The following is a 72,089-nucleotide window of genomic DNA, read 5'->3' as shown; positions in this document are numbered from 1 at the left end:
ACTGACAAATAAATTATATCAAGAGAAAGCAAATAAAATATAGAAATTTATCATTTCCTAATTGTTTTACTGCATGTTAGTGTTATCAACACTCTCGAGATTATTTGCATCTGTTATTTATATATATTGCCTCTTGAGACTATTTACATGTAGAAATGCTATAAACTAGTGAGCTATTTGAGCATCTCTTCCCAACACTGTTCAGTGACTTCATGCTGATAACTTGAAGTCAGCAAATGCTACAAGGCAGGGCTATTTGCAGCCCCCCCCCCCCCCCAAAGTTGATTGTTTATCATCATACCACTGTTTACAAAACTTTAACATAATAATATTTTTTTAAAAACAGAACATATATTTAAGGAAAAGGGAGGACACTGAATATCTATCAGCAATTTTAGCAGTTGTCCATTGTTCTTGTATGTTCATTTTGATGTCACTACACCTTTTAGCTGAATTTTGTTATTGATTTATTTTATTAATATCTTATACTATAATAACTGTGATAGAATAAACAATTAATAAAGATGTAAAATGAAAAAATTAAAAATACAATCAAAATAAGTTTGATTATTAGACGAAGTTGTGAATGTCACTTTGTATCCTGAATAGATTAATTCTTGAAAGCACTAATTTGGTTCCAAATTTTCCACAAGCAAAATATAAATGAAACTCAATTATATTGTGCTTTTTATCTGAAGAGACATTTATTTTCATTGTCATTAAATACAAGCAGTAATGCATTACATGGGTCATTATGAAATGGATATTAAATTATATGTTTTTAATGTTGTAAGTCTCTAGGGGCACTAGATTAAAACCTAGTATATAGGCTCTAAATATATATTTTTTTGAATCAATAAATCCATGAGCAGACTAGAGCTAATTGGATTTCTTTTTCTGATTAACTTCTAGTAATTCCATGGTATAACTTCTTTAGCATATTGAAGAATTTCTCTCATAGGGTTAGGCCTTAGAAAATGGAGAGAAGCATTTATTTTTCAACAAGTGTACTGTCTTCTATGTGTTATAGAGTTAAAGATTTTATGAAATAGATATGTTCCTGGCTTGTGAGATCTAAAACATAAAGTGAGATATTTTTACTATTCTCATTTTTACTATACTCTTAAATAATAAAGTTAAATCCCAGTCTCATTAAGACTTGCTCAAAGACACATGGCAAATAGGTGGTGATTTTTGAATTGTACCCAGCCAGGCATCAGATATCTGTTAGATGTTATCAGGAGCTCAATCTCAATCAAGTAGCCACATTATCTTTGTGAACTGAGAAAAGATCCATGGATTTAATATATCAAGTATATAAGAAGCAAAATTGACATTTTTTGACAGAAAACTTCATGTAGTAACTTATTTTTGCCTAGATGGGTAAGCTAGTTTTCTTATGTAAGGAGGTGGCCTACAGTTGTGTTTTAGAAAAAAAAATAGATATTTTTCTACAAAATGAAGAAAACTGTCCCAGAGACCATGCAACAGAAAGCTCACAGACCTAATTAAGATGCTTAAATCACACATAGAGTCACACACGCATGCAAGGGCACACACAGAGACTGCAAGAGCATAGATAAAACTAAAATGTAGTAAAATTTTGGGTTGATATTTATAGACTTGCAGATTTATTGTTATGACTCACCAAAATGTTCTGTTTGTTTATGCAGAATAAGCTATTCTATACTGACTTATATAATCTCCATTTAATTCATGAAGTCAACATAATTTTTATCACCAAAACTTTATATCTGGCAAATGTACAAAAATAAAGCTACATACCAATCCCATTGTGAAAAAGGGCAATCTTTAAAATAATATACTGCCAAATAGCAATATAGTGAAATAATATTTTAAGTGGTATTCATTCCAATAGTTCAAGGTTAGCTCATTATTAGAAACCTATTAGCATAACCAAAGTCCAAAAAATTAAAGAATAAAGCCCATAAATCACAACACAAGATGCTACAAAGGCATTTAATAAATTCACCTAGAACTGTAACATTCTAGAACATATGTAAAGAATATGTAAGTATGATAAAAATTTAGTGTGACCCAAATCATACATTGTTTAATTTGTTCCCAAAGTTGGTTTCATATTCAGAAAAATATATTAAAAAGTCTGAAATACTTACATTTCAAGTGTCAAGAAAAATATCACAGGAAATTAAGATATAAGTGCTTCACAAGATCCAGATTTGAAAATAAAATGTAAAATTTGGAAATATTACTGTAAATGTCTGTTTGGGGTGTGCATGGAGAAAATATTGTTCTAGGAAACTATGAAAGCCAGCTGACTCATATTACAGAATATTTTATATCAGAAACACTAGTTCTGTGAACTGTTGCTTGAGATTTCAATTTCTGCTCAGGATGAATCTCAGCATAAGAATTCTTTAGATTTAAATCAGGAATTCCAGTAACCCAATAATTCCTGTGCTCATATGTGCTATTTCTGTGTTAATGCTAAAGTCACTTGCAACAGACCTAAGTATCTTTCAAGCTCCTCTAGGAATCTAGTCTCACACTATCAATTTTGAAGTTACTGAAGATTTCATATAGGAGTTAAGGGACAGCCTTAACATTGTATATCCATCAGCAAAGTATGCAGACAACCCCTAAAATCCTCTCAGCGCTCAGAAGGGCTCTCTTGCTGGTGTGGCCACTAGTGGCAGTGAAAGTCCTTTATTTGCTTTAACCAGTTCTCCACACTGGGCTGGCCCACCTGGCTGGGTTTTCTCACTTGCGTGATACAGAGCCTCTGCCCCAAACATGCATCAATGAAGTCAACATAAATAAAACAAAGTGTCCTCCAGTTAAAATGACCTACTTTGCCTATGAGGTAAAGTTTGGCCATCATTTTGATTACTGGAGCCCAGATTGGGTTCTCACCCTCAATTCAAACAGAACTTATTTAAAAAGAAAAAAAAATTTTTTTCAGACACAAATAATACTGTTTATTCTGAAGCATTTAAAAATAAATCACTACACAGACAATAATAACACATTCTAAGAACATCAGCTAATTAAATTTAAGTTCTAGAACAATAGCTATTTGATATTTAAAAATTTAAGTGTCATCATAGGCGTCTTCAGATTATCAGATAATTAACTGAATATTATTACTGTACTTGGATTTTGAATTATGCATGATTGTACTGAAAGATCTCTCAGAAGAAGGTGGGAAGGAGGGTAGGAAAATATTAACCAAGGAACTTATATGCATATATGCATAACCCATGGAAATAGACAATAGTGTGGGGAAGGCCTGGGGAGGGGGTGGGGCTGGGTGAAAGAGAGTAAAGGGGGATGGGAATAGGGGACATCTGTAATATAGCCAACAATAAATGGATTAATAAATAAATAAAATAAAATAAAATAAAATAAACTTACCTATCTGTTTCTATGAAGTCATTGTCTAGTTAATTCCCATAAAGAATCAAGTCCAGATTCAGCATGGAATATAGAACCAACAAGGTATAAAATAACACCATGGTTACTATTCTAACTCCATTTTCTCTTACTTTCTTTGGCATAACGCACCCTCCAGTCATATGAAACTACTTAAAATTTCATATTTCTATGCCTTCATCCATTTGATATTTAAAGAAATTATATTTAGAAGAGTTTTAGATTTATAGAAAAATAGAGTAGTTAGTACAGATAGTCTTCACATACCTCAAACCTGGTTCCCCCTATTATTAAGATCTAACATAAGTATGGTATCTTTGTTACAGTTATTGAGCCACTATAGATATACTAATATTAACTAAAGTTTACCTTTTATTCAGATTTCCTTAGTTTTACTTAATGTCTTTTTTCTAGTCTAGATTCTCATCCAAGATACCATATTACATTTAGTTGTCATTTCTTATGCTTTTTTTGGCTGTTACAGTTTCTCAGATTTTTCTGTTTTTGATGGCTTTGACAATTTTGAGGAGTACTGATGAGGTATTTTGTAAAATGTGCTTCCACTGATCTTTTTCTGATGTTTGCTCATATTTAGACTGGTGTAACGTTGTTTGGGAGGAAGTCTAGAGAGGTGAAGTGCTAGTTTCATCACCTCGAGGTTGGTGATTTTCATCTTATCAAGGGTGCATACTACTAACATCACCTACACTGTGATGTTGACGTTGATCACCTGGCTGAGGTAGTGTTTGTCAGGTTTTTTCACTTGGGAAAATAGTCTTTTTTACCCCCTTCCATACCTCTTTGGAAGAATGTCACTATGTGCAGCCAGCATTTAAGGAGTAGGGAGTTAACTTTACCTCCTGGAGGGTGGAATATGTACATTATTATTGGGTACTTTTCTGCATGAGTGATTTGTGTCTTCTCTCCCATTCATTAATTTATTCAATTATTCGATCATTTATTTATATCAGCATGGAATCAGGAATATGTATTTTATATATATATTGCTCTAATTGTTGTAGCTGTAGTCATTGAGAGCTCTCTCAGTTGGTCCCTGTGTCCCTTTGACATTTCCTCATCATTGTGTGCTTTTTCTTTTCTTAAAGCACGTTCTAGAATACAAAATGTTCCGGGTTCATCTTGTTTATATCCTGCTCCAATTCTAGAACCAGACTTTTTCTAAAGAACTCTGATTCCTTTTATTGGGTAAGGATGATTGGAAGCCAAGACCTGAGAACTAGGTCAGCTAGTTGCTATTGAGATATCATGGCTCTTTCAGCTGACAGAGCTGGAAAAAAATATGTATATATATTTAATATATATAGAATATGTATATTTAACAATTTATATATAACAATTTATATATATTTAACCATTCTATACATATATACATACATATAAATACATTCCACTCTATTTTTTCTTGTAAACAAACAAGAAACCTACTACATGAACTTTAAGTCGCAGCTTAAGAATCCTTTGTTCTAATAATGGCTTTACTGACTTGCCCATGAAAGTTGATTACTATAGTGCCCAAGACTACACCAACTGTAGTGGTGGTGATCAAGGCCAGGGAGGTTCCTCTAGCTCCGGACAGTCCGAAGGAAGATTGTGGAGCCACAGGGGAATGAGGCATTTCCTTTATTCAGCTGGTGGCAGGGCTGAACAGTACACAGGGGACAATCCGCCTTCCTCTTCCCGGTGGCAGCCAGCTGGGCATATACAGGAGACAAAATCACACCCCAGGGGACAAAACTGCACCCTGAGAGGACAAACCTCCACCTCTGAAAGTCCCGGGCCAGCCTTATAAGGGCCAGGACGATAGTGACTCTCAGCCAAGGATGGGTCAGGCATTGGTCAGCTATCATGAGGTCTGTTAAGACTCTGCTGTATCATATTTACATAACTGGGGCCTTGGCTGGGAGAAGGTGGTGAGAAAGCCTAAGTGTTTTCACTTTCCCCACAATTACTCCATCCTTTATGTAAAAATTCAACTTTTATATTATACCACCTACTTTGTAAATTTAAATTGTTTGTATATATATTTTTCTATCAGATTTGGCAATTTTTAGTGTCTTTTTCTCTACAAAATTATAAACCTAAAAAAGTGAGGGACAGAAATTGAGAGGGTATTTTCAGAGAGCCAATCTAAATGTCCAGCACAGAAAATCTTGTTGAGTTAGTATATTATCCAACCATGTGTCCTTTATGATAGCAACTCTGTAAGGTTGATAAACTTCTCAAATTGTACATATTATAAATGTTTTAACTATATAATTTGATGCATTTTTACAAATGTATATATACCCATGTTCATGAGAGGTTCTCAGCTATAATTTTCATTTTTTTATAATATCTGTGTTAGGTTTCTATATTAGAGTAATTTTGTCCTTATGAGTGATTTGTGTTGTGTTCTCTTTTCTATTTTAGGAAACATTTGTGTGAAACTATTATTCATTCCCTAAATATTTGATAGAATTCAACAGTGACATCATCTTGATGTGAGTTTTCTTTGTGGTACAGTTTTCAAAATGAATTCAATTTCTTTACTTCATAGAAATAGGGCAATTCAAATTTTCAATGTTTTCTTGCATCAATTTTGGTAAATTTTTTTGAGGAATTTATCTACAGATTTTCTATGTTTTTGGTGTCAATTTTAGTAAGGTTCTTTTTTTAAAAAGAACTTTATTTCTTCTAAATTGTTAAATATATTTTTATATAGTTGTTCATAATATTTCCTTATAATATCTTTAAGATTGGCAGTGATACCTGTCTCTCATTCTTGATACTGGTAAGTCAGGCCGTATTCCTTTAACTTTACCAATTTAATTATTTTTATTGTATACTTGATATTTTGAATGATATGTTTTAGAGTGTTGCTTTTTGTTATTGCAAATAGAGAGATCCCTCCCTGATTGCTTTGAACTTGTGGAGGAGAGATCTTTTGGTTTCCTATTACTTTTAGATTAATCCCTTGGTCCTGCCATGTTTCATTCTATGTGTCTATTTAAGTCTGGGACTTAAATAGAAAGTTACTGTTATTTATCAAGGTCCTCTAAAAAGGCAGGGCTCAAACTCTAAACTCCTTTCTTTATTCTCCCTTTTCAACCTTTGGACTATTGCTTTTCACTGGTTCCTTGAAGTTCCTTCCTTCTCCACAAATATACTTTCAGCTCAGCTAAAGCTTTCAAGGGAGTTAGTATGCAGATGTGAGGTTTCCCACTCTCCTTTCATGGATATTGCTCCTCTAGTTCAGGTTTTAAAGGAAGCTCTAAAGTCCATTCTCAGACAGTTCAGGCCAGAAACCATGGATCTCTTTTTTAGTTTTAGCCAAACTGCTCTACATGGGCTGAGGACTGTGCTCAGGAGAAAAGCCCTATAATTGTGAAGTCCACTCAGTATAGTTCTCTTCCTTCAAAAGTATAATCCTCTTGAGTTTTTTCTACTACTGGTAGTATTTTATCCTGGAACTAATGTAAAATGTTTAAATAAATAAATAAATAAATAAATAAATAAATAAATAAATTCAAATAAATTTATGGTTGCATCCATTGGTCCATTTATTATTTACAAAGCTTAATTATTTTACTTGACTAGTAAAGTGAGTCCTAGTTACAAGGCATATCTAATTATGAAAAAAAAAAAAAGAAATTCTAATGCAAGATACTAAAATGTTTTGTATCCTCTTATTAAGGATTTGGGGGATTTTACTTATAGAAAATTATTAAAGAAATTGTGGCCCAGCTGACATGGCTCAGTGGTTGAACATTGACCTATGATTCAGGAGATACAGGTTTGATTCCTGGACAGGGCACATGCAGGGATTGCAGGCTTGATCCCCAGTTGAGGGTGTGCAGGAAGCAGCCTTTCAATGACTCTCTCTCAACATTGATGTTTCTATCCCTTTCTCTCCCTCTCCCATCCTCTCTCTGAAATCAATAAAGATATATTTAATTAAAAAAAATTATGGCAACTAAAATAGAATTCTAGCAAATTCAAAAGACATAACTTATAACACATTACACAGAGTAAAATAGTTATACAAATGAGCTTTAAATGTGTTTTCTTTTTAGTCAGATTGTTAAATATTTAGCCATGACATGCAAAAAATATTTTTGTTAAAAAAAAAAAAATTTAAACTCTTAAGGAAGCTTTATCTAATAAATGCCCAGCCTATTTGCCATTTAACATTGTCTTTGGCCTCATATTTATTTTTCTTGTTTTGTGAGTGAAGATATTCTTTTAATTTTTTAGAACAAAGGAATATTTATTATAGCATTTATGGGCCTGCCTCCTTCCTTCATAAATAAACCTGTATAGGGTTGGGGAGTAGGAGTGATACATACAGGAGGGAAGAGAGCATATTGTTAAGGCTTGGGGATCAGTACCTGTCATCAAGCTCAGCATCCTCTCATTTTCAAATGCACTAACAAGGTTATTAGAATCTCTATCAGGGTAGAAACAACAGGACTGATGCTGCAGATCTGTCAGATTTTGGTCCAGGGGTGCAGTGGGTGATGGTGTCTATTACAGGTTCAGCCTATGACCCAGGTCCAAAAGTTCCAGCCTTCTCTGCCATCTCCAGGGCTAACTTCGGGTTCTGAACAAATAGCTCACACCTGATGGGCATTTCCAGGAATTAGAACGGGTTCTTGGGGGGCAAAGTCTGAGTAAATCTCTAAGGTCTGCCAGCACCACAAACCTGACCCCTGTCCATGTCTGGAAGCAGTGCCATTTGAATGTGTCTGTCTCCAGCATCTCAGTGCCTGCGCTGACCTGTGTGGGAGACAGCTGAGAGCTGTTTTTTCCAATAACGAGTGGAGCATGGAGACCAGCATGAGCTTCTCATTGGAGATGCGGTGGGGCTGGCCTAACCCAATGGATACTGGGTAGTTGGCAGGGCTGCCCAGGTACTTTAGTACCTCTTTTCTACCAGCTGTGTACTTGTCATTCATGTCCACACCATTGATGGCCAACGCTGCATGGCCTACTGCAGAAGTGAGGCTAGAGTCAACAATGCCCCATCCTGGGCACTCCATCAAGGCACAGATACAGTGGTACCTCGGTTTTCGAACGTCTCCGTGGAGGAACATTTTGGTTCCTGATAGCTCTAGACCCAGAAGGAAATGCTTCGGTTTTCGAACATGCCTCAGAAGTCGAACATGCTACACGGCTGCCGCTGAGGGCAAGATCCTGAGGCCTAGCTGTCAGCTGTGGATCCCTCCGTTTTCCAACATTTCAGAACTTGAACGGTCTTCCAGAATGGATTACATTAGAAACCGAGGTACCACTGTATTCTTTATGCCCCTCCACATAACACCATGAAGTCATGTGTTTGATGTTATGTACATATTGTACTTTGTCATCTCATAACTCCCACATTAAAGAAAAAGAAAAGTCATCATCAGAAACATAGGCACAGAGGGTAAACTCAACAAATGCAATCTCGATCTTTCTACATTGTTCTATTTCTATAATACTCTTACTCAGGCCTGTGATTCTATTCTAAACTAGACCAGAATCCACCGAGCAATCTTCTCTGCCCCCTCTTTACACGCTTGCACTGGAAATAGATTTCACACTAACTCTGCTCATAGCCCTCAGCTAGGGAGTGTGAAAAAAGAAATTATTGGTTTGAGCATATATATATGGACAAGTAAACATTAACAATGCATCATGCATAAGGTACAAAAGAAAAAGTGGATGGAGAGAAGAGTTGAAGAACTAGGGAAGAATGAGTTTCACTTGGACCACAGCTAGGTCTCGAAGAACACCTATTAGTGAAAAGAAAAGCCTGGAATAAAGGAAACAAGTTTTCAGATGGAGGAGTTCAGCCTGAGCAAAAGTAGAGAGGTAGGACAAGAATCATGTGTTTAGAGAAAATAAAATGATTAGATAATCCTGGCTGTATTGTAGAGGCCCACAGAGGGAAGGAGAGGGCTACGCTATGATATTGAAATGTGTGGTGAGGCTGGATTGTATATATCACAAACTTTTTGTCAGAAAAAACAAACAAACAAAAAACAATGGTTCATAAAGACAGGTAACTCCTATCATATTGACTATTTTAAACATTTCTATTTCTAAAAACTGCAAGATTTAGGAGTGATTCTGTTGGAAAATAAGTTTAAACTATATCATCTCTGAGCAATCACCTTTTGATGACTAAGCTGAGCTCTGAGGTGACTTTGTGTAGGCTTCTTTGTTGATTGCCATTTTTAACTGAGTCAGTTCTGGAACACTGGATTTATTTTCACAGTACAGATCATACAGGATGTGTCACAAAATGTATCCAATTGATCAGAATCTCTTAGAATAACTCACAGGGATTTCCTAATAGGAAATTTTTTCTTTATTTTGACAAAATATATGGTGAATGGATGAAAAGACAGATGTCTCAAAAGTAATTTAAAGAAAGCTCCTCAGACATAAGATGACTCCAGCTCTGGGGCATAGAACCAACAAAGTTGTAATTTGTTATAACTTGAACTAAGGCATACGATATCAAGGACATAGAGAAATTTTTAAATAATCTAAAAAATGATTTGATATTATGCCAATTTGCTGTAGCTTGAATATTATCCTTAGACTATTCAGTGTCAATATAAAAGATTTAGTAGGTTCAGCATTAATATCAAAAGAGAAGATAAAGTGTTTATGTTAAAAAATTCAGTGATTTAAGCCCTTTAAATGAATATTGATTAAGCACCTGTGTTGTATAACCTACTGGGTTTTTTTCTGTAGATAAACAAAAATGGGTCATATATCGTTCCTGTACTCAAAAAATTTAGTCTAATGATGGGGAGAGAATGCATAGCTTATTGTAAGACAAGCAAAATGTGGTAAGTACCATAGAGGACAAATAAAATATTGTGGAATTACGAACAGTAGTAAAAGTAATGGTAGGAGAGGAATTGTGGAGAAAGAGTAGGGAAGAAGAATTGTTTTGCTCTGGGTCAGACTTTGTGCTAAACATGTATGCGCATTATCTCATTTAATCTTATTAATAATTTTATGCTATAAGAACTAGGGTTATTTCAAAAAATCTTTACATGAAGAACCTGGGGCTCAGCGGGATTAAGTAACAAACTCCTACAACCGGGAAGCTCACACACTCAGAATTTCTGACTTTAAAATTTCCTCTTAAACACTGCACTATACTGCCTCCTAGGGGAAAGTTTCATGGAGATCATAACCTCACAAGAGGTAAAGATAAAGATAAGAAAGAGCATTCTCCAAAGTCACAAATATGAGAGGGTACAGTAATTGTTCAGGAAATGTTAATAGTAAAATAAACTAAGATGTTGAGCATGAATATAATGTATATGCTTTATATACACTATAAAACATGTGACTTGACTGGGAGAGCCTCAGTCACAGGAAAGAAGCTTGAACTTGACTATGTGCATTGAAACTTCTTTCATACAGAAATAACAGTATTCAAATTAACTTTTTTATGATTTTAAGAAAATTATTATTTCCTCCTTTTTTTAGATCTCATATCCACATTTCTTTATGGTAAACACAGCATTTCAGAACATCTTAAATATTCAGTTTTTTCAAATTTCCCCAAAATGCATTTGATAAACAGAAAGAAATGAATTTAACAAAGAAATCATTATACTAATCAATTAAGAATCCTCAGCCAGTGATTTATATTGTGATATGTTAAACATAGTTCATTCTATGTTAAAAATCTTTCCCACAATGGAAAAAAAACAAAAAACTGTCACAATGCCTTTCACAGTAGCACAGTTCATCTTTTGTTTGTGCAAATGTACAACTGATGTGCTTTTCCAATCCAATAAAATGTGTTTCTCCTTCCATATGTGGATGGTTGAACACATCAATCATTAAGTAATCTGTTCATTTCTTTGGCTTCATATTTCTGTATAAATTCCATCAGCACCAGGTGTTCTACCAAATGCTAGTAGCAATAATTTAATGAGGTTGGTCATGCTCCAAGTCCAGTGTTTGCTTTTCTTTTCTTTGAGGAGTCATAATGGAGAATAGAAATGTCATAGTTTTCTGGCTGATTAAGAACCAAACAGTCTTGCCCATTGCCTGGCTTATATCATTTTTCACTATTGTACATGAGTTGCTGATTACTTTTAAGTTCTTTATAAGATTGTCTCTTTCCTATCATTCTGACTCTGAGGCTCACTGAATCTGAATTATTTGTGACTTCTGAACTCATTCTGGTCCAGTTCCATCATTTTAAAGAAGAGCAATCTGATGACTATAAAGATGAAATGATTGACTATAACCGTTCACCTGGTCAATGCTCACCTGGGCTCCCAGCCCAACTATGTTACACTTCTCTTTCCATCGCCCTGCCCTTCTTGCAGCGTGGGTCATGGTCTCTCTATTAAGCCTGTTATCCCACAAAGGCTTGTTACTGAATGTATGAATTAAGTAAACCAGAAAGTAGCTTCTTTTGCTTCCAAAGTCCTTTGAAAAATTTCAAACTTACAGTAAATTTGTAAGAAGTGTACAATGAACATACATATACCCTTTCCTTGAGTCTTGAATTCTTAATATTTTGCCATATTTTCTTCCTTCCTTCTCTTCCCTTCTTTCCTTCCTTCTCTCTTTCTCCCTCCCTCCCACTCTCCCTCCCTCTCCCTCCATATATACACACACATACAAGTACATATATATGAGAACATACATATATTCAGTTAGTGTAAATACACATACAACATATGTATACATACATATATATTCATAAGTATGTATATATTATTTTCTGACACCAAGAAAATTTTTCAGACATCATGAAAATTCACCCCTAAGTACTTCATTATGCATCTCAAACTTCTTGTCCCTCCAAATTATCCTATATTACCATATTAAAATGATTACATGCAAGAAATTTAAATCGATACAATACTATTATCTAATATACAGCCTATATTAAAAAACCATTTATATCCCAGAATCTATCTTATTATAGCTATTTATTTTTCCTTCTAATTCAGGATCCAGTCAAGGATCAAAGTTTCTTGTTATCATTTCTCTTTAGCCCTCCTGCTTCTAGTAGAGTTCTACTTTGTTTTTAAGTCTTTCATGACATTGGTATTTTTGAAGACTCTAGGCCACTTGTTTCATTGTTTGGATTAAACTGATTTTTCCTTATCATTAGAATCGGGTTAAACATTTTCAGTAGGAACACTACCAAAGCAATATTGCATTATTCTCATTGCATTAATTCAAGAAGCACATAATATCAACCTAATCTATTATTGGGAATATTAAATCAATCATCTAGTTAGGGGATAAAAGCCTGTTAACTAGTTAAATATTATCTAGATTCTAAATTTGTTGTGTATTACCGACCAATTTTCTATATCTATATCAATTGTTTTATTCTCTATCTTTAAAAAAATTAAAAGTATTGGTTACATAGTGAAATAGTCTATCTTTAGCATTACACATTGTACCTCAAGACTAATTTTTTGAAACCTCGCCTCCTTTCTCCATACCAAGTTTTAATATATGTTGAAATTTGGAATTCATTATTTATATGCTTCTGATTTCTGACAACAAATATTTTTAGTATTTTTATATAGTGTTACTTGATGTTATTGTGGAAAGCATGTCCTTCAAAGTCATTTATTTGAATAGCATTGCTATTTCTACTAACCCAATAAAATCAAACATCACTAAATGGAGAATATCTTGACCATGGCTATAGTCACAACATGTTAGGTTTTTCAGCCCACTAATAATATATATTCATAAATTTAATACACAGAATGTGCACAATGAAATAATTTGTGTTCTTTTAATGTTGCATTAAACATCAAGTGATTAATTAATAACATTTTCTTAAACTGTGTGATTCCAATCACCAATTAGCACAAGCATTGAAAACACCAAGAATTACTGTTACTGACTTCTTTTTATGGAGTACAAATACAAACACTTTGACATTTTCTGAAGTATTTGCCATGGGGAATTAATGATTTCTCATCAGTGTTATATTTTGACCTGTTTTTAGTCTAACTGAATTACACTTGAATCTGATAACTTGAAGTTTTGATAAAAGATAGCACCTGATATTACTTGTAACCTCATTCTAATACCGTGTTTGTTACCTTAAATAACTTTGCCAGTGTTTAATTAGGAGAACCCAATGGCCATTTTGCCAAAAAAAAAAGTTATTCCAAAAAAAGAAGACATTCTAAGAGATTTGAGGTTCATCTTGCATGACACTGATCTCTTGCCAAGAGGGCTATCTTTCCTTCAGACTGCTTGCCAGTGTTCATTCTGTGTCCGCCTGAACCCACCTCTTCAAAGCCGACGCATTTCTCTTGATTTCAGAAATTGATAAAGGTTTTCACAAATGATTAGAAATTATTATTTTTTAGAGTTACTTTTTCTTTTAGTAAAAACTGGAACTCTTAAAAAAAAACCTCATTTGTCAATAAAATAAGATGAACTCTGACTTTATGCTTTGACCAAAAAAATACCATAGTTGGAATGCTTTTTCTTAAGGTTTCTAAGTAAAAACTGCCAGTAAGTCTTTTTTTCTTCTTCTTTTTACTTCCATGATCTTACTTGCTATTATACCTCACTGCAGGAAGGGCATTAAGTGAGGTCATATGGGAAGCCACTCACTGCCACAGACCTCTTGTAGTGCCTGCATGTCTCCCCACCAGGTACAATGCCACCCCTAAGAGGCACGTTTCAGCACACGACCCAAGACACTCTGTTGTGGGTGTTGACCAAAGGGGAATCACTGCAAACACTGCTTTATAATCTGTCCAGTTCTAATGAACTGTTCCTAAAACATGATGTTCCCATATGGTATAACCCCATAACAGAATTGAACAGGCTTAGAATAATTTAATTTTATAATTTGGAAGGGTTATTCAGTTTAATGTTTCTTAAACCTGAAAGATAATCAGAGTCATCTGGGGAGGGAGCTCTTTTAAAACACAAATTATCCAACCTCTGAATCAAAATCTCCAGGAACCTGTGTTTAAGTTGTAAAATTTGTTTAGCCTTCTAAGTAAGTTAGGAATGATATAAGGCCTAGCTCCATGGGCACAACTTTTTAAAATATCATTCTTCACATGGAAAGTTATCATATTAATATGGCATACTTGGATAAAGGGCTGGGAACCTCTAGGAGCTCCAGGTTCCAACCTGTTGTACCCAGTCTGAAAGTAACAGTGTGTCGGCATCTCTGTTAACACATCTTTGGCTCATCAGTCTATTCAACAAACAGATTAGCTAACAGGAAAACCTAGGAGTAGAAAGAGTCTAGAGTGAGCCTGACCATTCAGCTCTACAATTGTTTCTTTTTCTGTTTTACTCTAACAGAGAATGATACTCAAAGGATTCAAAGAGAAATTTAGAGCTGATGAAAAGTGTTAGGAACATGCACTCATTAGACTTCTTCCTTTCAACAATGATAGAAACACAGCTCACATTTGCAATAAAAAATATAAAATAAAAACAAAGTTTTTCAATCTCCTTCTCTGTACATGGATTTTGCTTTCCATTGAAGGGTTTCGTTTTCAAATAGGCTCTCTGCACATACCTTCAGGATGAGCACTGGCAGCTCTCGATGGGACTAGAGTGGGGGAGTGGAGAAAGAAAAATGGTGCTCAAATTAAAGAGATGTTAGGTACACCACTGTATGTTTATACTGAGTAGAGAATGTTATTTCTTATCACTTGATACCAACTTCAGCAGAGCCATGTGGCTGATAAGGAAAGAGCAGAGCTGTCCTTCAGGTTCTACTTAACAAAATTTTAGTCTGGGATTCTAGAGCCGTGGATGCCTAGGGAAAGTTTCTCTCTCAGAAGATTTAGGCTCTTCTAACTCAGCACAAACCCCAGGATATTTGCAAAATTAGGTTAAATCTATTATAATACTACTATAAATTAATCTGTACTTTACATTTTCATTTACTTCATACATTTATCACTGTTTCTTTAAATGAGAAAAATATGTAATAAAATAGAAAGAATATTGCACATTCTCTGAAAAGTCTGATTTTATGGATCACAGGGCTGTAATCAGGCATCAATCCTATCCTCTGGTTACTCATCCCAATTAAAGGTAATTTACAAAAAAAAAAAGGAACACTGAGCTTTATGGGGGCTACTTTTGCATACATAAATGTAAAGTAGCATTAAATACTGCTTGACCTCACAGTCTTCAGTGGACAAACAACTGAGCTGCTTTTAACTGAATCACCATCACAGGCCACTGTGAAGACCCCACCAGGAGGATGACTCCTACCCCCACCAGGTTCTCTGCAAGGGCACAGCCTATTCAAAGGATTGAGAGCAAACCACGGGACAGTTAATGAGTCAGAACTGTCTGATTTGGTTGGGTTTTACCATAATAATCTGAATACAGGACAGTACAGAACATGATTTGTATAAATTTATCTAATAAAATAGAATACCTAAGATGACTCACAGTGAATAAGCAGATTATTCTTGGTTACTGAGTTTAATTTGTATTTTTGGAGAGATGTATAATGGTGATACCTGTGATGCTATCTAGTTTATCATTGTTAAAGTATCTTTGTAGAGAACATATCAATTGACAGTGTTCTATTGCAACAGCACCATCAAATACTAGTGAGCTCTGTTCTAAAATTTGACTTCTAAACTCTCTTTTGGGTTTTGCCTGTGGCAGTATAGACTTGCTGGGCAGATCCAAAATCAAATCCCAGCTGACTATCTTTGGCTAAGTCACTGAAGTTTTTTAAACTTCAATTTCATTTTCATTAATCATGTGACTCATGATTATAATAACTATAATATTACCTACATCACAGGGATTGAGAGAATGAAATTAGATAATACATGTTACTTGTTTAGCACCATGTGTAACACACATTACTTTTCAATATTGATATTTTCAGAAATATGTAAATACTCTTGAAGTAAAGCTACATCTGAAAAAATCATAAACATATTTTTGAAGGTTTAAAATACATCTTTACTATTCATCTGTTTCATTAACACTTCAAAATCAGCATCTTAGTGGTTACAAGCCTTTTCACATGCATGCATTAATTCATGCTATTCTCCCCCCAATTCCATGAGACAAAGCATTCAGGAGACTGGGGTAGATTAAGAGTGAGTGACATGCTCATGGTCATTCGGTGTGTTTTTTAAATTTCATTTTTATTATTATTTTTTAATCCTCACCTGAGGCTATGTTTTTATTGATTTTAGAGAGAGAGACAGGGAGAGAGAGAGAGAAACATTGATGTGAGAGAGAAACATCAATGGGTTGCCTCTCCCATGCGTCCTGAATGGGGAATAAACCCACAACCTAAATATGTGCCCTGACCAGGAATCAAACCCACAGCCTTCTGGAGTATGGGTTGACACTCCAACCGAGCCACCAGGCCAGGCATTCATCCTGTTTTTATAAGTCCCATGCTTCTGTCACTCCAGGCTCTCTCATCCAAGGCTTTTGAGAGTTTTATACTTTCTTTGAAGTAAAACAACACAGCTCTTAAAGAGGTATCATCAATCCTGCTCCTGAATCCAATAATATTGCATTATACGGTAATGCAAAGCCTCTTTTTCAATGTTTTTTTAAATGTGTTATATAGAATATTAGACTTCCCAAGTACACCTATTTTAATCTAGTCAGATAAAATATGAGAATACTTTTTGTCTTGTTATCTTTGCGACTTATCTGTAAATGTTAGAACTACATTATCATTTAACTCTAACTTCTAAACTCATTTGGGGAGATAACAGCAAGTCAAATATGAAATTAAATTCAAAACTATATATAAGTTGACTGCCTGTATTGTGAAACACACAATATTTTTAAAGAAATAGTATTAATAAAATACCATCTTGAAGGATAAAAATAGTGACAAAGAACAGTAGTAGAGAAAGGTTAATTTTAAATAAGAGGATCTGAGGAAGCTGACAGAGGAAGCAGTGTGAGTTAACTGAGTCACAAGAGGGATATTTATTTATTCACTTATATATCTATCAACTATTGATTAACACCTACTATGTTTATTTTCTCATTCATTCATCCATCCATCAGATATTTATTTAGTATCTAGTATGTGCCATTCACTGTCTTAGGCAATGGGCATACAGAAATGAACAAAGAGATAGGGGCTTTTGCTCGTAGATCATATATTCCATGGGGCAGGAATAGAAAATAAATACACAAGTGAATAAATATATAAATTTTAGGTAAAGATAATGTGAGACATAAGGCCAGATGCTTTGGAGAACAATGAAACAAGATGAAGTGGTCACAGACATTGAATTAATGTTTTCAATCCTGATTGCACTAAAAGTTACCTGCTGCCTGTTTTCTTGCCTGTAAAACATTCCATTCCTGGGACAGCAGCTGGGAAAAACTTATTTAAAGTCATATTTCCAGCACCTAGCAGAGTGCTTGACACAGAGAATGTCACTCAATATACACTTGTAAAATAGAATCTCACCTGTCGGATTCTTTCTATAACACCATATTCTTGAGTTTAAATGCACATATTAGGTATTCAATAAATGGTTATTGACTAAATGTTTATTGAAGGTTCTTTTTCTAGTCCAACTCTGACTGAAATAATTTACTTTTCCTCTTTTCTTTTTTGTTTCTATTTGCTAAGAATATTAGCCTCACTTCAGGTTAGGGCCACACATTTCTTCTTATACATCTCAAACTCTGCCAGATGCCTCATCTCCTTTTCCCCAAAAGTGACCCCAAAGAAAAAAATATATATTTTCTCACATCAAAATCTGTGCAAGCAAATATATCTACTGTTCTCTTTTCTGGGCTCTTTCTTAATTATATGCATTAATTAATTCAGACTTTTCCTTCCAATGAGTTATTTATGCTTTTGTTAATTTACATATATCCAAGCTCAACTCTTGATTTAGATATTTAGAAAGTAAAGTACCTGGATCAACATGGAAATAAACCAGAGACTCTACAAACTCTGAGCTTTTTTTTACAATATTGTAAATATCTTGAGGACAAATGTTATGTCTATATGTCTTTATAATCTCAAGACCCACAGTTTATCAGACCTATAATAAGAGTTAAATAAATGTTTGTTGAGTATCAGCTTAGTGTCTTTGAATTTAGACCAACTTTTATTTCTACCTGGCTGTGTGATCCTTGTAAAATCACCTTTCAAATGAAAGGAAGACCAATTCATTTTTAAAGTCCTTTAAAATTCCAAAGTCTAGAATTCCATTATTTTAATTTTCTACAATAAGGCCTTCCCTGCATTACAATTTAAGAGTCTCTCTCTTTGTAGAGCACCACTGGAGGAATTGTTCATCAAACAAGTGTTGCAGTGAAATGCATTGTAATTTAACCAAAGAGTAATTTAACCTACTTTCATTACTAGAATATGATCTTTGTGGGATGGAGTATGTTGGAAGATGATGATGATTTGCACTGACTTACTGATTGTGATAAACCGGTGTGATTTTGTGATATTGGTGAACAGTTTAACTAACACATCTAAAAGCAGAAAAAATAAGTACTGAAGTTTTTATATGCAACAGATGTGAAGTGTTGAAATCTTCAGTAAATAGTGGAACTTAATTTGGAACAATATCTTTTCTCAAAAACAATACAGGAGTTCTGAATTACTGCGTTTATTTTAGGCAGACATTTGATGTGTAGCCTATTCCAGGAGTGGGAGGGTGTAACCATGGGAAGCACCTTCTCTTGTTGGCAAGGAAACGAAAGCACCAAGATGCTAGTTTACAATAGTGAACTTGAAGAAATAGTACGGACATTCATATTGTGAGCAATCCCCAGGGTAACCATGGATAAATTGCACATACAGACATCCACAGAGTTGCTATGTGCGTTTGATGGAAAATGCATCTTCATGTCGTTTCTATGGCAATCATAAACAAATCTAACTGCTCTCAAATCAACACAGCAGCTGCACATACAAACAGATAATGTTCAGCAAATTCTGGAGAGCTTTAGCATACATCGGTAGTTTGGTTCTAGGCCTGCTTGTTTACAATAACAGAGCAAATTGTTGGATAACATTTAGTTCCTATGTCAACTCCTAAAGCTTCATTTCAGATTTGACTTTGTTCGTGTTCAATAAGGATTTTAAAGAGAGTAGTAATGAGGTTAATTTTCCAAGCAGAAAGGCTGTCTCAATAGTGTTTTCATTTACCACTGTAAGAAATAGGGGGGAAAAGCGTGCTCTATACAGAAAAGGTAACTGGTTGAGCACTCATTTTAGTTAACAACATAACTATTTATTATTTTTACTCTTATTATTTTCTTGTTAGCATAAGATAAACATTATACTAGATACATTTTATCTATTATTTTATTTAGTTCTCACAACAAACCAATGAATTAGGCCGTATCTCTATTCCATTTTACAGAGAAAAGAATAGGCCTAGAGCAACTAAATAATTTTTCCAGATCACACAGCTAGTAAGAGGAGGAGCTAAGCTTTGAACCCAAGCAAACTTTTATTATTTTAGATTGGAAGAGTCTTTTCCAAATGGCACACAGAAACTTAATGCTAGAAAAGAGATTGTACATTTGTTTACATAAAATTTTTTAAAAGTTTGTATGGAGAAAAAACAAAGTCAATAGAATTTTTTAAAAACTACAGTAAATTATGAAAAAAACACAGCCCACAAGGAAGGGTATATTTCTCTAGTATATAGAGAGTACTTATAAGTCAATAAGAGAAAGATCAAATATACAATGGAAAAATAGGCAATGGATATAAATAGATAATACATGGAAAAGAAAATACAACTGGCTCTAAAATATATGAAAGATGCAAACATCACTCTCAAAAAAAGAAATTTAAATGAAAATGACACCAAAATTTTTTCTCATATTGGAAAATATCAAAATGGGATAATAACATGTATTGACAAAAGTGTTTAAAAAATGCATTTGTATATTACCGATGAGGACATAAATAGGTACAAATCATATGGAAGATAGTATGGAAATAACTGTCAAAATTACAAGTTCATTGACACTGACTCAGCAGTTCTCCTCTAGAAATTTATAGCAAACATAGTCGCATACACATTTGAAATGAAGTGTACATAAAATTCTCACTGCAATAATAGAAAAAATGAGGAAGTAATCTAAGTATCTATGAACAGGAGACTGGTAGGTGAATTGCTGCGTAAGCATACTGTGGGAGGTATAGCTAATATTTCGTTACCCTGAAGAATCCCTGTTCATGGTGTTGGCTGGGACACTCAGGCTCTGTACTCATTTTACCTCATTCTGCTCTTTCCTCATTAGCCACCTGATTTCCTGCTACTGTAACCCTAGTTCACTTGAACAGCCCTCTGTATTCTGTCCATTTCTTTTCCTCAGAAGATGACCCTCTCCTTAGTTAAAGCCACTTCCGTGGAAACTTGAAACAGTGTTCCAGCTGCAACCTACATCCCAGGCTCATCACTTGACAAACAGGACAACAGTGTCTTTTTAGGACGCTGAGCCCCATAAATGTCCAAATACTTCATTTTAATTTTTTCCCCTGGATGCCAAGTTTTAATCCCTTTACATATATCATATGGTGCTAGATTTTTTTTTCTTTGGGAGCATTATTTTAGTTGCCATTTAAATGTGCAGAAAATGTTGATTTTATATTCACTTGTTCAGTAAACATTGATTGCATACTTGAATTTACCAAATATAAGGAGTGGTGCTAAATTGGGAAACACAAAGAGAAAGAATGTAGAGGCTCCTATCTCAATGAACTAATGGCCAATAGGGAGCAAGGAAGACACGGTAGTGCTATAAATGGAGGTGTTCCCAGGCAGTGGAAAGGGGTGCCTAATTTAACTTAGCAGGTGGGAGGTGGGGCGCTAAAGGCTTCAGAGAGAAAGTGAAAGTTGAGCACAGATTGGGAGCAGACAGGTAAGTGGATAAAAGAGTGAGATATGATCAGACATTCTCAACAGTTTGATATAAATTACTTAATGGGGAATTTAAAGGCCCAAGAGAATTCTTGTTACTTAAATTTCACTAGCTGATGTCATATAGTAAATGTTATCCACTTGGTTATTTTAGTCTTCAAGAGCATTCACATTGGATCAAAATGAAATCTTTGTTCTTCTTAGAGCATAATAGAATGTTGATTTTTCATCTCTGTTCTTTTTTTTAAACTGATGACAACAATGAATAAGTTCTCTCGCTGAAACTACGTTATCATTTTTTTGTAGACAGAAATGTAATTACTGAAGATGGAGTTGAGCCAGGCCACCTGAATTAATAACCAGCCTGAATCATCTTCCTCTAAGGGAGAGTGGAACAGAACTGTTTATTGACCACAAATGGTCATGACCTTTGTTATCTTTTGCACTCAAAATACCACAGGAGGAAGTCAACTAAACACCATAACATTTAAACTAAGCAAGAAATGCATGTATACAATTCATGAGTACAAACTAACACTTTTCTGAATTTGCACCACTATTTTTCAGGTACCATAATTGAAATTTGCCTATTTAACATTTCTAGAAAAATACTATCCTTTTTTTTGTTTTATTATATTGCTACTACCTTTAATGTCCCACATAAAAATTTCCTTTCTTTTGGCTTTTATTACTTTTATACCAAGTGGACATAAAAGAGAAAATATCCAAATTCTCACTTTGCAGTCATGTATAGGAGCTATTCATACTTAGTTTGAGAAATAAATTCTCAATAGGCAGATTAATCAAATGGTCTGTTCATAGCTTTGATTATCTTTGCCAAAGCTAAAGCCAAAATATACAAGGCAAATATCCAAGATTTGATTTCACACTACTTTGATTGCAACAATAGAAATACAATTCAGAGTAACTCAATTAATTAAGTAATTTCTGAGTCACTTTACCAAAATATTACAAGAACAGTGAGTAGCTGGTCTCTTGGGGAAGTAGAAACCAGGAATTTAAGTGCCATCAAGACTATTTCTTGGTCTCTCATTTCCATTTTCTTTTGTGTTTCGGCTTTGTCACTCACTCTGGCTGAGATTTGGTCCATCAGTAGAAAAAGGCCATCCCCAGCTTCATTTAGAAATATTCCAAGAAAGGGCATTGATAAGCTCAAACTGGCTCATAACTATCCAAACATTAGGTCAGAAAACTAGGGCTGGAACAGACAGGGAAAAATAATTTCCAAACAGAAGGAGATGCTGTTGCTATGAAAAGCAAGAGACTGGGCAGACAAAACTGTCAACACTCTGTATGAGTGTTAACACATCAAAATTGCATCTGTTCAAACTGTAAAAATAATTCTCAGTGAATTTTTTCATTTTTATATGCAAAATTATTAACTAAGGTAGCAGAGTTGCTTGAGGACAGATGTATCCTTAGGGGCAAAATCTGTTATTTGCTGTTTATTGAGTGATATTAGCACAAAGCATAATAGTGCATGTTACTGTGAATACCAAAGCATTTTAGAAAAACATAAACTGTTTTCACATTTTTGGTCTTCTGGTAGTTATTATCTATGAAAACTAACAAACTTGAAAATAAACATGCAAGAAAGAATAAAATCATTGGAAAAAGGACGGATTTTAAAACAAAACTCAGGATGATGAGTCATGCTTTGCAAAGTTCCTTTCTACAAAAATATATATATATATTAGTCATAAACAAATAAGCCAATACTTTATTATTTTCTGGGAAAATCAATCCAACATTCACTCATTTATAATTGAGCAAGTATTTTTTGAGTGCTTTATTAATAGTAAAAATCTGTGTTGGAGGACAGCATCAAATTTCGGTATTTAAGGAACATATAGTTATTTAGGCACTGTAAAAAATAATTGTGAATAGATATAATTTTAAAAAGTAGAAACTTTTGCCAAAAGGGGCACATGGAGAGATATGGACAATTGCAAATCAGAAGAGAATGAAACATACTTCCAGCTAGAAGGACTGAAAAAGACTTTTATAGACAAAGGATATTACAATTTGTTGTCTGTGGTGATGTTTACCATTATACAGTTTCATCTTCTTTTATATATTTAATCTTGAAGACATTGTTCACCCAATTAGAAGTTATAATTATGAAGATAATTTTGTTACCCAAAACGTCTTTAACAGTTCACTCATCTTTCTCTTTCTTAAAATTCCATTCTTGAGGAACTGTCGTTTGGTGGTGAGTGGTAAAAGTGAGAATACTTTTTTAGACATACTAGAAATATTTTCACTTCGTAGAATTTTTTCTCACATTTAATGTATACAAATACACATGAATATAAATATGCATTATAATTTATTCATGAAGTAACTATTGGGAAAGTACTGTATTCATTTATTTATTCAACAAATATTTAATAAATGTTAAGGCTGGTAAAAATGACAGACTTCCTGCTCTCATGGAGATTACAGTCTGTGGGGGAGACAAATTTATAATCCTGTAGGAATGACCATAAGTAAATGCAATACAATGAATAAGTACAATTTGAAGTAGTAAAAAGTGCTTTGAAGAAAATAAAATGCAACAAAGGAATAAAGAATAATAGAAAAAGACTCTAGGCTGGACCAAATACACAGAGAGGACTTAATGATGAAACAGAGAAAAAGGAGAACACCATATATGTGCAGTATACTATCATAAGATACCATACTAGTTGCTGAGATTTATAAAAATACATGTTTGGTATGGCCTTTACTTGGAATGTACATTTTCAGTTTAATTGGAGAAAGAGACATGTGCATTATAACTAAATATGTAGAATAGTACAGTGAGTACTCTTTAGCTGGGTATAAATTATCAGAGTGCTTGCATATAAGACTGAAATATAATTTATTATTTCATGAACATATTTGATTATGCGTGAATAAATTATTAAATTAGTACCTAAGAAAATATTCTTTCCAGTTAAACCCAATATTAGTATCTTTGCCAGTGGATCTCTTGCATGTTGCTGAAGCTACACTGATGCAAACTTAGTTCTTCTTCCATGGTTCCAGCCAGAAAACCAGAGCTCACACTTGCCACCTCTCCTGCACTTTCCCCACATATTTAGTCCATCACTAAGGCCTTATACTTGCTAAATTTTCCCCAAATTTTATTCAATCCATACTCACAACTTTTCCTAGCAACCTTTCTTATGAAATTATTAGTTATGAAAACTAATGCAATATCCTTCTTATTGTTCTCTTGCATCCACTCTTGCTTTCTTCCATCATTTCTTTTTAAGTTGGTCAATGTTAATTTTAGTTCCAAAAAGTTGAAATCTAATCATCCTATGTAATAGAATAAAATAATCAGTTTTTCTGGCTTTTTCTTGCTTGAACCTGACAGGTCAGTTAGCAACTTCTGCTTAATCCTGCACATATATATGCTAATCATTAAATGAATCTAAGGTTTAGCCTAGAAATTCCTGAAATAACCTGCTGAAACTACCTCCCCAAGAAGATAAGAAAGGTATGTATAAAAATAATGATCACTTATAAAAAGATTTATAGGAACCCCATGACTGAGACCACAGCAACCAGAGTTTGAAGGTTTACTATCTCCCTTGGATCCTTGCTGACATCCAGATGTCTGTGGTCATCAATCCTGACCTCAAACCCTTCCCAGTCCCTGCTTCCCCTGACATAAAAGAAGGCTGAATTCTGTATTTTTCTCAAGATGGTTCTTTAAGATGCTAGTCCACTATCTTCTCAGCTTTCTGGCTTTAAAATAAAGTGACTTTCCTTGCCCCAACTCCTTGTCACTCAGCTTATTGGCTATCCTGGGGTGGGTAGAATGAGCTTTCACTGGATTATACCTACACCTTTTCATCACTTCCCTTTGTCATTTGGATTTGGAAAGTGATAATCTTTCACCATGAGCCCTTATGACTGACCTCTTTGCTGCTCACAGCATGCTCTGCTTGCTCTTTGCACTCCATCCACAATGGGCTCCTTTCAAATCCTAGAACATATGATGCTCCTTCTTGCCACAGGACTTGGTCAGGAGGTGATCTCTAGATGTTTTTACTAGTCTCTGCTGATTCTATCTGCTACACCTTGCATGCCTCGAACGCCTGCTCATCTTTCGTATCTCAGGTTGTTTCTTTTCCTCTGCGCAGTCTTCCTTGATGTAACCTCATAGAAACTTCATTCCTTTAATATGAACTTATCTCCTTTCTTTCCTTTTGATTCAAACTGGCCTCATCCAACCCCCTGATTCACCTGCCTCCTTTGTCCTTCTAGGACTACTCTCTTAATCATTAAGTCCTCAGGACAAAGAGGTTCTGGTCAGCATCAAATAATCTTAGGAATGAAGCCCTGAAGTCTGTTGACCTCAGAGACAGAGTTTCCATCAAACTAGAGATAACATCTATGCCTCAGTTGTGTTTCAGCTCCACACCCAGAAAAGTGACAAAACCAGACAAAGTGAAGCCATGGCTGACATCAGGACTAGATGCAATTACCAATGACCTCCTACCTTAGCTCGGACTAGTCAGTCAAGACCATGACCCTAACCACAACCCTAACTCCCTTAGTCACCATGATTAATGATTTTTCCCCTATGTACTCCATCCCCTACAAGCCATCAGGGAGCCAAGTCTTTAAACATTAGCTCACCTCTTTTGGGGAGTGGGCCACTCCCTAAAAATAAACCCTTACTCTTAGCCCCAGACTCCTGTTCATGACTTATTGTGCTTTGACGTGTGCAGGCAAACAGACCCCTTTAATTTGGTAACATTGACTCCCTAAGAGCTGCTGTGCATCTTTCCCCAAATTGTTATTATACTTATACTTTTATTTTTTTTGTGATCATTTTGCTTTCTGTTATTATTTTATTAATATCTGACCATTATAATGTAAGAGCTAATGAAGATAGGGACTGTGCTTATTAACCTAGCAGAAAGCCTCGTATGCTATTTGTTGGTTGAATGGTTGAAAGCATTTGAAGATGTTCACTGAATGATTAAAAACATCATTATCCTTAAAGCTCTAATAAATTTTGTCATTTTCTGCATTGTAAGGGTATAGCATTTAATGTACAAAATCATAAACTTTTTTAAATAATTGGGATACTGACTTAGTATGATTGAGTGATAGATTTATCTGGAATGGGAAAGCGATAACCTTTCAGCACTATGGTTCTCTAATGAGGAAGATATTTTATTTCCTCCAGTCTTTTCATTTACTTTCAAGAAAATTTAAATTTAAAAAGAAAATTTAATAAGATGTCTAATAACAGGTTGTATTTTACATTAAATACATGATTTTCTACTTGTTAGAATGAATCCAAAAAAGGGTTTCTGACTGACCAGACCAGACCAGTCATTTTTTTTTTTCTTTTTGCCTGTAGATATAAATGATACCTGTTTTATTACCAAAGATATGTCATTTATCTTTAAACTTCTCCTAAGCTGGAAAAGGCTCCAGAAGTGTTATATATTTATCTGATTCAGACAGATGGAATAGATTCCAACAACTCCAGCTTTTTCTGACACCACAATTCCTATCCCCAACCTACTGTTTCTTCCCAGGTGCACAGTCATTGTGTTTACACTCATTCTAGTACGACCTTTAAGACTTGAAAAAAAGTCTTCCCTATAGGGACCTAACGTCATGTAGATTAACTACTCTTGTGTAACTTGAACAATGAGGAAGGAATGATGATTGTTTTTTCAATTTTATCTTTTAAGAACTCATTAGCTCCACAAAATGGAGGTCTCCATAATTCTTCTCTGCCCACAATAGTTGCTGGAGAAACTTTTTTTAGAGATATACTAAAATAAAAAGCACACAAAAACATCTACTAGTTACATATTTTAAAACATGCTGACCAAATGAGCAGAGAAGTTGCTGATTCCAAGAGGGTACTGTTAATCAAAGGTAGTGCTTTTATTTAATTTTTTATATATTTGCACATAGGTTTCACAAAGGATTTTTTATATATTTGCACATAGGTTTCACAAAGGATTTGGAATGTTCATTTCTGTTTAAATGATCCATTGCTGCTTAACAAACCATCTCAAAACTCAGTGGCTTAGGACAATGAAAATCTTTATTTTGCTCATTAGTCTGCAAGTTTGCATAGCAGGAGATGGCTTATTTTGCCTCCATGTGGCATTGGCTGGGGACTATGTGGATTGCCAAGGGACTGAAATACTGCTACCAAGACGACCTACTCCTGTGACTGGAAAGCTACTGCTAAGTAGGAAGCCAGTGAAGACTGTAGACTTAGGACCTTGTTTCCTCTCTCCATGGGCTTTGCTTGGGCTTCTGCACAAAATAGCAACTGAGTTCCAATAATGAACATCTCAAGAGAGCAAGTGAGAAGAGCATGGCATTTTATAACCTGGCATCAGATGTTACATGAGTCATATTCTGCTGAGTAATATTTATTTCCCACCCAAGTTCAAGGGTGATAGTAGGGATCCCATCATTTGATGGGAGTACGTTTGATGTCAAATTATAAGAACAAATGGGACAGAAACTTGTGTCCACCTTTGGAAAATACATCATCTGCTCTTTACCCACACAAATTTACATGCAAAATATAGTTATTTCTCTCTCAAGAGTCTAAACAACAAAAAAGTCACACCTACATATTCCTTCTATATCTTAGGCTCCCTGTGAAATTTCCATATAATAAATAACAGTATTGGGATCCTTAAAATCTCATTATTAAAAAGAGAATCTGTGAGATGTATTGAAGCTTATTAGAGGGGCTTTTATATGTCTGGACATTTCTATGAGGAATTGCCTTAGAGATTTCTGATGTATTAGACAATTTTATCATCCAATTCTGGATCCAATCTTTGTTCTGAAGCCATTTCTTAATTTGAAGATCGATTGTCATATTGAGTGGCTGAGAATGAGAAACAGTTTTATTTTTGAACTCAGAAGCTCCCAGTCTCTTTATCTTTAATAGTTTATTACATAGTTCATCTCTCTTGTACTTTAATCAGAGATAGTAGGATGAAGCCAGATGTCACCTTCAATATTCTGCTGGGGATTTTCCTGGGCTAGATCACTGAGTTGATTTCCCTTTTTCACCTTACTGCAGAAATAGTGTTGCCAAACTTTCCACCTCCACATAAAAAGGTGCCCTTTCCTGCTGGTACTAATAACATTTCCCTTGCTTTCCTTTAATACCTCACCATCTCCTCAACTCTCTTTTCACTAAAACTCTTCTCAAAGACTTTTAGGCTTTTCTTAACAGTCTCTTCAGTCCTCTCAGCTTCCCTGAATCTCTTGATCTTAAGGCCAAGGTTATAGTTTTTCCCGTCTTCTTCATCTTGTCACTTTTATTTGTTCTTCTTAAGTTTACTATTCACTATTATTTTCCTCAGGTCTATTTCTGTAATTTATCAATCTTCATGTAGACTAGGATCATATTTAAGTTTAACATTTTCAAATCAAGCTATTCATTCGACCAAAGCATCGGTTCTTTTTTCGCTAAATACCTGTGGTTTGGATTGGACCAAGGGTTTCTTTTCTCCTACCATATAATCGCTGCCTAAATCTTTATTGTTTCTTAGAAGTAAGTTTTGTCATCCAAGCACAATACTGGCTCTCTATAATCAGGGTTACTCTGCTTTCAATGACTCTATTAGAAAATATATCTTGAGGTTTTACTAAATGCTAAGCATTGTTTCAGGTGCTAGAGATGGACAGGAATATAAAGTAAATGCATTTGGCATGAGTCTCAATCTGCTGGCTCAAGAGGGCAAAGAATATAGTATATTTTAATAAAGTTTATTAAAATTGATTTATTAATTCACTAAAAGTAGCAGTAATAAGCTCATTACATGTTAATGTAAATATCATAGTTTATGAAAAATAGCTATATTTCCTAAGCAAAAAGACAGAACAGCGACCACCTTAGTCTATCCCAACTGTTATAATAAAATACCATAGACTGAGCATCTTATGTGCAACAGACATTTGTTTCTCATAGTTCTGGAGGGTGGGAAGTCCAAGATCAAGGTGTCAGCAGATTGGCTATCTGGTAAGGGCCTGTTTCTTAGTTTATAGATGGTCATCTTCTTATTGTGTCCTCATATGGCAGAAAGAGGAAGAGGGCTTTCTAGGGTCTCTTTTTAAAAAATATATATATCTTTATTGCTTTCAGAGAGAGGAAGGGAGAGGGAGAGAGAAAGATAGGAACCTCAATGATGAGAGAGTTGTCATTGATCAGCTGCCTTCTGCACACTGTCTACTGGGGATCTAGCCTGCAGCCTGGGCATGTGCCCTAACCGGGAATTGAACTGAGATCTCCTGGACACTAGGTCCATGCTCAACCCGCTGAGCTACGCCTGGCAGGCTTTAAGGTCTCTTTTAAAAGGGCATAAGTCCTGCCCTGGCCAGATGGTTCAATTGGTTCGAGCATCCTCCTATTTACCAAAAGGTTGTCATTCGGTCCCCAGTTAGGGTTTGTACAGGAGACAACCAATCGATGTTTCTCTCTCACATCAATGTTTTTTTTCTCTCTTCCTCTCTGTCTAAAAATCAATAAAAATACATCCTAGGGTGAGAATTAAAAAAAATGAAGGCATTAATCCCATTAGTGATGGCTCCTCCTCATAGCCTAGTTATTTGCAAAAGCCCCCACCTCCTAAAATATTATATTATCATATTGGAGATTAGGTTTCAACACATATGAATATAGGGGGGACACAAACATTCAGTCTCCATCATTCCAGTCTTGGCCCACCAAATTCATGTCCTTCTTACATGCAAATTACGTTCTTCTCAATATATACATACACACTCTATTAGGAATTTTTTTTTCAGATGCAGTGTTAGTTTCTTGTAATATCTTTTTTTAGTTTTGGTATGTGGGTAATTCTACTCTCACAAATATTTTTAACAAGAATTTATTGGAATAATGTTTCTGTATTTTTAGTTTTTTAAATCAAACTTTTAATGCATTGTTTCCAAACTGTTTTAATAACTAAAGCTTTCTGAAATGTCTTCAAGTATTGTAATACAAGTCCTTACGAGCCCTTCCTTTATAAGCCTAAGAGCCCATGTTCATTGTCTATGGCTATATATTTTATACCTACAACTATAAAATATTATTTAATCTCTAGTATAGACACTGATTTTGGTAAAATATGTGAAGTTCTCTAAATGTTCCTGTCCTAAAGTCCAGCTTGTCTACATTCTACAAAATGCACACAGAATTATGAGGCACTTATGTGGTTAATGAGACAGCTTTTCTTTGTAAATGTCACTGTTATAATCAGACTTTAAAGTGAGGAAAATGGACAATAATGAGTTATCATCAATCAATTGACCTTCTGAATACAAACCATAAAGCTTAAATGCTATAATGGCAAAATCTTCTTGCCCATAATTTAGGAAAAAATATAGATAAAATACCTGGCACAACTAGAATATGATAAGATTGAAAACCCTCTATGTACCTCCCTTTTCCTTCATGGGAAAAACAAGATCCTACACAGTAATAATATGCCTAAAGAGCATTTCTGAGAATGACATTGAAAAAAATCATGTGTTTCTTTTTCCTGAGTAAATTTCATTATGAAAATCTATAAAGACAGTCAAATGCTGTAGTCAAGTGAATAAAGCTTTAGGAAGATTCAGCTTTTGTATACAAAATGACCACCTCCAACAATTTGTTCCTGCTTTCTCTATATTTTGACAATGGACAAGCTGGAGTGGGCCTTTGGAAGGTAACTGAAATCATGGTGTTCCAAATATGTAACAAATAATCTCATTCATTGGCAAGCCTTCCATCCTGTTCTATCCTTTTAAAGGGCACCTTTACATTATTCCTTGTAAAAGGAGAAAATATGCAAGATTCCGCCCAACCTTGCACTGAGTGACAAAAGGTTGAACAATGTAAGGCAGCACACTTCAAAGCGTGGCCTGGAGAACCCTGGCAGTCCACAGAATCCTTACATAGTTCAGGAGCTCTTCATTACAATGTTAACATAGTGTTTATCTTCCTAATCATTTCCTCACAAGAATAGTTTTTCAGAGGCTTCCTGGTATGTGATAATTTCAGTGACTTGAATACAGAATGTGTTTGAGAATCAAGCTTACTACAATTAAATCAGACCTTAAGTAAATGTGCAAAACGTAAAACAAGGAGGCAAGAATAATCCATGTGGTAATGAAGTTGGACAAGTCAGCATGAAGCCATGGTTAGCTTAATATGTAAATACAAATGGTTACAAATGGAAACATTTATAGCTATGTGAATACACACTGGTTAGTATACACATATATAATTCATTGCTATGTCAGTTGAGAGGGCCTAGAAACAATCACACTCTCTTAGCAACAAACACACATAGCACCCAGATCTTGGTTTTTAATACCATTCTCCAATAAAGGAACCAAGGTTGATTCTAGGACTGGGGCAAAAATTGTCCCAGGGACTTTGTTTATCTTAGGTTTTGAGTATTGACAGTCTTTGAGCAAAGATGAAACAAAACTAGGGGTGATCAAGAGGTCAACCAAGGCTTTAGTTACCAAGGTAAAGGTGTGCAAAGACCTTTCATGGGCATGATGAAAAATTATTGGCAAAAACAAACAAGGGTTTTTGATGTAAACTGGCCTGACTCTTAATGAACCAGTGATATAAGGTTGTCTGATAAAGGCCATTGGTCCAGGGATTAACAGTGTCAAATTGTATCTGTCTAATACATTGTTTGTTTATCTATCAATTAATTAATTGAGTCAACAAATTGGTGGGTGCTTATACATGCCAAGCATTGTTTTTAGATGTTGTTAACATTATGAGGCTTAATTCATATCCTCAAACATCTCAAAAATCTAAAGAGAAAAATTTAAACACAATAATTCTTCAATACATATATTACCTGGCCTAATCTTCATAATCTTTATTAACATGGGCAAATCATCTATTAAGAGACATATTTTTTTCACAATTAACATCCCTAAAATCAAAATAGTCCAAACAATAAATGATGTCTTAACATTGTATCATAGTTTATTTGGCCGTACTTCATCTCTCCTTTGTGTTACATAAAATAATGATTCATTTTTAAATCAATGGCATTTTTAGATTACATGAAGTTCAGCATATGCATCTTTTTTGGAATCCATTATTTAATTTAAAAATTAATAGTCTATAAAATGCACAGTAAATTATTTCAGCTATTGATTATGAGAAACCTGGTAGATAGGCTCAGATCTGTGATAATCTTGACCTTAGCTTCCCACCATTGCCACTCAATGCCCAAAATCAGAGATTCCAGAAAGGGAAGAATACCTTCATCAGTCTACTTGGATTACTGGGTTCTTCTTAGAGTTTAATGCTCAGTGTTCTACCAAATGAGGTATGAGAACCTTAATAACTGGAAAGGTGAAGTTAATATTTACAATAATTACAATGATTAAAATTATAGAAATTGGTACTTTTTGAGGCACTAGTAAACTGGTCAATATGCTAGGCATAACTACTAAATTTTTTGCATGAATATTGCAAAAATGTTATTGTGTTATTCACACAATAACATTATAAAGTATTTTTGATGCCCTTACTTTACAAATGAGTGAACTGAGACATAGACTGTTTAAGTGGCTTATCTAAAGCCCCTGAGTGAATAGGAGAGCAGGATTCGAAGCCACACCTCTGTCCTTTAACAGTGCAGGATACTTCCTCCCAGAAACTTAGAGGGGAAAACACGCAACTACAAGCAATAAAATAATGGAACCACCTGAAAATAGTTAAGGATTAGACTGTGTTCTCCATGAGGGAATTTCTAACATACATTATTCAATCAATTATCCCTCTTGATTTAAAAACTAGATTTAACAGTGTGGAGATTGAGTAGATCCAAGTGACAGAGTAGGGTTAATCACCAATAGAAATCTATCCAAGTGGAAAATTAATAGAAATAAACCTGTGGTCAATGAAGTAGACATGTCCCTTAGGGCTGCCAAGAAAGATGTCCCAACTCTGAGTGCTCTAATGGAGAAAGTAGACAAAGAGCAAAGAGCTGCCAACAAAGCTCATTACCTTACGTATGTCCTTAAAAGCCCTCTGCTTTTTGATCTTCCTGTGATCAGAGAGAAAGAATTTTCACTGAGATGGCATGATATTGAAGGGAGGGAACTCAAAGTAAACCACTTGTTTTGCCTGGCAGAATGTCAAATACAAGTTCCAAGTAACTTGCTTGCTTTTGTTTAACATATACTTTTTTTAAAAAAAGCTTAACACAGTAAAAGAGACAGTGGGACATCGTATGTTGTTATTGGTCAAATATAAATGAATTGGTTTTTTTTTTCTTTTAAAGGTATGTTATTATTGTTTGGATTTGAAAAGAAAACCATGAAGCTCTTGATATTTGAAACTGCTAAAAATAATCAGGTTTCTTCTGCCAGATGACAGAAAGGTCATATTTGTGACGCAAACCTTATGATTACATGCAATTCAGACTTCACAAATGGAAGGGTCATTGTAACCAGTGATAAACTTTTATTCATGCAAAAATATAGACTAATATGTCAGGTAGTTCTCCCTAATCTTTTTCAAATAAGTTGTTAAATATACTGGACTTTAGCATACAAATTTTTGAGACTTTGGCAGGAAAAGTATTTTATCTTATTTGTTAACCTATGTAGTCACTTGCCAGTAAAAAAGAAAAAAAGAAAAAATAGCCCTGCCAGCATGGCTTAGTGCATAAGCATCGACCTATGATCCAGGAGATCATGGTTTGATTCCCCGTCAGGACACATGCCTGGGTTGTGGGTTTGATCCCCAATAGGGGGCATGCAGGAGGCAGCGGATCAGTGGTTCTCTCTCATCATTGATGTTTCTATCTCTCTCTCCCTCTCCCATACTCTCTCTAAAATCAATAAAATATATATTTTTTAAAACAACAAAAAAAGAAATTATGAGTGTTTAAAAATTAAATTTATTCTTTACTCATAAAACTATTATTTTTTCAGAAACATTCCCCTTTAAAACTATTTATGTATTTGATTTCCAACTTAAAACAACCATAAAGGGTTTCTAAAGATTTAAGAAATGTCTAGACTCCATCTAGGCTGAATGTAAATTATTTTTAGGTTTTATTTCAATATTTGAAATTACTCTGAAATACATTGTCATGGGAGAAAAGTATTATACCTAATAGCATATCTATTTATTTCACTTCTTATTCACTATACATTCATGTACACAAAGTGCAATCCACATAATGAATCATTACAGCATTCTGCCAAGTGTCAAAACAAAAATCCCTCAAGACTATTGTTTTACAGAGAGCAAATTTTACATGGTCTTGTGTCAAGACAATGAGTGTATGTTTTTGACATTCCCATGTAAAAGTGAACTGCTTTTGCTTTTCCTTATTGATATATTTTGAGAAATCATTTCCCAGATCAATAACTGCATACAACAAATGGTATTGGAACAACTGGTCATCAATTTGGGAAAACCAAACCTTGACCATAATATGCACAATGTACAAGGTTCCAACCATGATTTTTAAAAAATCTGTAGTCTCATTTATCATCACTGCAGCTTTCAAAGAGAAGTAATATTATGAGCAGCAATCATTTGGTATATTAATGGTTTTCTTGTTTTTGAGCAGATATTTTCACTCAGCTACCAACTAACTATAAAAGAAAAGCATTCAGCTTTTCACTATTGAGTATGATATTAGCTATGGGTTTGTCATTTATGGCCTTTATTAATTTGAGGTATGTTTTTTTTATACCAAATTTCTTAGAGTAGATTTTATAGAAAAATCCATGAGTGACAGAAATTTAAAAATTCAGAACTAGAATAATGGTGTATGGGATTACAAGAAGGATAGTTGTTATAACATAATTCAAAATCACAAGTGGGTTTTATGTCAGAGATCATTGCCCATATGATCCTTCACCAAGTGTCAACTTTCCTCTGGTCCTCCAGGTTCTCACCTTGGCTTCCAGGATTTATTTCTCTACCTCTTTCTCCAACCTAAGGTTGTTGGTTACAGTTGATCTAACAGGAAAGTTCATGAGATGATGATCTTCTTTTCTTTTGCAATACAAGAAAGCTTGTATAAAAAATTAAAATTAATAAAAGAAAAAAAGAAAGCATGTATGGACAACTTCATGAATGCTTTCTACCAAGGAACTTTTCTAGAACACCACATTATTAAGTAGCAATTAGAAAGTTTATTCATCAAGGACCTTTTCTCTTTCACCCAACCCTACAATATGAACATGATAGTAAGTTATCTCCTAGAATGATTCAGCCTTCAAACAAACCTACTGCAGATCATCCAGACCAAAACAAGCATACAAACAAAAAAATCTTGAAAGTTTTTTGTCTTCAGAAATAATTTAGAGTCATTTCTTTCCTTCAGTTTATAAAACTACTCTTACTTAAGTGATTGTATTTTTGTTCAGTGGAAGCTTTTCAGAATTGTAATACTCGGGATAAATAAATTTGATTTTATACCATTATAATTCTATATTTGTAATGTGAATAACAATAAATTATATGTGAGATATCTTTGAGACAGTTTGTTACTAATTCTGCTTCATGAAAGAAATGCAACCCCACTTCCTTAGGTATAAAGAAATAAGATGGAAAACAGGACCAACATTGAAAAAAGACTAGTACAAGGAATCATATTCTGGTTAGAGAACTATACAGTTCAATAGGGGAGAAAAAATGTTTTTGATAATTCTCTCAGATTGCTCAGATTTACATTTTGTTTTGAAAATGTGCAAACAACCAATTCACTAATTTTATTGAAGGTTCTTGTTATTGTTTTTAACTGTAGATCAGTCATCCTTGAAAGTTAGAGTTCATTTTAACACTGATGACATTTCATTTTAAAATACTAACTTGCAAATGATGTTTTTCTCAAAATATTTTCTGGTGATATTCTGTTTTCCCATTATCTCCTTCATTAGGAGATTAGTGATATTTGAAGGTCACATTTGCAGGACATGAGCAGATCATGGAATACATTTGAATTTGAACTGGTGAACTATCACCTATACAGGTGATAAAAAGACAGTAGATTAATAAAAACATCTTCACAAACCTAAAAAAGATAAAGAAATGGGAAGGAAAATGTCAGATTGACATTTACATCTTTAGCTTGAATATTTTAATTATCCTTCACTTCTCATAAGTATGTCATTTTACCACCCCAATCATTATATTTCAACACAAAAGGTATAAATCTATTCTTCCACAATATCTATATGGATTTATTAAACTTCTGAAAGGAATTCAGTTATAAATAGCTGTGTTGTATCTCAGAACTGTTGCTCAAGGGAACTACTATCATGTTTTCTTTTTGATATGTAATATATCGTATTTAACAAATAAAGTTCTGAATTTTTAAAAATGTGAAGACTTTATAATGGAGAAAACCCATAAACTTTTTTAAATATGTAAGATAGTGGTAACAAAAATATGAATGAAAATCGCTATCTCCAACTATAGTAGCAGTGCACTGACATCCTGTTTATGAAATGCTACTAGATCAAGGTTTTAAAAAAATATTTTGATAATTTAAAATATTTTATATAACTAACCTATGTGAGGCAAAAAACTGATAGAATTGCAAGGAGGAGTTAACAAATTCATTATGTTGGTTGGAGCCTTCCAAACCTCTCTGTTAGTAATTGATAGGCACTGTAGAGTGAAATCAGTTAAAGATGCCAATGACCTGCACCATCAATTAATTTGATCTAATTGACGTTTATAGAATAGTCTGTCCAACAATAACACAGGGTATGAATCCTTATCAAGTTGTCATGGAATATTCACTATGAAAGATCACATTCTGACACATAAAACATACTTTAAAAATTTAAAAAGAATAAAAATCAAAGTATGTTATAAGATTTTAAGAGAATTAAACTAGAAATGTATTATAGAAGGATATCTGGAAGATCTCCAAATATTTGGCAATTAAATAGTACATTTTTATATAACTTATAAGCCAAAGAAGAAATTACAAGAGAAATTTGAAAACTATTTTGAATTAAATGAAAATGAAAACACAACTTACCAAAATGTGTGGGATGCAGTTAAATCAGTTTTTGGAAGAAAATTTATAGTATTGACTTTATGTAATAGAAAAATTAAAAGGTCTAAAAATTGATAACCTAAGTTTCCACCTTAAGAAGGTAAAAAATGAAGAGAAAATTAAGACTAAAGCAGGGAAAAAGAATAAAAATAAAAGTTAGATGTAAAAGAAGAAAATAAAAACCAGGAAAACAACAGATACAAATAAAACCAAAAGTTAGTTCTTTGAAAAAGATCAATAACATTAATAAATCTCTAGCCAAGCTAACTGAGAAAAAAAGAAAGGGCACAATTACTCATATCAGAAATGAAAGAAGGGTTATTACTCTTGATTTGATGAACATTAAAATGATAATAAAAGAATACTATCAACAACTCTATACCTGCAAATTTGATAAATTAGATGAAAATGAACTTATTCCTTGAAAAACACAAAATATCAAAACTCTCACAAGGATAAATAGACAACTGGAATAGGTACAGTAAGCAAGATTGTGTGGTATTAATACAAGAATAAACACATAGATCTATAGAAAAGAATTGAAAGCCCAGAAACAGACTCACACAAATATAGTCACCTAATTTTTTTTTTATAAAGGCACAAAGATAATTTAATGGAGAATCACTTTTTCAATAAATGGTGCTAGAATGTTGGAAATTCATAAGTGAAACTTTGAATCTATACATAGACCTTCCACCTTCCACAAAAATTAACTCAAAATTGATCATAGATCTAAATGCAAAACTAAGAATTTTAGGAAAGAACATGAACAAAAGTCCATATTACCTGGTTTTTGGTGTTGAGTTTTTAAATACAACACCCAAAGCACAATCCATGAAAGAAAAAACATACACTGGGCTTTGTAAAATTGGAAACATCTGCTCTGTGAAAGATACCAGTAATAGAATGATCAAGCCAATTGGGAAAAAAATATTTGCAAAATATACATCTGAAAGCACTTATAATCAAAACATACAAAAAAATTTTAAAACAGTAAGAAAAAGTATGATTGACCCTTGAACAATGCAGGGGTAAGATGGGCTGACACTTAATTTCAGTTGAAAATTAGCATTAATTCCTCCCCAAAACTTAACTACTAATCGTCTACTGTTACGGAAGCCTTACTCATAACTAAAAGAGTTGATTAACACATGTTTTATGTTATATGTATTATACACTGTCTTACAGTAAAGCAAGCAAGAGAAAAGAAAATGTTATTAAGAAAATCATGAAGAAGAGACAATACATTTGCAGTATTTATTGAAAAAAATGTGTGTATAAGTGGACCCCTCCCAATTCAAATCCATGTTGTTTGAGGGTCAACTGTTTGAGGGTCAAACAAATGAGAAGGTAGGCATAGGATCTGAATGAGTAACTCATCCAGAAATATATACTAGTGGCAAATAAACATGACAAAATGCTTATCATAATTTGTCACTAGAGAATGGAAATTAAAACGAGATATGACTGCACGCCTAATAGAATGCCTAAATTCTCATACCTGACAGTACTGATTGCTGATGTGGAGGAGCAACACCTCTCACTTAATACTAGTGGGGATGCAAAATGCTACACAGCCTTGGAAGACAGTTGGAAGCTTCTTATGAAACTAAAGATAATACTATCTCATGATTCAGTAATCACGCTTCTAGAAATTTACTCAACTGATATGAAAATTTATGTCAACACAAAATCTTGCACACAAAAGTATATAACTTTATTTATAATTGCCACAAACTGGGAGTAATGAAGTTGCCCTTCAATAGGTGAATGTACAAATAACCTGTGATACATTCACACAGTGGAATACTATTCAATAATAAAAAGAATAAGCTATCCAGCCATGTAACAATATGGGTAAATCTTGTTTTGGTTTTTATTGATTTTAGAGAGAGAGAGAAAGAGTGAGGAAGAGAGAGACGGCGAGAGAGAGAGAAACATCAATGTGAAAGAAATATTGATCGTTACCTCCTGTATGCACCCTGACTGGGATCGGACCTGCAAGCTTTTGTTGCATGGGGCAATGCCCCAACCAATTGAACCGCTCGGCTAGGGCTGGATTAATCTTAAATGCATATTGTCAAGTGAAAGAGCCCAGTCTGAAAAAGCTACACACTACATGACTCATTTTACTTGATATATTGGAAAAGGTAAATGGTAGATAGAAACAGATCAGTGATCACAAAGGGGGGCAGTGTCAGGAGTAGTGTTGAATAAATAAAGTATAAGGGATTTTTTTAAAGAACTATGAAATACTCTGTGTGGTTGTAGTAGCACACAACACTAGGCATTTGTTAAAACCCATAGAGCTTTATAGTATGAAGCGAACCTTAACATATACAAAATTTTTAAAAAAATCAACTAGGAGGTCAGGGAACTCCAGCATGGAATGCAGACTCTGATAAAATAATCTACTTTTATTATAAATATATGAAATAACATCATTGAAGAGGATGTGGGGAAAAAGCATTGACCTAAGTAACTTGGACAATGAGTCAAGACTATAAGGGTGAAGACAGAAGGCTATTTATGCAAACATTTTACCATAGTTTTAAAGGCTATTTAAAACTATTGTATCACAAATGATCATACTAGCAAAGAGAGGTCAAAAATATTCAGAAAGTAACTTGCCATTGTGCAAAGTTAAGAATGAGAGATATGAGATGTAAACAAAATGTTTACTGTTTGAGTGACTCAAATGTCAGGACCACTGAAGGGATTTTGTCATGAAGTTGTAAAGATATTTAATTGGCTGCCATTGCAGGAACTCTCATTAATGAGTGAATGCCCATTCCTGATTTCTAGTGAAAATTAAATGAACCAGAGTAAGTTATTGGTTCTCCATTGAGCATGAGTGCATTTATCATTTTCCATGGAGCACGATTACAACTCCAGGTTTTAGCTGGCATCTGCATACGTATGATCTTAGATGATCGTCTACAATGTCTGTATATGAATATCTCATCAACACCTTCCATTTACATAGATTCTCAAATTTATTATTATTTTTTAACCATACACACAATTATACTTGAATTTCAGTATTTTGGGTTCCTCAAAATGATCTTTTTTCATCTCTCAAAGTCATCAAGCAAGTAAATCGTGCTGTTTTTCCCCTCTTACTTGTTTCTGTTCATTATCTTCCCACTAAATTCTGTTGTACAGAATCCTTGTTATATTATATCAAGAATACAATTTTCTTGTCATAATTCTTTCTCTCCTTTCTTTAGAATGGCATCCCCCTTTTAAAATTTCCCAATATTTTAAGCTCCTAATGAAGCTTAATGATGAATCTACCTCATTATATTATTGATTCAGTGTGATGGAAGTGGCTTGCTCACACATAAGGTAAACCAAAGTTGAATGGATGCTATAGAAAAATGATATCTTTTCTCTGGTCATATTTTTGCTATTTTATGTACAACTGACTATGTATTACTTTCCTATGTGTTAACATGGAATATTACTATCTTCAATAGAATTTTCCAACTAAAATAGAAAAAAATTATATAAGAACAAATATTTTGGAGAAAAAGTAAATTAAGTACAGGAATGTCAGTTGTTAAATTTAAATTGGGTTACTGAAAGTTGGTGATTCAGAGACAAAGGAGAAACTCAGAAGCTATTGTACACTCTTAATAAAGTCTTCTAACATGCCTATGGCCAGAGTCTAGGTGTGGGCCTACTCTACAGGCCTTATTAACAAGGTCTTTTTGTTGTCCAGTAACTAAATTTCCTTAGGTGATACCAAAGAGATATCCTCCTTAGACTAAATCCTGATTCGTGATGCACAGTGTGTTACTAAAGCATATTAAGTGCTACAGAAATAAGCAACGTGTGCTTTGGGCATTTCCATGCAATTTTTTTTTTTTTTTTTTTTAGTATATCTCCATTGATTTCAGAGAGAGGAAGGGAGAGGGAGAGAGAGATAGAAACATCAATGATGAGAGTCTTCATTGATCGGCTGCCCCCTGCACACCCCCAACTGGGGACCAAGCCTGCAACCCGAGCATGTGCCCTGACCAGGAATCAAACTGTGATCTCCTGGATCCTTGGTCGATGCTCAACCACTGAGCTATGTCCAGCCAGACGGACAGAGTTCTTAACCTCTATCAGACTCAGTTTCTTCAGCTCTAAAATAAGAAAATTATTACAGCCTTTATTTGTCTTGTTGATGAGACACTGTAGGTGAAGCCCTCCATAAATGAAGTAATATTCCAGAAGAGGGAGAGAAAACTTCTACCTGGGAGATCAAATCATGGCTCATGGAGAAGGTGTCACCTATTCTGAAGCTTGGAGAGAAGTACAAGTTGGAGCTGAGAAATGCAGGAAAATAAATTTCTAGGAAAGGAAACACTTTAAGCAAAGGAACTAATTTAAAGTGTTGGAAGTAAAAGGTATGTAAGAAGTACACCTGTGTTTCAATTTATAAGAAACATATTATACATTAAATTAGCAGTAGAGAAGGTAATTAAAGGACAGAGATTTTTAGGATATTAAAATCTTCACAGGAATTTGGACTAAAGTTATAAAGAACAAATGACTGTTCAGGTTTTTATTTATTTGTTTTTTTGACATGCTCAAGGTGTGATTCAATTTTAAATTTTAAGAGTGAACTTTCACTCTTAGATAATTTATATATACTTTACATATGTACATATGAATGATTCTATGATGAAAATCTACATTGCAGTTAAAAATGATAACCTTATGTCATATAATCCTTCTGCCTATGTTTTTAAAAATATTAATAGCTTCATGTTGCCTCTTGTATCCCATTATGTATCTTGGATTTATTTTTCTTTCCACTACAGTGCATTTTCTAGTGACATTTTAGACAAATTATACATGGGTAAGCCTTCTAAATACTTGTATGTTGAAAGTACCTTTACTTCACCCTTGGTCTTGAAGTGATAGTCAGATGAATACAGGATTATTGTGTTAACTACTTTTCTCAGTACTCAAATATATTGCTCTATTGCCTTCTTATGTTCTTCTCATGGCTTATGGGGAAAGGGTAGTTTTCACATATGGCTGATGGAAATGTAAAGTGTTACAGCCTGTTTTGGAAAGAAGTCTGACAATATCTCTAAGACCAAAATAGATTAGGTCTTAGACCAAGAAATTCCATTCCTAGGAATAAAAGCATCAATAAGTAAAACTTCCTTTACATAACTATGCTTACCTTGTAACAGATAAAGAGAAATTAGAACAAAAGTGAATGCACATTAATATAGAAATGGATAATAAATTAAGGCACAGCTAACCCATGAAATCTTCTGCATTTATTAAAAAATAAATGAGATAAACAAGCTAATGTGAAAGGTTTTTACAATGCATCTATGAGAAGATAAGATGAAGAAAGGTATATTCAATCATCCCATTTTGTAATTAATGACCAAAACCTTCCTTATACAGGGTGTCCCCCAGAAATGGATACACACTTTAAAGCTAATAGCTCAATTTTGAAAATGAAATGCATTTTAATAAACTATGCCTTTATAATTATTCAAAGTGTGTGTATCCATTTGGGGGGAAGACCCTATATATGCTACTTTGTATTTCTGAATTTGGAGGAAGATATGGACAGAGAAAAGTGTTACTTCACTGTGTTAGAATGCAAAATGGTCTTATGTAGGGAGTTATCAAAACAGAAAGAAGAGGAAGAATGTAAAGGAGTAAAGAAAAACTGAATGCATTAAATAATTAAAACACAGAAAGCATACGTTTCTTGAGAATAGGCATATGCTTTCAAAACTGGCCCTAAAACTGATTTATTAAATGTTAGTGTCACATATATTCTCCCGGGATAAACATACATTTTCTCAACCTATATTAATTGTTTGACTAAATCAAACTTAATTCATGGCTTATAACCAGGAACTTTTTGAATTAAAGCTCGCAGAGATTTATTCAAGATTCGAAAAGAATCTATATTTCAGGATGTTGTTGTGAGAGAAAATATAACACGTGATCACTAAGGTCTTTTAGTGTTCTCTCAACGACAGTCGTACTCAATGAGCCTTCCACAGAGTTCAACATTTATGTGAAGATCAACTGAGTTACAGGTATTCTTTGCATTTCAGATGATTAAAAACAGCTTTGGCCTTGCATTTTGTAACTCTTTTATTCTAATTAAGATATTAACATATTTGAATAAAATTCAATATTAAAAAAAGTTCTTTTTTATTCTTTTTTTTAACTTATCGTTATTGTTGAAAGTATTACAAATGTCCCTTTCCCACCCCCCCGCATCCCTCCTAAGGTAGCATCTGCTGAATGCAGTGAACTAATAGAACATTTCTTTCTTTCTCCAGATAGGACTTCTTGTGTCACAACTGATCACATTAACAAATGAGTCAAGACTGATATTTTCCACTAATAAGGTTTTCATGAATCATATGCCTCTGGAAATGAAATAAAGCTATAATGCTATCGACATATTACAATATCTCAAATAGTTTCCTGGTAAGGGTCAGTATATAGTAAAAATGCCTCTTAATATGTTCTGTAGAATGGATTAATTCTACAAAGTTATTCATATCTCGTACCTCATAAGAGACTGTGTTCTCTTGTTAACTACTGGTAGGAATTCCTTGGCTGTCCTTCAGGATGAGAGCCAAGCTGCGAAGATGCTCTATTCAGTGAAACTGGCATCTACGTCTGGACTTAGCTCATCAATAAATTACCAGAAGGAATATTTCCTTTCTGTCACTTGGGAGCCACATATGAATTCAGCGTCTGCTTGCTGCTTGTTCATGGTCAGGCCCAGACCTATTGGGGAGCAGGGAAGGCCAGGCACAATGACTCATTCAGGCCTGAGCACAAGGAAGGAAATGCTCCATGGCCAAAATGCTATGTGGAGTTCCATTCAGAGCACCACACATTTCCCTGAAACTTGCTTAGGAAAACATTCTAATGCTGTTTTTAGTGTGTTCTATTTGTCATTCTGAAACACAACATATTAGCTGCTTTGAACTCCTGGGCACTAAAAATATTTAAGTTACATAAGCAGATTGAGTGAAAGACTAAATGGAGCTTTTAACTCAACACACTCAAAAGCATCTCCTTATTGCCCTAACGAATAGTGAAGCTCTTGTAAACGACTGTGGAAAGCCCTCCAGACAGCCAGCCCATACTGAACAGTGCAAAGGAGCAGCAAAACCAAGATAAATAGCCACGCATATTTTCTCCTGCTGGAATGAAAAGTAATGTTTTGCAAAAATATATATTATTTTTCCTATTACTATTGCAATTCTTGTATGACTTTCATTTCCAATTGTTGGCTGACTCAGACTTCCAAAATGTTTGAGGGTAGAAGGAAAATAGAAGGAAGAGGTATTGCTTTTGTGCCCTATTTTCTGCAGTACACATTTCAAAAGCTGACACTATGTAAATATAAAAGAAAGCTATTGAAAGTTACTAGTCCCTTTCATTTTTTTGCCTTCATCTGTGTTTTCTTATATATTTCTAAAGTTTTGATTCATAATCTTGGAACTCTTAGTGTGGGTCTGTCTTTATCTTTGGTACCACGTGTAAGGCATCCCCTGCTTATGTTTAGGACTCTACAGTTACCAGTGGATTGGGAACTTTTCAGGATGGACATTGTCTGTGTGTGTGACATTATATGTAGAATATATTATATATGAGTAATGAGAGAATCATTATAGGGATTATAGGGGCTCCTGTTAAAAAAAAGCTTTATTATACACGTGAAAATAAGGTGAATAAAAGGAGAAAAAGCAGAATAAATGGCATAACTCTTCACAATATAATTCTTTTAAATAATTTTTAAATTAAACTTTATTTCTTGCTTTTTGTTTTAGCATTTTGGATCAAATGTGTGCAAAATTCAAAAGGAAACTATAATCATTAAAATCATGTTTATGTAAGTAAATAAGACAAATGTCTGTTACCTTGCTCTAAATATAAATACAACTTCACTTTGTAGTCATTTCCTAAAGACCTCAAAATTTTCTTACTCTAGGAAAAAAATATATAACAAGGCAGTCAAATTAACCTTAATAGCAATAAAAAATCTGTATAACAGATATTTCTTAGAGGAAAATATTTTTTAAAGCCTCTATATTTGAAGAATGATAAAAAAAGTGATGGTATTAATTAGTGGCAAACACAGATGTGAAATAAACTGAGGAGGGACACAGGATATAGGAAACTATTTGAACTATTTTAGCACTTGAAAATGTCAAACAATTTATTGAAGATTTATCCACTTGGTTTGGAAGGTCTTGGGGACTGGCTATAAAAACATCTAAGAATTGGTGCTGTAATGGCCGAGTCAAATAGCAGTATGAGCACAGAGTACTTTTCAGGTTGTTTTATTACCTAGCACATGAAAGGAACAAATTAATTACTGTTCTTTTAACTCTGACTCCAAAGATAGAAGACAAATAATTAAGAAAGGAAGGCAAAAGTTAAATCAGTAAAAAGTTAATTTTGGAAAAAATTAGACCCTCTGCTCTGTATACCTCTACTCCAGGGGAAGATGATACCCCAATTAACTTTAATGCATCAGCTTTAATTTCTGGGAACTTAGCCATTAAATTGTGATCCTTCAATTTTTAAAAGTAAAACTAATATCAAAAGTACTACTCTACAGAAATACTTTCACTATAATATATAAGAAAATTTATATGTAACTACTTTGAGATCTTAGGAAACAAGGAGGTAAGGTAATTTTTTGGTTAATAGGGACACATTGAGTAATTTATAGAAATTGTTATTCAACTAATTAAGTGTATTTACATTCAACCTCTAATCCAGATTTTAACATGTATATAACTATTGCTTCCTACAAGAGCCCAGGACATCCAGCATATTGTAGAGCAATGAGTAACCTAAAGTGTGAGTCACACTTTCTGAATTCCAGCTTGTAACTCCTTTAGAAACTTCCTTGCCTTATTATCATTACATTAGCTCATCCCCCAAACTCAGTAGAAAGGAAACGTATTTTAACACAAAGCCAACCTTTACCTCAGAAAGAAACCTCAATTTTCCATGAAAATTTTTGGATTTTCCAATTCCTTTAACACCATAACCAAGAAGTCATTTCACATTATTGGCCAAAGGCTGCAACACAAGTCAATAGTATTTCCCTTATAAAAACCTGAAAGTGTTTACATAAACTTTTTATAAAAATCCATTAATTAATCCTGTGGTCTGTAGACACTGATTCCCTCCCCTGTCCAAAGATGAGATGGGAGGCTCAGAGAAGAAAAGAAAACCCACATTTTGAAAAACAAAAATATTATTTTAGGTTTTTCTACCTCTGGATAATAATCTTGGATTGGCCCTGGGTGGTGCTTACTACCTCTGTGCTGAGTGTCAGTGTTTGCTGTGTGTAGAAAGTGAATCCTCTCACATGCTGAATGCTTCTCCACAGTTTACATTTCAGGACCGTCACTGTGCACAATTCAATAGAGCCTGTGCAGCAAGAACAGTCAAATAAGAAATGTTTTAAAGTCCTCTTGTAAATTACAAACGAAATTTTTAAAAGTACTAATGATCCTTTTAAAGCTAATAATAACTCCCTTTCTTTAGGAATTTAAGTTTCACAATCACAGAATCCCAAACTATGAAGCTTTTCCATCCCCTTATCCTATTTTAGATCATTTTTTTTCATTTGATCTAGTGATTCAGAAAAAAAAAATGAAGTTCTGCAATTGAGTAACTGTATGCACCCTGCACCCTGCCTTCCACTCGCTGGAACGCAGGTGTGAGCATCAGTTCCTTGTTCTAAAGACATCATAAAGCCAACTTGAATAAGTGTCAACAGTGGCCAACTTTTCTTTCTTTTTCTTTTCGTAAACAGTGTGGTTCCCGAATCTTCCACTCCACTTCTGAAGCCTTCAGTCACTGACCCTGCAAACCACAGTCACAGGACAAGTTCACCCAGCAAACGGAGAGCCGCGTGAGAGGGGGCCATAGAGGAGACCTTGATAAGGTGACGATTTGTTTCAAAATTGTTTCTATTAGTAGTTACGGTTAGGAGGGTGTTGTAGGGGAAAAGAATGCGGCAAACATTATAAAATGATGCAAACTTGGGGTTTTAAAGTGATAGACTATGGCTAGTTTCCATCACATCTAGTCAGCTGTCCCATGAACCTGGTGAATTAAACTTAAATCAGTGAGAAGACGGCAAAGCTGCTTGCCTTTAAAGTACATAGTGACTGGGTTGCACTATTGTTTTAAACAGTCTTTTCCAACTTCCAACAACTACTCAATGTGATTCAGTTTGGGGAGTTCAAAGTTAACTACAGATTCACAAACGTGCAAAGATTTTTCACTGCATAAAATATGCTCAAGCCCTGTCCAAACTCACCAATATCTTCCAGAACATCTTTTAACTGCTTGAAGCAGCCTAAGGAAACAAATGTCATTTTCTTTTATAACCAGTATACTCAGACTTAACATAAAAAAGAAATGTGAATGCAACCTGAGTTAGAAAGGGAGCTGAAAGAGAAGTGCAGAAATTGAAACATAAATGAAACAGAAGGAACACAGTGATTATAGAGTAATTACATTGTTAAAACTGTCTCCAGATTATTTTAAAGGCCCCTTTATCATCTCGACAAGTTACAAATTACCTTCTAAAGTCTATCTTCCATAACTCTATTTTTACATACTTTTTCCTGACAAGTTTGTCCCAGTCATACATTTGAAGCAATTCAGTATATTCATATTACATATGAATGATGCTACCTAATTATCCATTTAAAAAACTATCTAGGAGATGATTTACTGAGCTATCACTCCAAAACAGCACTTATTCAGTAAAATCTCATGTACACTTACGCAAAACTTCTGAGATTTCTTTCATTCTGATTTTTTAGAATTTAGAAATAAAAGTAGGGTGAGTCCTTCACATAACCTGATAGGGCACCTGTCTGTGGCCAGGCCAAAGTCAGTATCAAGAGAGCAAAGTGGACAACAGTAAAATTTGGAAGTGGTTTCATTTCCATTTTTGTCTCAACAATGGGATGTGATGAGTTGAGAGATAGTAGGTAGACAGTGTATATACAAGAAAAGTAAAATACCCTTATCTTGGAAAAGAAGTGTTTTGAAAGAATGTGTGAAGAAGGCTTTCATTAAAGGTCAGATACTTGTCTCATCATAACGAATCAGGGTCCTAAATGTCACATTGTATGTGTTTTTTTCCGGTGCCTTGTTTCAAGATTCAAGAGAAGGGAAAAATCTTTATTCCATCTTCAAGTGCAACACTTAGACACCTGAATCTTGTTCTCTATAAAGACTAACCCTAGAAATGATCAGAACATTTAAGTGTAGTTAGTGAATTTAATGTTTGAGCTAGAAATCTCACCAGTGTGATACATGTAGATTAATACTTTCTAAAATTTTGTACTGAATATAAGTTCTAATGTGAATCGTATATTTTACATAATCAATTGAGCATTTTAAAAGGTAAAGGATCTTATTGTCTATGTGTGAGGAAAGCCAATAAAAATGACACAGTGCTATTAATACTCATAAAATGACTAACAATTAAACAGTTCCTTTGTGTGTCCCTGGGACTTCATTTACATATTCATATATTCATTTATGCAGTTATTAAAAAATACAGTATAATAATTATTCCTATTTTACAGATAAAGATACTGATGCTCAAAGACACTAAAGAAGTCACAAGTCACATAGGCAGCAACTGTCAGAAGCAGGGACAAAGCTGACCTCATTCTATTTGATGCTGTCAAAATGAAAATGAGGGCTGTTTTTGGAAAATGTTGGAGTTGAATTAAGTTTGAAATCAGGATCATGACTCTGAACCAGTCTGATAACCTGACTAGTCATCTCTATATGAATAAGCGCCCATGTTCAGAATCGTTTATCTGGTGCTCTTCCACCTTCCAGTCTTCAGCGGATCATTCACATGCATTTTAACAATATTTCACTTTGCTGCCACACATTGATGAAGCATCTTCAAGAGAATAAGTCATAAAACATCAAGGATTCCTGCCACCTGAAGGACTAAAACTCTGGTAGCAGCTTTCATCCCGCTCTGCTTGAACCTGTCTGTGCCGACTGAGCTAGCAGACTGTTTAAAGTTCCTGTGGCTTGGGCGAAAGCCAGCCCTTACAGGCACAGTCTCACAGAAGAGAGACTTTTTCCCCTCACGACCGGCCAAGTTTTAAATCCCTCATTGGTTGAGCCTGATTAGGAAGGTAGCATTGCGGGGAGGTGGAATGAAGTGTGGAAGTTGTTTGTTGAAGAGAAGGTATGTTTCATAAAAAAATAATAATAGAAAGTCATCAGCTACAAAAAGGCATAAAGGCACAGATATTTTCAGTTTATAGATGAAGCTAAAAGATGAGTTATACTTCATTCACAGCTGTTGTCTTTGGATTCCCAGCTGCCTGGACATAAATATCCAGTAACCCCCTGACCACCTCAGTGTCATTGCCATTTTCCTTGGCTGGCTCTGAGGGGCTTTTCATTTCATTCACTCACTCATTCACTCACACATTCACTTAGGCATTCCTTCATCTTTCACTTATGCCTGCAATCAACCACATCATTGTTCTAAAACTCTACATTTAGCTCCCTAGGTCTGCCTTGCTCTACTCTGTAATCATTTAGTCTCAAAACTGCTGAAATCTCTCTTTCTAACCCAGTATAATCTAAAATAGGACAGCCTTTATAAATATTTGACATGACTTTTTTTTTTTTTTGCAGAGAAATGTGTGTACTACATAACTTTAATTTAAAAATACTGATGCAAATATTTCTACTTTTATTGTGCTAGAATAATGTAACAGTTCATTCCGTCTTCATGGAAAGATACATCACCGGAAGCTCCACTGGGGAGTGTTAACTAGGGATACTTGTGCCCCCTCAATAAATGAGTTTTGATGGGTTTGTGAACACCTGAAACTATAATTTTTATATATACAATATATGTGTATTGATATTTATATGTAATAGTCAGTGCAGACATTTGGTACTTTAACCAGATTCTCACTTAGTCTGTGACATACACATACACACAGAACTATGTATCATCTATGTGTACATTCTTTTATTAAAATCAATAGTGAAATGAGTTTATTGCTAATTGGCAATGATTATGCTTATCTATTCAGGAAAATGTTCTCCCAAAAAAACTCTTCTAAGCGTTCTTTCTTTCATGAAACTACCAGTCACAAATTTTCAGATGTGATATTGCCCTCTAAGATATGAAGAAAAACTTTAAAAACAAACCAAAAACAAACAAACCCTAAATACTTCACTCTATTCTATTTTCTTAATCCATATCATGTGCTTTTCTTTCCTTCCAAATTTAAAATTCTTCAGCAACATTATACAGTCATCTTTATATCATTCAGAAATCATTTAATTTTAGTATTGGTTGTCTGAGTCCTACTTAAATCAATCTAAAAAAACTTTTATGAAATTTGCATTCATTAGTTACCATACAAACTGTGAAAAAGCTATGGAGGTCTGAAAGACGAAGAAAGCAGGAAATGGCTTGCTGAGGTCACAATGTATAAGCAATTATTCTAGGATTAAACTCTGGTTTTTTGCTGTTCCTCCTATTCACTCATACATACCATCCTTTGCTAAAATCATATTTTTCTGGATTACTGTAACTTTCTATTTATCTTTTTCCAAGTCCTATTTTTATGCTTTACTTCTCAATGTTATTTAATGTCACATTTTTCCTTGAACACATCCAGCCAAGCTATTTGATAAGGAGAATCTCATTTCTCTTCACATGCATTTTATACATAATATAGAAGATTCTTTCTTTCCCAAACTTAATCCCCTTTGGAACACCAAGTGTGAAACAAGGAAAATTATTAAATTTAATTTTTATAGATCAAGTTAATAATATGCTTATGGGTCTTAAGAATACTATTCAGTGGGTTTTCATAAATGAATTCCACACTTCAATCAAGATATAGAACATTTCCATCACCCCAGAAAGTTCCTCCAAGCCACCTTAAAACCCTACACCTTCATAAGACACTGTCTTAGTTTCCCTGATTGTGTTATCATTTAACTTTCCAAATAGATGCTTTCAATTCTACAGTATAATGATGTTTCCTAATCAAATTGATAGTATGAATTAGATATTCATAAAAATAAATTTCAAAAGTCAATAAAGAACTAAATTTAGGAAAGAAGCAGAACAAATACTTTATTTCTCAATCATACTAAATCTTTCAGAAATGCCCTTGGCATCTTGCTTATACTGACTTTCCAAATAATAATTTCATATGAAATAATCTGATTTAAACTAATATTCTTCTCTCTTTATTTTGATATTATTCTCTGTGTATTATCACTTAGTTGTTGTAGCTGATTTATTAGACTTTTATTTGGAAAATTTCTGATAAATAATGCTTCCTTGTGTTGTACTTCTTAGCTTCTAATTTAACCTATTCTCTTAGGAGAAGAGAACTCATGCTTTCCAGGAAAATATTTTTAATAATTTAATCCTAATTTAAATCACATGTTGATTCAAATACAATCTCTACTGTTCTAAACTTTAATGCTTTTTGGAAAAATAGAATAATATTTTTGTAAAAAGTTAAACGAATAGTTTCCTACATATGTGAACCATATTTACTTGAGATTCATATGATGTACAGAAATGCCGAAAACTACTGATTGTTTATAGGCTCTGAATAAATACTTAGACCAATGGAGAATAATTAAAAGCATTTAAATGGCCCAATTTATCGCTTTTAAATTCATGTCAGATGACCAAGACCACATGAGAATCAGCTGGATTCCCAGAAATACCGATTCTTTCATGGTTTAGCTGAGAACAATTCTCCCTATTTTTGGGAACTTCTTGGTATTCTCAGTTGGTAACATCTTGTCTCATCTTTAATCTCTCTCTTCAAAAATCTCCCTATAACTCCTCCAATTGGGAAAGAAACTGCTTATTGAAATCTGCAAATCTCCCTATTGTTTCTGCCTATAGCCTCTCCCAGCTGGCCTCAGCCTGCTCCAACAACCAACCAACACAAGTCCATGAGGCTGGGCCTCTGAGGTCTCCCAAGCCTCTGAAAGCCAACCAGATAACATAAGCAGAAAACAACTGGACAGTCAACCTTTCTTTGGGATAACTGTCTCTATTTTTAAGTCACAAATGTTTACTTCTTGAAAACGAAAATGTTTTCCCATTGATTTTTGTTGTTTTGTAGATTATGTTTAGCTCTTTACATGTTGATACAGTTAGGCCACTGTCACAGATTTTGACGCACTGCTTGAGAAATGGATTTGGGGTAATGAAAAGACCCAGACTAATGGGGGCCAGAATCCAGTCTTTACCAATTACTGGCTATGTAATGTAAGAAAACCTACTTATGTCTCTGATTTTTTAGTTTGTCATACATAAGGTTAGAGCAATCTTATATAGCTAGAATTTGAATACCAAAAAAGTTTTGTGATGATAGATATAGATAGATCTATATCATAAATGTTTTTAAAATATTCATTATTATAGATGGTACACCCCATTTTTCCTTTTAATGAGAAAATGGGGACAAAATTCAAGGAATCTCTTAATTACATCTCTGAAAAATATCACAGACCGGTTCTAATTGTCCCTATCAGCAACTGGTAATTTTTATGATGTCTGTTATCAGGTGACCTCAAACACTGAACACCAATATTTTTTCAATTTTTCTAATTTTGTCCTATTCAAAATCTCTTTGTAGATGGATTAATAGTTGTATATATAATAAAATAAGAATAATAAAATATAATGTTAGAATCCAGGGCATTCACTGTAAAATTATTTATACTTTACTCTGTTTTAATTTTTACATATAATAAAATATTAAGAATAAAACATCCTGAATTAAATGCCAGATTGGAAACAAATATCTTTTTACATTGATCTAAAATCATTCTCCCTCACAACTACTTTTAAAAATAAAAACCCTGGCAAATGTTAAGAATTTAGTTTTAAAAGAGGATTAACAGGAATATTATATATATGAAAGAGTTCTTATTTGTCATGGGTTGTCTGCAACATGCCTCATCTTCTTATTGCATACTAGTTAAAAAATTAGTGTTTATTTAGCCAGAAGTAATTACTCATCTCCAAGGAAAATGAAACTTCATTGAGGTTTAATAGGAGAAAATTCCCTATGTGTACCCTAAAGTCTTAATAGTCACCTCAAAAATGAATTTGTGATGCTCCATGCATTGAAAACTTTACTCCAGTTTAGAAAATAAAAAATTTTCATTCTAATATAAATTATATGTTAGTAAAAATAAACTGGATTGGGCTTTTAACTATTTAATAAAAGGCAGGTAACAATAAAGAGATATAATGGCAAAATTTTAGTGTTTAAGGTATTTGGCTTAAAATACATTGCTAAAGGATAGCCTGAGTTTAAGAAACTTAGAGTGGAAATATTGTATCAGCTGTACTAAATTGTTTCACAAACATTAACATGCAGAAACTCCATTGTCATTTTAAAGGCATAAAACTGAAAATATTAAAGCCAGAAACAAAAAATTCATTAGAAAAAGTAGCCTCCACCCAAACTGAATTTTAGCAAATTGGATAAAATTAAGGTTTTGAAATCTGAAGTGTAGAATCAAATTCCAGATTTTTCAGGCTTTATTCTTTCTACCTATAAATATTTCTTATTAAAGGAATATTCAAAGTAATTAATTACTAACACTCTAAAAGCATGTGTTATGGAAGAAAGAAAGTATGGAACTAGAGGAAAGTAGGAAATTCCCATCACAAAAATGAAAGAATATTTTTAGACATATTTAGTCAGCTTTTGTTTGTTAAACATCACACACAGCAAGAATCTGTGTGTAAAAAAACACAAATAAGGATTCAATTAAATCTAACATGAATTTATTGATCACCTATCATTTTGTAAATTCAATAAGTCTAAATTCATCAATTAAAGGGTAAAGATTGGCAGATGAGCCAACTATGTGCTGTCTATAAAAACTCACTTCAAATATAATGATATAGGTAAGTTGAAAGTAGAATGATAGAAAAAGATATATCATGCAAATATTAGTTGAAGAAAAGCAGATGTGATTTTATTAACACTACATAAAGCAGATTTCAAAACAAATAGAATTACCAGAAACAGACAAACTATATTTTGATAAAATGCTCAATCCACAGAGAAGACATAGAAATCCTAAATAATGTGAGATGAGAGTGATGACAGCAAGACGGCAGAATCAGGACAAAAACACTAATAGAACTGAAATTTTAAAAATAGATGAAAACACAATTATAGATGGAAACTTTAACACCCTCTCTTCAACAATTAATAGAACAAAGTTTGGAAAATTCTTGCCCATTAGAACTTCAAATATTAGCTTTGCTTTCTTATACCTTTCTTCTCCTTCTGGTATTCTAATAATGCATATATTAAATATTTTTAAATTCTTCCACAGTTCTTGTGTGTGTGTGTTTTCATTCTTTTTCTCTTTGCATTTCAGTTTTGAAAGTTTATATTGATGTATCTTCAAACTCACTGATTCTTCCCTTAGTTGTATTTCAGTTTGTTGATGATCCTAGCAAAGGCATTTTTTAATTTCTGCTCTGTGTTTTTGATTTCTAACATTTTCTTTGATTCTTTCTTAGAGTTTCTACCTTTTCCGTTGGAACTGTTAACATATTAAACATAGCTATTTAAAATTCCTGTTCTGATAATTCCACTCATGTCAGGTAAGGCTAAAGTAAAGTTATTTCTCTTGGTTATTGGGGTCACCCAGGATGGTTGCATGGCTTTAGGTAGAAAAATGACATGATGCAATTGCTAAAACACAGAATTAGTTGATAGGAAGTAAGAAATTAATACCAGAAATGAAGGCATCAGTGTACTATAGATGAAGGCACAAGGTTGTTAAAGGCAGATGAAGGCATAGCAGTCCATAAAAGGCACTGCTGATCTTGGGACTGAATTCTGAGGTAAGATGGGTGTGAATGGGGGTGACAGAATAAACAGGATGTCAAGGAGCAATGGAATCCTGAAGGAGGCTGAGTTTTGGGTGAGGCAGAGATGGGCTGTTTGGTATAGATGATGAGAATGTTTCATAGAATATGTACAATGATTTCTGAGAGTGAAAAATTTGGAAGAGGGGAGAGGAAGTATGTAGAGTCTTCTATGGTTTTGAAAAACTATAGGAGAGATTACTGGCAAGACACCAAAATGAATGAGACAGATATCCCACCCTTAAGGAACTAAAAAAAATAGCTAGCTATTCACTATGAAAATGCTCAACTGGGATTCATTTACTGTCCCATGCATGGAGCATTTGTGTATAATATACTTACGTGTTCTTTACTATCAGAGGGTCCTTTGCTGGTAGGTTATAATTACCTTCCCTGGCATGTTAGTGTGGTGGAAGAGCTCTTGTGCTGTCATGGGAATAGTGGGATATTTTTATTTTGACATAAAGGGAGGTCAAATTGCTCGGGTAATGCTTTCAGGGTATCCACAATGAACTCTTTCTGAGATGTGAAACTGTCCCTGAGACCCAGCCAGAAACCACCCTTGGCAGTGATAGAATAGTGCTCTAAAGACTGAACTACCTCAAAGCCTTTTGGAAATAGTCTGAGTATAAATCCTGCAAACAAATTGATTGACTGAATAGTGGATAGCTTGTGATTTCATTGCTCTTCTTTTCATTCCTAAGTTTTACAAAAAGGTCTGTCTCAAAAAAGAAATTAGGGTGTATTATATTAGCAGATCCAGATTCAGTGTCATCCAGTCTAGGTTGGAAGTCTTGGTCATAAACCATAAGCGGGGAGCGGAAAGGCACTTGTGCCAGAGTCTAAGTCTGGAGTGGAGAGGTTCCATTTGTCACATAACAACTCAGCCGGGGCTTATCTTAGTGAATACAAAACAGTTCTTTTGAGATCAGTTTCCAAAAGGCTTTGTGCTTGACAACCTGAAAACTTTAATTTAGGCCAGAATCTTACATTCTTGGAGGAAAAAAACAAGGCCAGATGCCTTCATCTGAAGTTCAATTCTGTGGAATGAGCATGTGGTTTAGTAAGTTAAATAATTTATTCCTGACCACAATATTTTCCCTATTGTAATTTTTTCCTAAGACAAAATAAAGGTTTGTTCTGCATCCAACTGTTTAGAATGCAGAAGTATGGAAAGTAGGTGTTGGTGGTCTAAAGAAAGAGGGCAGCTAATGGTCAGATACGAAGACAGTAGCAAATCCACAGTCAATATTATGTGAAATGAAATCTAACTTGTGAAAAGGGCATAATATAGTTTTAGCCACTTTGTAATTAAGTTGGAGTTTCATGTATGGGACACCAGATTCAGACTAATTCTTTCGTTTATAATTGACAGCACATTTCCTTCTAAGATGATCACCTGGCTACCTTTCAGTTTTGTGTGACCATGTAATTTGATTCCAGCCAATGGTATAGATATTTGTTATATGTAAAATTTCTAGCAAGTATCCTTCACATCTTTTTTTTTTTGTTTTCTTCCTTCTGCTGTCTGGCCTCTGCTGTTGACTGTATAGACCTAGAAGGATTAAAAGCAGTCACCTTGAACCACAAGTTGCCTTGAGACCATTCAAGGTGGAACAAAAAGATGGAGGCTGGCTAGCTGACATTATAGAGTGTTATTCTAGCCCTGGGCTATTTATCTGCCAAATAAGTAAAGAAATAAGCTACATTATTTAAGCTAATGTTGTCTTGAATTTTCTTTTAGTCAAAGGTAAAATTAATCATAAAATATACTCTAGCAGGAAGTTCTATTTACAGAATTATCTGCAATTAGAATGGTAGTTTCTGTTGTACATATTTAATCCCAGTAGAAGCTTGGCACCTTTCTTCTGCCAAATTCTAAAATGCAGGCACTTTTAATGAAACCAGTTTAACCTTATCAATAGAAGTTCTAGTCAATCTTCTAGCAGTCAAGCATTAATCTTGTGAGGCTCAAATTCCAGAAGACACTATGTACAGGTCCGTGATGCACTTGAACCTTGGATCCCCATATGATGGCTTAAAGTGGTGGGAAGAGTCCCACAATTTCCTCTCCAATGAGGAGGCAATGAGACACATTAATGACTCTCTACTTGACTGACAAATTCAACAAAGAAAACTTCTCTCACTCTCATCTTTATCAGCTTCCAAAATTATTTGATAAGAAGCTGGGTGACAGACTAAAAATAGCAGAACTTACATTCCTATCTCTAAGCAAGTATTGCATGAATAGTCAATCATCTCTCTTTTGAAGGTGTGGGCACTTGTTGCCTGTTTTCAATTCCAGAGTCTCAGCTTAAACTCTGCAGTGACACGGTTAGACTCTTTGACTATTCTATTACGTGAACACAATGCAAACATGAGGCTGAGGTTTAATAAAGTGATAGATTCATCAAAGGAGATTCATTCTTAAAGATTAATCACATGCTGCTTTGGATTTTTAAGTGCTTCAGACTTCATTAAGATATTTTACAGATGTTTCTTTATTTGTTCCTCATATCAATACCATGGCTTAAATAGCATTGTTTAAAAGCTATTTAATAGCATGTTTTTAAAGTTGAGAAAACTCAGTTTGAGTCATTAGGTAGGAAAAACAGGACCAAAATAAATATGTTTTATTGACAGATTTAGACCACTTTCCACTATGTTTCTGATATCTAATGACTCACTGAGAAAGACATTAACAGAATGATCTACAGAGGGATTAGGGGAAGATGGAGAGAATGAAAGTTCACTTAGACATTCAGATCAACTGGAACATCCCTAGGCAAGGGGAAGAATACAGGCAACAGATTTACCTCCTTAATAGATTTACCACAGGCTGGTTTTGCTCTTTCCATCATATTTGAGGAATTTAATGAAACATCCCCAAAAGTTTACAAAAAATGGGATCTAAGTGCAGATGTCATTATGACAGGCACTGTTTGGGTTATTTCCTGGGTTTCTTCTTCTGAGTAGCATTCCTCTGACGATTCCACCAGGCCTGCCATAGGAGCATTCTGGCACTTTCTGACAAATATAGCCAAAGGAATCCTTGAATAATTTCAGGACTTCTATGATACCCAAGGGTAGTTTCTCCAACTTTACATTTATGTCATAGTGATTTAAGATTTTCCTTCTATATAAAGTGTTTTTAATTATTTAGTAATAATATTCATGTATTTTAGGAAAAACTTAAAATAACAAAACCATCAATAGCTATTTAGTCACTTTTGAATCATTAAAATTTGACTTTGGCTCGCCCTGGCATGGCTCAGCAGTTGAGCGTCAACCTGGGATCCAGGTGATCGGGGTTCGATTCCCGGTCAGGGCACATGCCCAGGTTGTGGGCTCGATCAATGACTCTCTCATCATTGATGTTTCTGTCTCTCTCTCTCCCTCTCTTTTCCTCTCTCTGAAATCAATGGAGATATATTTAAAAAAAATAAAATTTGACTTTGATAGAAAATTTTATAAGAATATATTCAACTATTTAACTACCCTGGCCAGTGTGACTCAGTTGTTTGGGCATCATTCTGTTCTGAGGGGGGAAGGGGAAGATTGTCAGGTTGATTCCAGGTCAGGGCACATTGATGTTTCCTTTTCTCTCTTTCCCACTCCCTTTCTCTCTCTTTAAAAATCCATTTAAAAAACATTAAAAAAAAGAATATATTTAACAATTCTCATTTTATTTTACTTGGTTAAAACAGACTACTTAAAAGTTTATGTGTTCTCTTTATCAGACACCTGATTTGGAAAAAAAAGAAGAGATTCTATCTTAGTCATTTCTACATTGAAGCATTATGGACCCATTTCATAACCATATTAAGATTTAAATGTGGAGATGATATCACTAAACTTTTATAATATTCTGGAGGTTAATGTGAGGTTTCTAGCATGAAAGAGAAACAACAACAAAGTGAATTTAAATATCAAAATGCACAAGAAGGGGCAAAAATTAGCCATTTAAGCGGCATATCCAATTACTGTCAGATTTCTATATGAATTTTGTAATGACGGCGTTATGTGAGAGGAAGAGGTTGGTAGTCAACTAATACAAACACAATATGAATGAATTGTGGAGTAGACATGCTTTAGGGTGAAAACAGCATTTATCATCCTTAGGGACAGCGATAGCTAAACACTGAGCGCAGGTTGCTCTCTCAGCCTTTGTCTGGAGCCTTGCATTTCAATAGAGGGGGAATGAAAAGAGGAAAGGGAAGCTCAGGTGGTCTCCTGGCAACAGGTAATGGGCTCGAGGACCCCTGGTAGCAGAGGACACAAGTGGTTTAGGTAGCCCTATCCAAAACCGCCAGTATCACAAATTGTATCATTTATTCTTCAAGCCATTACAAACCAATTAACAGCCATGCAGCCGCTAGCCCAAAGTGCAAATGTGTTCTTTACAATAATTGCTCAGAAGCTTCCACATTTGTTCCTAATCTGTTCTGACCTCATCCTTCCCCAGTTCTCAGTCATAACATCAAATGTCCTCTTAACCTTCTAATTTTCCCCAAAGGCTCTTATTTGACTTGCCCAGTGTGATGCTTCTTGCTGCCCCGTAATCTCTCAAACAGGAACTTCTATTTTGGTTTTCACCACATGGAACCTAAAGAAGAACATTGGCCATTCGATGGTAGCCTAGCCAGGTCAACTTATTCCTTCCCACCTCTACCTCACCCCCTCTCACAGTGTAGCATGATATAAAATGACTGCTTAGAATTCCCTTGAGGACGGTCACTGTTGGGGTTCAAGAACAGCCCAATCTTCAACTATTTAACATATTTGTTTATTTTTTTCTAATGCACGTTCCATCAAGGGACACCAGTCTTGATGTTTCTGAGACTGTATGCTATAAACCTACACTATCACACATATATGAAAATATTTTGTGTCCTGTAAATTCGAAGGGAAACAAATTAACTCTCCATAATTATACATAAATAATTCATCAGATGGTTTGTTAGGTTATAATTGTAGCTTAGTGCATCATTCCAAAATAATACAGTCATAACAGCCTGCTTTAACAAATAAGAAGATTCCAAATTTGCATTTGAAAAGCTATATTAAAAATTAGAGTCACTCCTTTATAAAACTTGTCATGATTGATGGCAAGTTCAGCACTCTTAGGAGCGATATTGCTAATTTTCTAATTCACTTTTCTTACTTTATAGAAGCAATAGGAAGGGTCATGGTAGGCATGGATTTGAAAAGGAAAAATAAACTAGCTACTACTCTCTTCCCAATACCTGGGAATACAATAAAGTCGTTAAGGAAAATATATTTTGGAACAATGAAACACCGTTTTTTTCAAATAATATATGAAATATTTTAACATAACATATTAACATTTGACTCATATCCCAAATGGGAAGACTAAACCCAAGAAACATATCACCATTGTTCTAAAGCAGGTTACTTTTAAGTGATGAGCATCTAATGGTGTGTGTAAAATCAAGAAACAGAGGGAAACTCCTCAGTTTTACCAGTAAGTAAGTTTAACTAAGTGTTGCAAAAAATATGAGCTAAGTTATAGTGGAAGATTCTCAGAAATTTCAGGCTCACAGTTAGGGCTTTAGATCTATTTTGAAAGACATATATTTTCATTTCCAGAGTAACCCCCCCGCCCCAGAAGGGCAAAACATTTTAAAAATAATTAATAAAGGTAAAAATTGATATGAAAAGAATTGTTGGTTTGTATTTTCATAGATATTCCTCCTAAGAGACTAAATAAAAATGAAAGAACACTGGCAACAGTCGAGCCAACCTGAATGTCTTCTCGAATTACCGTGACCTTGACAAGTGAAATGACCTCTTTGACACTTAGTCTCCTTCTTCATTAAAAAAGAAAATCATTCTCATCCAATGAACTGATATTTAAAAAAATCTTCTGTTCATAGATCAATCCCAGATACTTCTCTGCCTTGCCTACACACCCTCACTGTGCACACACTGTCATGTGCTGGTCTCTGTTGCTTAGACCACAGGAGTTCCATGTTGTGTAAATACCTCAAGAGCCTGTATAATTTCTGGCACATAAGAAGAGCTTAATAAATGCAATTTGGATAAGTTTATTCATATAGCACAGAAGTTGAATTGTTTTGAAAAATAATATATAACTGATATACAGAAGAGCTGTACTTTACATTATTAGGAGCAGTAAAGCAAATTCTCTATTCAGCCGCACACACACCAATTTGTTGTTGTTGTTGTTGTTTTGTTAGAGAGGGAGGTATGAAGGGAGGGAGCAAGAGAGAAAGAGAGAGAGAGAGAGAGAGAGAGAGAGATCGATTGGTTGCCTCCTGCATGCACCTCGAGTGGGGACCGAACCGGCAACCTAGACGTATGACCCAACCGGGAATCAAACCTGCAATCTTCTGGTGCATGGGATGACACTCCAACCAACTGAGCCACACCAGCCAGGGTCACATATACCAATTTTACAAAATTAAAACTATTTTATTAAGTTGGGTAATACAAAATTAAATTAGAACTTTTTTTTGCATGAGATTTCTAAGAATGAGTTCAAGAGGGATATTTTTAGTGATGGACACAAAAATAATAGCCTTTAGGAATCTCACAGCAGTTTTTTTAAAAGCTGTCAGCAGTCAAATGTCAAAAAGGAAGTCAGACTCTTTATTACAAACCAGACATTTATCTTCATCAGCGCCAAACCCAGACACCTACTAGACTGGTCTTCCTGAGGAGATTGAAATTCATTCCCAGAGTGTCGCTGAATCCTCAGGCAGTTTAGCAACCTAATAATGGTTTATTCACTTCATACATTTTATTCAAAAAATGGCAGTGTAGCTAATTTATTAAGCTATATGTTTATCTGTTCTGCACTTGAATGTATGTGTTACATTTGAAGGTTTAGAAATATAAAATGTATAAATAACTGCTTAAAAATGGGTTAGTTCTGCCCTGGTCTGTGTGGCTCATTTAGTTGGGCATAGTCCCATGCACCAAAAGATTGCCAGTTTGATTCCTGCTCGGGGCACATGCCTGGGTCGCAGGCTCAATCCCTGGTAGGGGGACAATCAATGTTGTGCTCTCACTTCCTTTTATCTCTCTCTCTCCCTCTCCCTTCTTCTCTCTCTAAAAATCAATTTAAAAATCTTTTGTAAAAAAAATTAGTTAGTTCAGTTGAAAATTCAGCAACTCTTCACAGTGGTTAGCATTGCAAAAAAGTGTCTGCCTGATAAGATATGGTTAATTATTTTTCAAACAAAATTTGTAATTTTTTAATGTAAAAATATATTTAAGATTTTTCAAATTAAATTCCTTGCATACACATATAAATCAGGTCTCTCTGTATTCTGAGACTCTCCCCTGCACGTGGCATACTCAGAAAGGCACATGTTCTCTAGAAAAAAGATAATCATAAACATCTGTCTTTTCAAATGGTATTTTTTTCACCATAATACACGAAGGGAGTAGTCCAGGGACTTCTATGAATATAGAAATATGAATTTTTACATGCACTATTGGAATCCCTGGTTTAATAAAAGCTTAGTGAAGTGTGGAAAATATGTAAAATATGTTGATTTTCTCTCTCTCACAGATTTTCTAAGAAAACATTCATAAACTTGATTGCCTTTAAAAACCAAATGAAATCCTTCTATAGGTCTATAGTTTGATGTATCCCAAGTTAACCTTCCTTATTTTTTTATTTTATACACACCCTGGCTGTGAGCCTCAATCACTTATTAAGAGGCCCAATGAAAAGAGCCTGTGGTCATTCTGATATTTATGTTGTAAGTTCTAAAGTCTCTGTGTATGGAGATTTTAAATTTTGACTCTTAGCCCACAGAGATGGATTGAGAACAATTCCACTCAAAGGCAAAGACTTGTAGTGTGTGAGTGTGGCCCATGCAGCAGAGTTTATTAGAGCCATAGGTTCAGTTTCAGGGACATTCATGTCAATGGGTCATGCATTTTTTATATTGTTTATATAATCTAGAAAATACATTGTTTCCCCTCACCAAACACACACACACAGAAATGGAGTTCTCATACGATCTTGTCATCCGTATTGCCTAATGTATTCAATTGACAAAATGTGCTGACTGCAAACTTCATCTAAACACAAAAGTACCATCAGTATTTTTGTATTAAAAATTATTCCCAGGTGCCTTTTTAAAAACCACCCGGTACCTGCTTTTTCTCTTCTTAAAATTTCTTCAGTGAACCACATTCATTATCTCAGGATAACTGAATGTCTTAAATGGCACTTGAATTACCTGGGTGGTTACTATTTATTACAGGAGTTCTCATCCTGTTATGCTCATAAAGAGTTCAAGGTAATGTAACAAAGGACACATTCAGAAAAATTGTCAATATAGAAAATTACTATTTAGAAAAGGAATATGTAAAAACCTAAATCAATATAGTATTACAAATGACATTAAATGTGCCTCTATATTATCTGGGATGGTTATAACGAAAGTGAAATATAAATAATATTTTGTTTTAATTATTGGATAAGAAAATTTGTTTTCAGGAATCAGTATAGAAGACAATTCATTTGGAAATAAATTTTATAAGAAAATTATTATAATGGTTTTATAAAGAGGATTACTAAATAATAACATTTATGGAGGACATGCAGAAATATTTTCTCATGAAGCCATTTTTTATTTTGACCCTTAAGGATATTATATCAAAAGTAGCATGAAAGCTTTTTTCTATTCAGGTATTTTTGTGAGGATGTGAAGAAAGAGCATATGGATTGTTGGTTCAATGCACTGCCATGCGTGCTCTTTGCTCTACATCTTTATAGGACTACAGGTCACATTATCCACGTTAGAGGTGGGTCCACTGGAGCAGGATCTTCCCGATGCTTTAACATTGCAGCTGCTGAGCTCCAAACCAGATACGCTGATTCAAAATTTCTCATGGTAAGATCCTCAAATTGATATTGTTGGGTTATTTTTTTAGATTAAAAAATAATACAATACAATTAATATTTTTAGTGTAAAATTCTGTGAATATTGACACACTAGTCCACCTATTAAGCAAAAATGTCAAGTGACTCTTTTATCCACTACATTTGATTACCATTAATTATGTCACTGGTTCTCAAACTTTATTGTGCATCACAATCACCCAGAGGACCTGTTAAAACACACTCCGTTGTTATGCACCCCTAATCTCCCTGATTTAGCAGACCCGGGGAGTGCCTGAGCACATGTATTTCTGACATGTTCCTGGTGCTGTTGCTGCCTCTGCTGGTCTGGGAGCCACACTGAGAACCACTGGATTAGAGCAATAGTTCTCCACCTTCACTGTATGTGAACAATCACCTTGGGAATTAAAAAATAAAATAAAAAAAATACCTGGGCTCCATCACCTTAGAGATACTGACTTACTTGCTCCAAAATAGACACCAGAATAGTTTTTCAACAACTCCCCACATACCCTGGCCTGGTGGCTCAGTTGGTTGGAGCGAAGGCCTGTACACCAAAAGGCTGAGGGTTTGGTCCCCGGTCTGGGTGCATACGGGAGGCAACTGATCGATCTCTCTCTCTCCTTCTCTGTCTGTCTGTCTCTCTCATTGTAATATGCGGCCAAGGTTGAGGAGTGTTGCCACAGGGAAAAGATAGATATCATTTTTTTTAGTAATTTTCTCCAGAGTATACATTAGCTGGACATTTGAGAGGAATCAAGAGTATTGATACTCCTGTTATAAGGAGCATTAGGTGCTTACATTTTAGTACATTTACTCCTGAAATAGTACATCTCACGGCAGCTACTATATTGAGGAAGAAATTGAGGCACATGCTATTAATGAAAGTTGCAAAGAACATAAATGAAATTAATAAGAGGTGGGGACAGAAAAAAATGATTTCTATCTGTTTCTATAACCCATAGTTTGTGATTCATATTTTGAATCTCAGATGGTCCCGGGGGATGATATTTTATTGTAAAAATTGAGGATTTGACTCATTCCCCACATGCTAACTTTCCAAGGTCATGGACACTGACGTTAACCGTGAGGGAAGCTTTGGATCTATTCAAGCTCCAGCTAATATACTAGTTTTCACCCCAAGGCTATTCGTCGTTAAGTATGGGAAAAATTATTTCAGCCTGGAGAAAACGGAAGAGTAGATATTATAATACGACCATCTGGGCTATAGTATTGCTCCAGTGGGATATCTGATTTTGAGTAATATTGCATTCAGATGGGCCGGCCAAGGAGCAATGAATCCCTAATAGCTCAGAGCAAAGTCTGTTCTTTTCTCTGGGGGTAGCTTCTGCAGTGGAAGAATATGCTCTTAGGATATATTATTTTCCAACATTGTTTTTGGTGACAAGATAAAAAACATTAACATAAGAAAAATTCACAGTCTTTTCCCCTCTCCCCAAACAAAATAAATTTTATTTATTGTCCCCTCAGATTATTCTTTTAGTTCCTATACCTACACTCATGTTAGTTCTGTCTTTACTATGTCTGCGTTTTAATTATACAAACCACAGGAGGCTTGAAGGGCACAGTTGAGATAGCCTAAGGGGCTATCTAAAGTTGTATTAGAAAAGGGAAGATTGCAAATGGGCAGAGAACACACACACACACACACACACACACACTAAAAGAGAAAAAACCGCCTTTGGCAGATTGCTTACATTAATGGCCTGGTTCTTCTCCACTATCTACGTTGCATTTAACACTAACTTCCACGCTGACTTTTTGCTCTGTCATGCGACATGTTTTGGCCAATAAGGTGTTAGCATACATGATAAAAACAAAAACTTGAAAAGTGCATGTGCAATTGGCTTGATGGTTCTTGCCTTATGCCATCACCACAAAAAGCACACGCCTGGGTGAAAGTGCTAGGGATGAGACACGTGAAACAATCTCAAGTGCCCTGGAGCCATCCCAGTCAAGATCACTCTAGGTCAATCAATAGCCGGTTGATTCCAGCATGTGAACAAGTCCAGCCAAGATCAGCAGAGATGCCTAGCAAACCTATAGTAAACCGCAGATGCATGTGCCAGCTGAATCCAAATCAAATGAAGCCTTTAGTGAGCTAAAAATATTTATTGTTTATATGCCTGAGGTTTGGAGGTTGTTGCTTTGCAACATTATTAAAACAATAGGTAACTGATACACAGCTCAAACTTGTTTGAGAAAATTTAAAAGAAGATAGTTGGAGAAAGATTTTGGAGCTAGCTGTCATTAGAGAACAGTCAAAGGAAAGTGATTTTTAAGAAGATTCAGTGTGTGTGTTGAATGAAACACCCTTTAACATTATTTAAGAGACTCCAGGCTAATTTTATATTTCTTTCCAGTTAATTTTGGTTGTTGTATTTGAATTTCACTGACTATAACTTAGCTGAGCTTAGCCTCAACACTGAAAAGAAGCAGACCCAAACTTTTATGGATTATATTTAATACAAATTTATTTAACAAGAAAAATAGTCGGGAAACTCCACTCCAGACTAACACCATAGTAATATGTACTTAGAATACCTAGAAACTGGGCACATAATCATCTTTTTTTTCCTTCAAAAACTAGTATAGATTAGTCCAGAAAGATAAGCAGGCTTGATATGAAAATGTACTTTTAGAAAGCCTATTTGTGCTTAATTGATTGAGTTAGAATTCTAAATTACTCATAGAATATAAGTTAATACAATGATCTAAACTGATAATAAATCTGCCAGATACCCAGGTTTTTGAGCCAAAACCATTTTTATAAAGAATAAAATTACTGTCAATAAAGCTAATATTCTCCAAGTGTCTGAATGAGCTCTCATTTGAATTGAGATTCTTACTAAGTATTGGGATTAAATTATAAAATTATCCCAATGATTTTCACAAAAAGAAGCAGTTTTCTAGAAAAATTTTTTCTAAAAGTTTTCTTAAAAACATAATTAAGGGAAAAGCAAATACCATTTTCACATATCAAGTTGGAAGTTTTTTTTTTAATTCTCACCCGAGGATATTTTTTCCATCGCTTTTCAGAGAGAGTGGAAGGGAGAAAGAGGGAGAGATAAACCCACAGACTCCCCAGCTGAGCCTGCAACTGAGGCACATTACCCTTGACTAGAACCCAACTGAGACCCTTCATTCTGGGGCCGAAGCTCTAACCACTGTGCAGCCGGCTAGGGCTCAAATTGAAAGCTTTTAGCAAGATGTGAACTCAGCTCTGAAAGATGTAATACACACATCATAGCCAAATACTAGTGAATGGGAGAATAACTTGATATAATAATTCTTAGAGATAATTTAATAACTTAAAATTTAATTGGAGATGATTAAATTAAAGTGTATATGTATTATGGAATATACTTTAGAATTTCCAATAATGATTTAAAGTAAATTTAGTAAATAGGAAAAAACTAACACTATAGAATTAAAGACAAAAGCAACATTAAAAAACATATACGGCCCGGCCGGGCGTGGCTCAGCGGTTGAGCCTCGACCTGGAATCCAGGCGATCGGGGTTCGATTCCCGATCAGGGCACATGCCCGGGTTGCGGGCTCGATCAATGACTCATCATTGATGTTTCTATCTCCCTCTCTCCCTCTCCTTCCCTCTCTCTGAGATCAATAAAGATAAAAAAAAAAACACACATACGATATGAATCATGATATAAATACACGTAAATTCAACATCAATAGCCTTTTATTAATTAAATCAATTTAATTCTAGTTCTCATTTTTTATGAGAACAAGTTCTATATCATTTGCTTTTCCCATATGACATGTTCTAAAATGTCCAATAAATAAATACATAAATAAAACATTTTAAGTTTTTTAAAAAATGTGTGTTGGTGAGGAAACAAAGAGATTTTCATGGTGACCTAAGATCTGAAGTATATTTTTCTAAATTTTGTTTACTCAGTTCTCATTGTGGAGTTATATGTCAAATTCCATTTAAAAGATTTTAGTTCTAATATTTTAAAAATAGTTCCCTTTTTATTATAAAGGTAATATAATTATGCAAAATTAAAACATATTGGAAAATATAAAGGGGAAGTAAAAAAGTAATTTTGTACTCAATCCAGAAATAATCACTGTTAATGCTTTTGTTATATATTTTGAAAGGCTTTACCTATGCATTGAAATACACACACACACACACACACACACACACACATATATATAAAATCATAGTAAATGACCATAGATATTTAGACTATTTATAACATTCAGCATACTGTGAAACTGTATGTTAAAAATGATAGATAAAAAGTGGCAACTTAAGCATTTAAAAATACTTAATGGCTACATAGTGCTCTTTTGTAGGGAAGTATCATAATTTTTTAACAATTTCTTAATTATACATCAAATTGTCTTTTTATTGTTGTATTACTATTATAAACAACACTGAGATGCATAAAACTTTATGGACTACTATATTTTTAAATGCTGAGAATAATCAAGAAACGTTTTTGTGACAAGTACAGAAATAATTAAGGACATGATAAATTGACCTCAATTGTAGAAACATCTTGGGGGATTATTGTATACACATGTGAGTGTGTGTGTGTGTGTGTGTGTGTGTGTGTGTGTGTGTGTGTGTTTGTCTATGTGTGTGCAGTGGGCAAGGTGTTCTGAGAACTTACAGTAAGTGCAGTAAGCATCTCCTCTTCCTACAGTTTTTTTTTTGTACTGTTGAGATCTGTTAAAAATGAACATTATAAATTCCCTCAATAGACAAAAGGATTGCAAAACTAAGACATACAACTTCAGAAGTTTGATCATGGGGCAAAATACTGGCTTGGCTTTGCAGAAAACATGATGCTATGTAAACTGAGTACATGTGAAGCCCCACGGCCACCATTAAGCACAAGATGACAGAGTTGCTTCCTCCCCACTCAAACAGCCTTCTTTAGTCACTGTCCGTTACCAGTTCCTTGAGTCCCTTCAAAGAGCAGGATTTACAGGGATAATTGTGCTGGTCAGGAGAAAAGGCTTATTAATGTTGGCAAGTACATGGAGTAATATTCTGTGGTTAGGGGAAAAAATAACAATTTTGAGGTATTTCCATTCCTAGAGATTTTGTAAAGAATAGAGTCATGTCCTTCTTGTGCCTTTGATCTTCAACTGCCCAATAACAAGGAGCTACGCAGCGTCTCAGCTGGAGCTCTGCATTCCACAGTAAGCCATTTCCCTAAAAGCCAAAACACTCACTGCAATATCAACACTGGTATGTTGTCTTCTTCATTATTCACCTGTATTTCATATTGATATGCCTCTTGGGAGATTTAATAATTTAAAAGAGCATCATATCTCCATTTCTGACTCAGCTAATTGTAGTAATATTGTCTGATCCCCCCATCTTACCTAAGAAACTTTTAATTAAACAAATAACAACAACAAAAAAACACATTGTATTTCTGAGATCAATCAAAATCCTTTTAACTTATAACCAGGCTTTTTCTGAGTTGATTTTTTAGAACCATAGTTAATAAAGGTAAACTAATTTTATCAAGCCAAAGTCTACTTGTTTTATAGTTTAATGTTTTCATTCAGTCTATGTGCAGTTTGACTTAAACCACTTACAATACTAAATATTTCTTAAATTATTTTATTCCATTAAAACACTTTCTGAATTATAGTCACTATTTTTAACAGCTCTCCAGATCTTATTAGACAATTTCCAAGAATAAATTATAGACTCATACAAACCTAAATTTGCCCCAAGAGATCAAGCAAAGAAAATAACTATCAAATGTGGTAATAAAGATTCACAGAAAAAAAAATAATTCTTAAAGACAAAGATAAGACAGTTTTGCTCACAGAATGCAGTGCAGTTTAACAATATAACTTTGAACAATCATTATTGTCAAAATATTGCTATCAAATAACTCTAATATCTTTTCTCTGTCATGTTGGTCACATTTTCCCATTCCTCCTCCACAATAAGATATAATTATGTTGAGATGGAATTAACTCTATTATAGGACTTTTCCTAATAGTACAAAAAGATGAGTAGATCCTAGTCCAACTGACCTAAGGTTCTACTCAACTCTGTCCCACAGGCTCTATAGCAGGCAATTATTTAATGCCCCCTCCCCCTGCCAAACAAAAGTGTTCAAGTCTAAATCTCTAGAATCTGTGAATGTATTAGGCTACATGGGAAGGAGGAAATAAAATTGCAAATGAGATTATGATTGCTAATTAATGACCTTCTGATAGGGAGATGATCCTGGATTATCAGGGTGGGCCAAGTGTAATCACAAATTTTCTTCAAAGTGAAAGGGAAGAAGAATAGAATCAGAGAAAGAGGTGTGACTATGGAAGGAGGGTCAGAGAGATGTTATGTTCTGGTTTTTAAAATAAAAGAGGGGGACCATGAGCATTATGCTAAGTGAAATAAGCCAGTCAGAGAAATACAAGAATCATATAATTTCACTCATATGTGGAATCTAATGTATAAAATGAACTAATAAAACAAAACAGAAACAGACTCATAGATAGAGAGCAGGCTGACAGCTGTCAGGGAGGGGGTTATGAGGGGCTGGATGGGGAGGGTAAAGGAATTGAACAAAAAAGAATTAAAAAAAAAAGAGAAAAAACTCATGGACATGGACAAACAGTGTGGTGATTGCTGGAGTATCAGAGGATAAATGGTGATGGAAGGAGACCTGGCTTGGCGTGGTGAACACACAATACAGTGTAAAAATGATGTGTTGTAGAATTGTGCACCTGAAACCTGTGTGATTTTGTTAACCAGTGTCGCCCCAATAAATTTAAAAAAAAAAAAAAGAAATGTAGATAGCCTCTAGAATCTGGAAAAAACAAGCTGAATGGATTTTCACCCAAAGGTTCCCAACAGGAACACAGCCTGCTAACACCCTGATTTTAGCCCAGTGAAGTCCATAACAGACTTTGAACTACAGAACAAGATAATATGTTTGTGTTGTTTTAAGCCACCAAGTGTGTGGTGATTTGTTTTGGCAACAATAGAAAACAAATATAGGCTCCTTTTCCCTCAGCCTATACAAACGCAAGTGTAATCGTGATAGGTAGTAGGCTGGTTAATACTGTGGCTCTGGAGATTACTACTAAATTTGGCTCTATTTCTACCTTTTCCTGGCTATATAAACTTGAACAGGATGTGTATTCTCTACAAGTCTTGATTTCCTCATTTGTGAAATGGAAGAATCATATAAATATGGGATTTTTGTGAAAATTTTCACATAGAAGGTTTACATATAGAAAGTATTTGCAGCCCAATGCCAAACACATAGTGTTAACAATTGCTGTACAATATCAGCCCTCGAAATGAAGCTTGATACAAAGGCAAATAGGTATATAAAAAGTCAGAATGAGTGAAGAAAATGTCACCCACACTAGTCACCATAGAAAAAGTCTCAGTCAATTTGCCCATGACAATCATGAGCAAAATGAAAAGCAACAACAAGGCATCTATGCAACAATAATGCAGCAAACAAAATAAAGAAATAAAGATTAACCATTAATATTCCTGCTTCTGAAATAGAGTTGTGAGTACCTATGAAATTGGTCCTTCCCTACTGTAATACCTATAAACTCTAGAAAAACACACGCAAATAACTACTAGATAATAGACTCTGGAGACTAATGAAGAGCAGGTAGATTCTGAAGGTGAGTGAAATTTGGAGCAAGTGACGAGCATGGAGTGACTTTACAGCTTTCATTATTGATCAATTTTTGTCTGTGAGTATGTGGACTTACTCTAACAGCAACCATAGTTTCTGAAACTCTGATAGAAAAACCCACCATCATTCTGGCTGGAGGAA

The 72,089-nt window shown here is 34.4% G+C and overlaps 1 long non-coding RNA gene and 1 pseudogene across 2 annotated transcripts; one reads left to right on the top strand and one right to left on the bottom strand.

Annotated features, from left to right (window-relative positions):
- Positions 1–7,954: 7,954 nt before the first annotated feature.
- LOC308558728 (trafficking protein particle complex subunit 4 pseudogene) lies at positions 7,955–8,507 on the bottom strand (annotated as a pseudogene). The gene has a single exon. The product of its transcript is annotated as a trafficking protein particle complex subunit 4 pseudogene (transcript).
- Positions 8,508–21,261: 12,754 nt separating this feature from the next.
- Positions 21,262–50,472, top strand: LOC308558480. Its single transcript, XR_013999008.1, has 6 exons — positions 21,262–21,309; positions 41,564–41,781; positions 43,702–43,852; positions 45,211–45,272; positions 47,217–47,348; positions 49,012–50,472. It is a non-coding gene; the product is annotated as an uncharacterized lncRNA (long non-coding RNA).
- The last annotated feature ends 21,617 nt before the right edge of the window (positions 50,473–72,089 follow it).

Source organism: Miniopterus schreibersii (genome assembly GCF_964146895.1).
Source record: "Miniopterus schreibersii genome assembly, chromosome: 6".
In the NCBI taxonomy this organism is placed as follows: domain Eukaryota; kingdom Metazoa; phylum Chordata; class Mammalia; order Chiroptera; family Miniopteridae; genus Miniopterus; species Miniopterus schreibersii.
This window is presented reverse-complemented; position numbering and strand designations above follow the sequence as displayed.